The sequence below is a fragment of the Gossypium raimondii genome, chromosome 13 (genome assembly GCF_025698545.1).
Source record: "Gossypium raimondii isolate GPD5lz chromosome 13, ASM2569854v1, whole genome shotgun sequence".
Lineage (NCBI taxonomy): Eukaryota > Viridiplantae > Streptophyta > Magnoliopsida > Malvales > Malvaceae > Gossypium > Gossypium raimondii.
Genome location: NC_068577.1, coordinates 43,238,256 through 43,310,344, shown reverse-complemented (window position 1 = coordinate 43,310,344; position 72,089 = coordinate 43,238,256). Strand labels below are relative to the sequence as shown.

General features: G+C 32.9%; 6 protein-coding genes and 1 pseudogene across 6 annotated transcripts; 2 read left to right on the top strand and 5 right to left on the bottom strand.

The window, feature by feature from the left end:
- Window positions 1-2,874, top strand: part of LOC105781599 (DEK domain-containing chromatin-associated protein 1-like) — a 3,767-nt pseudogene extending 893 nt beyond the window's left edge.
- An 11,107-nt stretch (window positions 2,875-13,981) lies between these two features.
- On the top strand, window positions 13,982-17,109 carry LOC105783287 (uncharacterized). The gene is made up of 6 exons (XM_012608662.2): window positions 13,982-14,306; window positions 14,828-15,182; window positions 15,578-15,662; window positions 16,319-16,405; window positions 16,494-16,733; window positions 16,862-17,109. Exons 1-6 carry the CDS (start codon window positions 14,143-14,145, stop codon window positions 16,936-16,938), a joined length of 1,008 nt encoding a protein of 335 aa, XP_012464116.1. The 5' UTR covers window positions 13,982-14,142; the 3' UTR covers window positions 16,939-17,109.
- Window positions 17,110-18,002: 893 nt separating this feature from the next.
- Window positions 18,003-19,404, bottom strand: LOC105783289 (zinc transporter 11). The gene is made up of 2 exons (XM_012608664.2): window positions 18,825-19,404; window positions 18,003-18,754 (listed from the first exon to the last, which is right to left on the bottom strand). Exons 1-2 carry the CDS (start codon window positions 19,282-19,284, stop codon window positions 18,222-18,224), a joined length of 993 nt encoding a protein of 330 aa, XP_012464118.1. The 5' UTR covers window positions 19,285-19,404; the 3' UTR covers window positions 18,003-18,221.
- A 17,022-nt stretch (window positions 19,405-36,426) lies between these two features.
- On the bottom strand, window positions 36,427-37,339 carry LOC128036198 (uncharacterized). The gene is made up of 2 exons (XM_052627108.1): window positions 37,030-37,339; window positions 36,427-36,554 (listed from the first exon to the last, which is right to left on the bottom strand). Exons 1-2 carry the CDS (start codon window positions 37,337-37,339, stop codon window positions 36,427-36,429), a joined length of 438 nt encoding a protein of 145 aa, XP_052483068.1.
- Window positions 37,340-37,770: 431 nt separating this feature from the next.
- Window positions 37,771-38,511, bottom strand: LOC105781598 (uncharacterized). Its single transcript, XM_012606123.1, has one exon. The coding sequence runs from the start codon at window positions 38,509-38,511 to the stop codon at window positions 37,771-37,773; it is 741 nt and encodes a 246-aa protein (XP_012461577.1).
- Window positions 38,512-40,905: 2,394 nt separating this feature from the next.
- Window positions 40,906-42,816, bottom strand: LOC128036197 (uncharacterized). Its single transcript, XM_052627107.1, has 4 exons — window positions 42,749-42,816; window positions 42,275-42,406; window positions 41,189-42,143; window positions 40,906-41,100 (listed from the first exon to the last, which is right to left on the bottom strand). The coding sequence occupies exons 1-4, from the start codon at window positions 42,814-42,816 to the stop codon at window positions 40,906-40,908; spliced, it is 1,350 nt and encodes a 449-aa protein (XP_052483067.1).
- Window positions 42,817-44,121: 1,305 nt separating this feature from the next.
- On the bottom strand, window positions 44,122-44,763 carry LOC105781596 (uncharacterized). Its single transcript, XM_012606121.1, has one exon. The coding sequence runs from the start codon at window positions 44,761-44,763 to the stop codon at window positions 44,122-44,124; it is 642 nt and encodes a 213-aa protein (XP_012461575.1).
- Window positions 44,764-72,089: the final 27,326 nt, after the last annotated feature.

Genomic DNA, 72,089 nt, shown 5'->3' with positions numbered 1-72,089 from the left:
TGGCAATCGTTTTGGATTATAGAAGTACTGTAGAAGAAGCATTTCTTAATGTATTAGTTGATCCATCAACTAGGGAGATTAATGAAAATCGGGTAAAAAGGAAATTTCTCTACTTTTATTAGCTCTTTACCTTCAATTCATTTGCTATATGTGATTTGTCTTTTGTTTGAATTAATGTCCACTACCTTGAATTATGATTTTTTTTATTGCTTTAGCCTTTTATTGTTGGGAGGGTAGAAATGGTTTAACTTGTTGTTTAATGAAACCTTTGGAATTATGCTGGTTTTCTTTGTATAATATGTAATGATCTTTAGTGATTAATTAGATTTTTTAAAAGTAGATTTCGAAATTTCAGTATTAGTATGTTTATAAGTTTTTTGCAAGCATTCAAGATTGAAAAATGTCAGTGTATTGTTTGAATGCATCGAATTGAAAGATAGGTTGGAAATAGAGTTCTTTTTACTATCACAATAGCTAAAGTTTTGAAAAACTAAGAGGCATTACGTATTCTAGTTTTCGAGTACATGCAGCATATGCTGACATTAATGGTCTTTATAATAAGTAGTGTATTGTTGATCGATTTGGCATGTTTATGAGTTGGTTGGAAGTGGGGAAACGGAAAACTAACATTAGAGTGTAGTGTGTACTAATGCATTGATATATGTATGTTGGAAATGATGTTCTTTCATTAAGCCGAAAGCTAAAATTTTGAAAACCGAAAGAGGTATTTTGTATTCGAGGTGTACTCTTACTTGTCTTCAACCATTTTGTTTCATAATGTTTTTTAAAAAAATGTTACTGCATGGCTTGCACTATTTATTTTTGATGTTGTAACTCATTTCAGTGGCTTTCAAGTTGTCAAAGAGAAAAGCTGATAATAATCAATAAATGCTTCATATAATCCTCTTTGGAAAGAAAGAAAAGGTGATTGAGGGTTATATAGTCTTGTTGTTCCATGATGTGTTTTTTATGTACTTACTGTATTTTTCCATTTACAGCCTCACAGTTTGAAGAGAAACATTGGTCAATTTTCAGGCTATGTTTGGGTTGAGAATGAGGAATTTTCTTTGATTTTATTTATTCAATATATTTGGTTTGATTACAGATTTAAGTGATATTACCAATGAATATTTCTGGATTCAGAATAAATTATGTTTCACTTGCCTAGTAATGAATTATTTAACATAGATTGTTGCTTCTTTGTGTTTATGGTGGTACATGACATGCATTATCTTTGTTTTTGGTTATTATTAATTTCTCTGGATCTTTTTGTTTTCCTGAATCTTGTGATTTGTTCATTATCATCTTTTTCATGGTTCATGGCTTCATGGTGAGCTTTTCACTTTGATAAGGTTAGCTATGCTGATTGCACTTGCATGAGTTTTTGTGCTTGTATCTTTATTAGACAAGAATGTTTGTTTTTTTTCCGCTTCTATAAGGAGGGTTAAAACATTATATCTTTGTGACTATTTTCATAAGTTTTGATGCATCTAACATTGGTACGTTAGGAAATTTGATTATCATTATGATGACTTTCCTCTATCCTAGTTGCCTTCAATTTTTAATAAATTTGGTTTTAGTAATTTTAGTTTGCTAGATTCTCTCTGTTGGAGGAACCAAAATTTATACATGTTTTTGTTTAGGTAAAGCTGGGCTTGTAGATTCACATATTTTCTTTCTAAATCTCAAATAAGAATGAGCTACAGGAATCTAGCTAGGAATTGCTACTTTAGAATGATAACTTTTCTTTGATTTTATATTTTTTCTTCTCTCTGCCCTATTTTTAATCCCCAACATTTGTTGGTGGCTGAGAGTGCTTGATGCTTGTTATTTAATTTTCAATTTCTCTCTACAAAAGCGACGAAAAACACCCAAGGGGGAGACTTAAATCATCAGCAAAGATTTTTGCTAAATCACATGGTAGATTTCACTAGCTATATTATTTCTATTATGCTGGTGTCTAGAGTTTTTTTATGCGAGGGTATTCTTAAAAGAAAAAGGAATATTTGAAGTGGTTTTTGAGTTTATTAATTTTTTTGTTCAACATCCATTGTATTTATTTTGTGACTGGTAAAAGCAAAAGTGGCAAGAAACCTAAACCTGAGCCTAGTAGGGAAGAGATTCATAAAGTCGTTGTAGATATTCTAAAAAAAAGTAGACTTCAACACTATAAGTGTTATCTTTATCTATTTAATTCTTAGATGAAATGATTAAATTCACAATATTTGTGTTAAAGTTTTCTTTGTCTGATGCAGACAACATTATCTGATATCCTTCGGCAACTAGGTATGTTTTACCTTTAGTCATTAAAAGTATTTAAGTTACAATATTGATACTTAGACTCTTAACTAATTATAAGATTTTGATAATCTCAGGTACACATTTTGACCAGGATTTGATGCACAGAAAAGCCGAGGTGAAGGATATCATTACAAATGTGATAAATAACATGTCTGATGAGGATGAGGAAGGGGATGAAAGTGAGGAGAATGCTGATATAGGCGGTGGTGCTAATAAATATTGTGATGGAGATGATGATACGTAGTTCTCACTTGAGGAAATTATATGACTGGTAATTTATCTCTCCCTCTAGGGATTTGATTTGTAATTCTTAATAGAATTATAAAATTGTAGTCATTTTAGAGGTTCAATAGGTGGGATTGTAACATATGAGATAGTTACTTTTTTGTAGTAACTTATTGTAGTATGCTTGTAGTTGAAGTTTCTCATAGTGAACATCATGTTGTTTATTCGGCAGAAGTTTCAAAGATTTGAGTTTTATTAGAAAGTATGTACTGTAGTCATTAGATTGGGTTTTCAAAGATGATTATGTTAACATTTTGATCAAACATTATGAACAGTTCTCTTGTTAATGTTTTTGAACTCAAAAAATAATTTAAAATGTTTCTATTGTTAGGTCATTTAAATTTTGTATGATCATTTAAGGTAAGAATGTAAATGAGATGATTAAAAAAGAAGTTGAATTTGATATGGTCTTTAGCGACGCTTCTACTAAAAACGCCAAATAGAACATGATTTTTAGTGGCGTTTTTCGAGAAGCGCCGCTAAAGATCATGTTCTTTAGTGGCGTTTTTCCACATAAACGCCGCAAAATTTAGCGGCATTTTTTATAGCGCTTATTAAAATGCCGTAAATTGTTTTAGCGGCGCTTATAAGCACTGCTATAGGACCAAAAAAATGCTACTAAAAACTTGTTTTGCTGTAGTGAACACGTTCACAATCATATTCTAATCAAGCCAAAATAACATATTCACGTTTCATTAAGTCATAAAACTAACATATACTCCTACATGCAATTACACTCAACTCGCTTATATATAATTCATTTAGCAATAATTCATCAAGACTAAACAACGTATACATGCTTTTATAACCCACAAGTCTAGCTGATATATTCACATGCATTCACAAGTTAAATAGAAACGATCCAAACCACAATTACGTACGCAATTTACTATGAGAACATACTAACATTTTCATGAAACTTAAATCAACTCATGTAGCATATTATTCACATGTTTAGGCGTCCATCTCTCACCGTATTACCACAACAAATAAGATCACATTTAAACAATTATTTTCATAGCAACCACATACTCGTTTAGGCATACATCACTTTACACATATATACATTTTAAGATAATTTGGCACTTGAGGCTATGAAACATAAAAGTGAGCTCTATCACCACACATCAGATACACGGATCTCCAACACACCAAATGACTTATTGAGTCGAACATATCTCAAAAGTGAAGCATAAAGCTGACACCCTCCAACACACCAAATATGTCCCGTTGAATGGAGCTTAGCTCATATTCCCCTATCTCTCCAACATGTCCTAGGGCTTTAACGTCCAAATCATAAAACACATATAGGTAAGTACTCACAATCCTATGGCATGCCAACTATATCCAATGGTCTCATAAGGTCACAAGGCCAAAATATCCACAATTACAGAATTTTAATTATTGATTTAATGCACATCATCTCTGTTCATATTCATCAATTCACATCACAAACTTGTACACAATGTATGCTTATCGAGTTCACATTTAATTGCACTTAAAGTGCTACAATAACGCTCATTAAGTCATCACGTATCCAACCACATATGAGTGCATTAAAATCAGTTTATCACATACATAACATGTTACATTAGCATTACATTCCATAATTCAACACATACGTACTTACTGGTTTTTGCACATTTTCACTGCACATTTATATTGTTAACACAACATCATCACTATTTTTTGGCATGTTTAATATGCCCACAACACAATACAATTCATAATAGTCATCACACATGTCTCATTTCACAATATTACATCATAATAATCAATCCATAAATATTCTTATAATCACTTAATTTACCAAAAATAAAACAAGGGAAATAGAAAGCTTAGACTCGAAACTTAGGATAAGGGTTTAGGCTATTTCTAAGCTCCCAATTAACACTATAAATCGTGTCTACTAACAGCAATTCCAAACACTCACCGATTACACTTTTGCCGAAAAGCCGAAAACTTAAACTAGCTTTTTCTTGCCTTTCGCCTTGCTCGAAGAAGGTTCCAACTGTTTCGATGCTTCACACATAATAACCACACAATCAACATTTAGCCAAAGACTCACATCAAACAATCCAAAAGCACAAGCCTAAGTTAGGTTCTCTTTTGACCAAAATCATCGACATAAAAAACTTAAAATTTGAATATCTCGGTCTATACTTAACCTTTTCGCCTAAAACTAATTCAATTAATCTATTTAGTCACCTACGACTAATTCTCAACCTTTAAACTACACAAAACTACTCAATTCATGGTATCGACTTTTTCGACATGTTTTTGGCTATTTTTTGAAAATTCACTAAAACTCAAGAAATCTATATTGAAACTTCAAAACAAGTTTAGAAACCTCTTAATCATGTAAAAAAAATAATTGAAAAACACTTTGGAACCAAGTTTTCACTCAAAATCCCAGAATCCACCATTAACGACCAAATTTTCGGCTTTTATTTAAAACATGTGATTTAATAGTTGAAAACTTAGTTTTAAAGACTAAATAACATTTAAAACTATTTAGAAGTTGAATCGTTACCTTAGATAATGAAAAATTGAGCGTTTGATCGAAAACCTGAAAAATCTACAAGCTTGACAATTGAGGAATCTATGGTGTTTTTTTGAGTGTTTTTCTTGGATTTTAGGGAGGTTTAATGATTTGGAAAGTGATAGGAATCAAAAGAATTTAGGTTTGACAAAGAAAATTTTATGGGAGGAGTTGGGAGAGCATGGGACGACAAGAGCAAATAAAAGGGAGAAGTTAACGCGAAAATAAACTAGGTGGGGGAAGATATAGGGTGAATTTTAAATGTTGGTTAAATTGCATTATAAAAACCCAAAGTTTTGACTCTTTTACAAATCAATCCACTTTTTACAATTAAAGGTATTTAAAACTCATTTTCAGAAATTGATTTAATTTTCTAACAACCATATTAAAAAACATGATTGATCTACCATATCGCAAAATTTTAAACACTATTAAGACTAAAATTCCTAAAATACCATTAAAACTCTTAGGCCCAAATTTGGGGTGTTACAAGCATCTATATTATAAGAATTTTATGCCAATTTCAACATATTTTCTTTTTGGTCCCTAAACTCAAAACTGACAAAAATCACTTTATAAAATAGTCATATTTTCCATTAAAGCTTCAAACACAACCATTTAACATCCAAAACCTCAAAATTTAACAATGATAACTTTTCAAAACTTTGATAGTTTTACAATTTAGTACCCGAGCTAGCTAGATTGAGCTACAACGATCTCAAAAATCTAAAATTTACAAAAAAAAAAAAAAAACCCTAATATACATACCATGCAAAGCCGAATATCAAAAGAATTTCAAGCTTTCAATTCTTTGCTTCCATTGAGTTCGAACGGTGGGGAGGAAGATGAGAATGACATTTCTCTTTCCATCCATCTTTGTTTTATTAATAATTATGTTATTATTTTATTAATTTTAATCAAAATTCATACAAAAATAAAGCCATCATTCATGCATTAACCGTCCACTATGGTCTATTGTAGTCAATTTGCCTATTAAACCCTTGCACCATTAATAAATAAGTATTTTAGTTAGTAGAATTCAATAACTATTAACTTTTACGATTTAGGGTCTGTTTGATTGGCAGTAAAATGTTTTCCGTAAAATGATTTCTGGAAAATGTTTTACTTTTCTCAAAATGATTTACTGAAAAATATTTTTGGTGTTTGATTGAATCTGTAAAATATTTTCTCATTGTTGATGATTTCCGAAAATATTTTCCGGAAAAGTTGTTTTACATATATTAATATATATTAATAAATTTTTATATTTTAAATTGTTTTGACATATATTGCAATGATTTATTTATAATAATACTCAATTATTAAGCTACAATATTAATCGTTATAAATTGAAAAAATTAATATCAAATAAATTATTTGTAATTGTGTTAAAAAACAAGTATTAAATAATTATAAATTGCTTCAAATCACAATGAATGCTAGAAATAATATTATCCAAATACATAATTAGTAGTACACCACATAGTAACAACATTGTCCAAGTGCATAATATTACACCACATAAAAGTATCAATATCTTCAACCATGAGAAAATTTTTGAAGCCAAATTTTCTATGCTTCTTACTTTTAACTAAAAAGCTTTGGTTAATACAATACTTCAATAAATGATTTGGTTAATACAATACTTCAATATATTTGATAAGCATATCAAAATGAAAGCATGACAAATTAGTTTTCTTGTAGGAAATTGCAATTACTACAAGATTTTGTTATATATTATTAGGATTTCAATATCATGTATAATTAATTAATTAATCCTCATTATATATTTAATCAAGAATTTGAATGAAATTCATTTAAAATCAATATATTATTAGGTGTAATACATTAATATTTAACATATTATTTATAAAAAATATACATTAACAGTAAATATTATTTTTTGCAAAAACATTATTAAAATGGTGATGCCTCTTTTTAAAATATAAAAATTAAATTATAAATTGCTATCAAGTGTGTTTTCTTTTTTATTTGAAATTTTAAACAAAAAAATGGAACAATGTTATAATTTTTTTATTTCTATTTTTATAATTTTAAATTAAAATTGATTAATTTTTATAAAAATAAATAACGTTTAAGTGCATTGCTATAATTGCCATAATCTCAAATGTCCAACATAAGTTTGTTTGCTCTATTTTCAGCATGAAAAAAGCATTCAAATGTTTACAACAATATCAATAATAAGTTTGTTTGCTCTATTTGATGTATCATGCCAGAGCATATATATTCAAATTGTAACCAAACATTGGTAGTAGATATTTAAAACTGGCAATTTAAAACTAGAAATATTTGATGAATCATGCCAGGGCATATATGTTCAACTTCCTTGCAAATCTCTTATGCTAAATAAACTAATTAGTATGTCAATATATATCTGTTGAAATATAGATGGTAAGGGCGTAGTTTTAGATTAAATTGATGAAACCTTTTCGTTTTTACATGAAGTTGATGGAAATATGCAAAGAAATCTCAGTAAAACTCAAATTACAGCACCTCGCTCTTTAACAGAGAGCGTTCTATTATTCAGGCTATTAATTTCTACCCTCTAAGAACATTTTGAGGCTATTAATTTCTAGTCTCAAAAACCAATTCTTTAGTCAATTGAATATGGTTAGCATACGAGAAAATGAACGAACAAAATGGATCAATATCAGTGAAAACAAGTAACACATTTTCAAACAAATGAACAAACAAACGAATCAATATCAGTGAAAGCAAGTGGAACAAAAACATAATTCAACAAAGATCTTATCACTGTTTCGTTTTTCCTTACAATTTCAAGGATTTGAAGGATCATAATCTCGTATGATGAAACTCGATTTGAATGAATAAATGAATCGATCAACAGCTTATGTTTAGGAATTTTCAATTTCGAAGCAGTTTACTATGGATAAGAACAGAAGTCACATTGGACCAAAAGTAAAATCCTACGTTCGAAATTCAAAGTTCAAACCGTCAAACAAAGACTAGACCTAAATTAACAATTAGGCATCAAAGCAAAACTTCAAACGTTGAATTAAAGGTCACACAATACTGTAAAGGTAGGTGGTTGCTATGCTAAAATTCAAACCCAAACTCCAAATATTGTCGACTTTATAGTCAAATTACAAAGATAAAAGATGGGTTTCGTGCAAAATTAACCATGAAAATGGCTTGAAGCATTCATGAATCATGAGACCATTACCAGGAAGTAAAGCACCAAAATTAAGCATTCAGCAAAAGGCAGCTTACTATAAATGGCTAAAGCATCCGTTAAGAGACCACACTCTAAGTCTGAAAACCAACACAAAACAAGGGTTCTTTTACTTTTATTCATAAACTTCCTAGTTCACATACAGAGTTTGCTCCTAGGCCATTGCATCTCCACTCAATGTATTATTCCACTCACAAAGAAAAACCACAAAAACATTCTTCCCACAACCAACTGGGAAAATAAAAGTAAAATAGGTTCAATTATATATTCCCATTCAACAGGATACAACATATATACTCATTCTCTACACAGAACATTATGTATAAAGAGGGCAGAATATAAATCAACAACAAAGATGAAAACATTATATTTACAAAAGATTACTAGAGATAATACAACCATAAAGATCAATCCTTTTTCCAGAAAATATTATATCGAACATTATATCGAACACACAAACGGCCACAGAAATATTACTTTGATTACAAAGCCTATTAATCAAAGTTGAAAAAATTACAACATCAGGCTCAACACCTAACTTCAGCATTTTCCCCAAAACAGAAAACCCAAAATCAATTCGACCTAATTGACAAAAGCAATTAATCAAGATGCTCACAGAATAAACATCATGGGAAACACCTAATAATTCCATCTGGCTACACATAGAAACAACAATGGCATAATGTTTCATTCTAACAATGGCTGCAAATAATTTAGTGAATTCCACAATTGAAGGCTTTGGGTACTTTTCAATCATCTTATTGAACAAACTCAAAACATGATCAACATTATCGAAGCGGTGGTCTGTTTTTCCCTTTCCTCTAACATGCATGGACATGGGTTTCTTACTTAGGCAGTCGATGTGGGTAGCAATGGTGTTAGAAGAAGAAGAAAAAGAGTGGAAATTAGAAAGATGGCTTCCAGTATTAACAACCGAACGAAGAATAAAAGAAGAAGGAAGCTTACCCATCATTTGAAAGCAGAAATGGCGTGGCGATGAGCGACCAAAAAGAAATGAAAAATAAACGGAGCATAAAAGCCAAAAAGAAATGAAAAATAAACGAAGTAACCGTCGAAAAATAGAATTGCAACGTACCAGCAGCGGTTTCCAGTTCTGAACCAAAATGAAGCTTTCAAGAACGGAAATTTGAAGGAATGAAGGAATGAAGGAAGGGAGAAGAATGGATGAAGGGAGCTTACTGGATGAAGGGAGAAGAATGGATGAAAGGAGAAGAATGCCTGAGAGCTTTAGGAAAATGTCTTACGGAGATTGAATCGGTAAGACAATTTCCCAAAAATTGTAAGGCATTTTCCCGTGTTTTGGAGTTGATTTTCCAAAAGGAAAATATTTTCCTCCAATCAAACACTGGAAAATGGGGAAAACCAATTCCGGAAAATATTTTCCCCTATCAAACAGACCCTTAGTTTTTGTACCTTAATTAATCATTCAACCATTCAAAATTTCGGACTAAAATTAAAGACACCTATATAACAAATATTTACGGGCTCGATTTATGAAAACAAGATTCCGATACTTCATTTTTCAAAACCACTGAATTTAAGGTCTAACCACTTGTACCTTAACTAATTGTCCAAAATTCACTATAACACTGTATTTGACTAGTAAATATTAAATGATAATATTTACGAATTCATTCATTAAAATTATGATCTCAAAACCACTATTTCTGTCACCACTAAAAAACAGATTATTAAAAAAACTTTCACTGTGACCAAGGCCCCCACATAAAAAGCAAAAAAAGATATATAAAATAAGCATAAACATAAAGATCACCCTATAGTTGAATCTTTTTCTTTCATTTTAATGGCACACGAACATCCAAAGTAACTCTAAGTTACATAAAACTCTTAAATTCATGAGAAATAGGTTTCGACAAAATTGCCAAGAAAACTTACCAAATTGCTTTGCCATAGATTCATTAAAACCAGTTGGAAGGTCATGAACTTGGACCAAGAAATCAATCAAAAAAGAGGGACTTGAAGCAGATCTTCACCCTTTTCTAAACAATGGTACACTAACAAATGATTATTGAATGTCCATAGACCACCATCAATAACCTTTTATAAATTAACTTCATTGAAAAATCGAAAAAGGAACCTTTTTTCCCAGATTTGGAATCGCCATGCCACCATTTGGATGCCAAATATTAGCAAGAGTGTTCCGATAGCGTGAAACTGAATTACACTGGTAGTAAAAAAACTACCCACCAAACAAAGGTCAAAACTTGATTCAGACTCCTCGGTAATGGGGATTTCCAACACCACCTCCTCATCGTCATCGATGTTTAACCTAACCAAATTCTCTTCCATTATGTACAGAATCTAAGGAGAATCTCCACATATCCAAACAAAACAGTTAATGACAACAAAAAACTGGAAGGAAAATGTGCAAAGAGTAGACAACCGACTTGCAAAAGAGCAAACTTTATGACAATGTTAAACATGTTTAAGTTAAATTTAAAGTTTTTAAATATACTCATTTCGTATTAGACCTGTTCATAGGTCGGGCTACACGTCTAGGTTCGAAGGCTCGCCCGAAATTTGAGAGGATTTGGACAAAAAAATTAGGTCTCTTTAAAATATGGGCTGAGCTCGGGCTTGAACATTCAAGACTTGACCCGACCCGTTTTAAGTTTATAATAATTTATATTATGTTATTTTTATATATTATATAATTTAGAACACATTAAAAAAATAAACCTATACTAAATATATAATACTACTCTAATGTAAACATTAAAATAATGTTAAGATGACTCTATAAAAAAAATTTAATAAATAAAAAATGTATAAAATTATTAAATAATAAAACAAAATAAATATATTTTAAAAAAAATTAAAAATAATATAAGTGGGCCTAAAATGGGCATGGGTTAATTTTTTACAAATATGAGTGAATTTAGGTAAAATTTTAGGCCCAAATTTTAGCCCGGACCGGACTTAAGTAATAATAAAATATGTTAATATCATTCTTAGACTCGAGCGATGAGCACCTCTATTTTATATCAACTGTAAATGAATTTATTAAATTAATAAATAATAAAAGTTATTAATTAAAAATGTTTACTTGAATAGTAGTGCAAATAATTTATTAATTAATTTTGATATCTACGTTTGTTTTAAAATTTTAATCTTTTGATAATACATTTTTATAAAATCCGAAAACAATTATAAATTTTACATCGAATTTAACATAAACTTTTCTCAAATCCAACTTCCTTGATCATGCAAATGAATGTGAACCAAGTGATTTCACATATCCAATTTTAATTTCTTAATTATCAATAATTTTTACAAATTCGAATAATTATTTTATCTTTTAAATTAAATATATATATATATATTCTTGATTTTCTCAGTTAATAATAAAATATACTAACGATAATATATCTGTTTTATTATTTAAATCATTGTCACCCGTTTAAAGTAGTGTTCTAAAACTATTGATTTTTATAACATATATGAAATGTAAATTTCAATTAAAAAAAGATTGGATTTTATAATTTCATACATCTACCTTTATATCACTTTGGTGTTTTGAAGTTATAAAATCATCATTTATAAGCTAGTTTTAACAACAAAATACACCATTTTTGGGTCACCTTTTAAGAACATGACATCGAAATTTGGAAATGAAAAAAAAGGGATGCACCCCATCCTCACCAACTTCTTCCACTTTTTATATTTACCTTATTACTCCTTTTCATTTCACCATTTTCAACATTTTCGAATTTCTTCTCCATAATTATAATTATAGTCCCTAATACATTAGCAAATTTTTAAAAAGGTGTTTTTCTTCTTACAAATCAAACATTTGTGCAAATAATGCTTAAAGTTAGTTAAATTAATTATGAAATTTCCAAATTTTCTTATAATAAATGCATTTCTTACAAATTTAAAATAATGACATTGTACATATTCAATAATACCATTAAAAGAAAAACCCTACAATCTTTTTTTTTTCAAATAATTCTTTTGTTTTGCTTTTTTTTCTCTCTCTAAATTTTATTATAATCAATTGGCCGCAATTTTCTCCCTCACATCATCCATTTCTTTCTTTATTCTTCTCATTCACTCCACATGTCTTCTTTCTTTTCAGTTTGCAGATCTATTTTGTGAGTATCTTTGTTGTCTTCACAAGTTGTGATGGACAGATGATGGCACCTATCATTCTCTAAAGTGGGTGGCTCTTTGTCAGCTTCTTAATTTGCTTCTATTTTGAGAGTATTTCAGAATAATAAATATTCCACGAGTCGATTTGGACTCGTGTTGTCTTAAGTTTTATATGTTTCTTGTTTGTTTTTCCATTGTTTAATAAGTTATTAATTTTAAAAGTTTTTGTCTGCTCTTGTAGCACATTTTTTTAGTATTGCTCATGCATGTAACCTTAGTTTTACAAGTGATTTTAGGAATGTTTTTATTGTCATCCTCTTTAGTTTGATGAATGCTCGATTCTTTTGTCGATTTTTGCTCACCGCTTTGGACCATCTGGGGCTAATTTCCTTAACGTATTAAGTGCTTGCAATCACTACAGCTATGTCGTGCTTGAGTTGTGACAAAATCAATTGTCAATGTGTCATAATGTTCTATTGATGTTGAGCTAAAACCTTTGTTGTGTTGATGGAGCTTGTTCTTCACCATCTACAACGAGTGTTTGTTATTTTTTCCCTGAATTGTATGGTTCCATTCATTGAATGAATTAATGAATTTACCTTTTTTAAAAAATAATACTATTAAAAAAATAAAAAAAATATTTGGTAATATATTAAAAAATATTTAAATAGAAGAGATACGAGACAACTTTTTAGGACTATTTGTAGAACTTAAAATGGTTTTCACCTATTTTGCACTTACACATTAGTACAAAATTTAAATTTTATTTCTTAACCTATTAAATTAAATTATGTTAATTTTCCAAATAATTTATATCATCTATTTCAATATATAATGTATGACATCCTAAAACTTCAGCATTTAGAAAAAATGTTTTTATTTTAAAAAATCTTAATTACATTTTTAAAAATTCGCATATAAATTTAATAAATAGTGATAAATAATTATTGTAATGTAATCCATTAAAGTACAACCGTTTTATAAATAATAAAAATAATTGTTGTAATGTGATACATTTTAACTTACATAAAATCTAAAATTTCAATTAAGTACATGACGGTAAAAAAAATAGTGTTTTTTTCATATATTATGTAATTTATAACGCATAAAAAGTGAATCTATAATATTGTTATGATGTAAACATTAAAAATGGTAAGACGATTGATTAAGTTTGACGATTGATTAAGTTTTAGGTCGATTGACATGTGTATTATAGGTTTGAGTGCGTTAAAGCTTATTATCTTTTAATTTAAAATTACTAAATATTAAATTAAAAATAACATATTTATATTTTTAAAAATAATATGAGTAAATTTAAAATGATTTTAAAAAGAATTTCAAATCTAATCAATGATGCTTAGAAGGTATGCTCCCTCAATACCTCCAATTTTATGATTAAACACAAGCAAAACCCAACTAGCAAGGAAATTCTATAATTAAAAAAAGAAAAAGGGAAAAAGAAACTTAAAAGTTCCATTTCTCTTGCAAAACCCGGATCCTTTTAACACTAATAATTACTTTTTAATCAAAAGCTTAAAAATTCCTCAAAGCCTCGACCTTTCCCTAGAAAACCAAACGGTAGAAAACAACTAGAGCGGATCACTGCTATGGTTGTGATATAAACCAAAGCGGGTCTGTTTTGTTTTTTTTTTTTAGCTAAACAACAATGGCGGGGATAGCAATATTGCTAGATCTATACAGGAAAAACCCAAGCTTTTGCTCTCAACAAAGCTTCCACTCTTCTGGGTTCTTCTCTGCCTCAGCTGCCGCCGCATCAGCTGCCGCTACCGTCGTTGCTGGAACCCCTTTTGCCTCCAGGTTCCTTTTTGGGTATGTTCATATCCGTGTATTTTTGTGGTTCTTTTGTTATTTGCTTGGTTGACAGTGGTGATTAGCAGAACCATTTTGGCTGTTGATGGTATTTAGGCAAACGTATCAGTGGTCCTCTCATCGTCCGTATGTGTATGCACGAGTCATGACTGAATTTTATGCTCAGTGAACAGTGATAATTTGATTGGACTGGATAATGGTTGTTCATTGAATTTAGGCAATTGGGTTTTTTTTTTTCGGTTTCATATACATTTTTCATGTGTACATGTATGATGTATTTTCTGAAGGCTACATGCCTTCATCTGTGCGTGTAAGAATGCCTGTATTTGCTTTGTTTATTGGTAAATGGACAGCGCTGAGGATTGGGTTTATGTTAGAATAGTTCAATAGTTTCAAATTTTGGTTATTGTTACTGTACTAGGCAGCCCCTTTGGTTATAATTGCTTAGTAAATTATTGATGTAAATGTGTGACATGTTTGTGCATAAATTTGACACTGTTAGCCTAGTAATTGTACTGCAGTAATCCCAAGGTTTCTCATTGTGATGCTGCTGCGGCATTCCCTGAAGATTACATTTCAAATGTACAAAGATTATCTGAAGATATTGTTAAGAATGTTAAGAACTTAAAAAATGATGCTCTCAAATACGCTGTGAAGGAGTATAAGGTTGAATTGAAGCCTCTTTATTCAGCTTTTGAGTTGAGGCCATTTGCTATGACAACTTTGAGGTCATTTCTGACGTTCTATTTGCCTCTGTTGGAGCCTGCCACAAACGTAGAAGAGGATGATGAAGATTTCCTGCAGGACACTCCTAAAGAACTACATGTGGATTTGGTTGTTCCCTTTAAAAAGTCGGTGAAGCAAATAATCCGTGAGGTGAGTTGTTTTCTTTTGGTCTTTCCCTTGATATCCTGAAATCTGCAGATTGCTTGATACTGTTCATCTGCCTCTCTCTTTATTGTTCCTAGCTTACATGAAGTCTTCTTATGTTCTTTCAACAAGTGATAAGCAAAAAGCCAGATATTTGTATAATTCATCCAGTAAGCAATTAAAGTTAATAAACATATACGGAGTTAATATTTACACATGACAAATATGTTCGGTTCTTCTTTTAGTGGTGTTCATCAAATCTAAGCTCCAGACCAAAGTCTTTTTGTTGTAGATTGTTGGATCTCCATATTTGAACCTCATTGCACTCCAATTGAGGCAATCGTTTGCTGTTTTAACTTTTAAGGAATATCTGAACTTCATTATGTTTTATGACTACTCAGACCACTGTTGTAACGACAAGACGGGTTCTTGAAAGACTTGCTGTTATTTATGTTTCACAGCGCATGGCGTGGAAACTCCTTAAAGGTACTTTCTGTCTGTTATTCTGCAAAGTCATGCTAGTGGGTCAGTGGTTGTTCTTTATCTTGCCTGTGAATTAAAAGGGACAAGAAATGCTGTTACTCTTACTATTATAGTCTCAATATTCTTCAGTGTTGTTAAGGGCACAAGGCGCACTCTAAGCGCCAAAACCCTTATATTGCCTCAGGCACAAAGTGCAAAAATAGCTATAGCCTGAGTGAAGTAAAGCACAATATGTATATGTGTGAGGCTTTGTATGTATCCGTATCCAGATGCGTGTGTGTATTTGTAAAGCTTATGACATTTAATAAACTCTAAAGTGTGGTCTAGTGTATCTATAAAACATGGTAGTTTTTATTAGTCTATATGCATGATTTACTTATGGTCTATGTCTATAGTTGAATACTTAAATATTAAGAAGTTTAATACCATCTCTTTCTTACTAGTAAAAGTTCATCGTATGAAAAAAAGTGAAAAATAAAAGAAATTAAATGAGGCGTCCTTACAGAAAAAAACGCCTAGGTTAGAGGTGTGTGCTAAGGGTTTTAGGTGCTTTTGTTGTCTAGTGCTAAGGTGCAGGTGCCCCTAGGTGCACACCTTGACAACACTGATTCTTTCTGATTATAGCTATAAGCTGCTAATGAGTTTGGCAACATAAACAGATGTTCCGAAATCAGCTGTCCGGAAGTCCCAAAGGGGATTGCCTACAACAGTGTACTTCTTCAGAGTTAGCAGAACTACTTTCCGAGGTCAATACCATTATATGTCCTCCACTTTATTGTATGTAGTTTCTTTAGCTTTGTAACATCTTTCCTTTTCCCCCCAATATCTATTCAGGTCACCTGCTTGGAGTTGTGGCAGCGGCACTTGTTCAAACTGGTATTGAAATCTACCGATGCTTTTGTCGCAAAACAAACTCCGAAGAGAGTGATGAAGTCAACCTAACAGAGCAAACTAAACTTCTTGGAAAGAAGATTTCTGGTATTACCATCAGGTGTGGAGCATCGTTGATATTTGCTTCCATTGGAGCTGGGATTGGTGCTGTACTTTTCCGTCCTTCAGTTGGTCAATGGATCGGTAAGTAAGTCAGCCATACGGATTGGTAATAGACTAATAGTTGCCTGTTATTGCGACCCCAAATTTGTTTTCAAGTTTTAACATGTCTTACAACTGCATCATTTTGAAGTAGGCATTTATTTTTACAGGCTGTGCTGCCGGAGACTTGGCGGGGCCAATAATAGTATCAGTTTGCCTGGAGAAAGCTTTTCACGTGAACCTCTAGAGCACTTTCAAATTTCACATTTGTATTTTAGTACACCTTTTCAGAGAGTTCAATGAAATTTTACCAATAATAACACACTTCATTGTAGTTTTGATTTTTGGGGAGCAGAAGTGATTCTCAAAATGCTAATCCGAATTTCTTTTTCCCTTTTGTTGGGGGCAATTCTCTTTATCGGTTTTTTAACATTGAACTTTTGATAGCACTGTATCTGATAAGTTTTGATGTTTCATTTCTTAAAAATAAATCATGTTTTGAGAAGACAAGTGGCATTACAGCATCAGTTGAATCTGACGTTTTGTCCAAACCCATTTGACGTTATTGAGAGCAAGTGAACTGCATAATAAGCATTGAATCTTGTTTTGGCAGATTCCTCTACTTGTCCTTACTTAACAAAGTTCTGTTCGTCATTTTAAATTAGATTCCGGATCTATATCCATCATATACGTGTGATTAAAAGCCGCTTAACCATTTTCTATCTTCCCCTCCTGAAAAATTAGCTCTGTGAAAACCAATAAAATGCAAATGATGACAATCGACAATAACCCGACGGCAATCTAGGTTAGGAAAACCCATCTATACAGTTTGATTTTTTGTTCTCTCGTAATTAAATCGCACAAAGTTAGTCAAATTAACTCTACAGAGGTATTCTCCTTTTAAGGAGTTCCTTCTTCATCTCATTTTCTTTAGGAAGCTTTTTATTTCTTTGTAATAATACACTTTTACTGAAATAAGCAGCATAGAACATGTTGGAACACATGCTCCTTCAATCCTAGGCTTACCAGCGTCTTATAGTAATTAAAGAGCATTCGACCCCCCTTCATCCTATGAGGTTTATCTTCCAACTTAACTCACCCTTAAAAAATGTGTAAACACGCTCGCAAGCAATTTAAATTCAGCTTGAACGAAAATGCATCTGGATCATCATTGATAAGTTCGATACCTTAATGGTTGACCCCAGTAGTTGGCTTCTAAGCTAGACTATTAAGATACTGGTTTTTAACACAAGCTACTATAATTTTCTTTTTCAATACAATCAATTACATTAAAAAGGGAAGATAAAAAAGTAAAGCAAACACATGAGTCAAATCCTAAAATTTAGGCCAACATAACTTAAACCCCTCACGGGTTATCGCCGGACGCGAGCAACTATGACAGAGACTAGAGACAAACTCTTTGTATATAAAAAGGAGAAGACTAGAAACAAACTTAACTTGATCTACCTGGTTCAATTCTATACTAAAAAAAAAAAAACTGCTAATGTACCAAATTTGAAAATTATTAGTTCAATTGTCCCAAATCATTACCACAGCAATCACTCCAACACCTAACAAGACAGCCAAGAACTTGTAGTGAGGTTTGTCGACTGAAACTGTCTTATGGGGCGTATAACCTTTAGATAGCAAATGGTTTATGGATACATAGATGAACACTCCACAGGCTAACCCCATTGATATGGCAAATATCCAATCAGCCATAACACCCTCTGTTGTGGCATCGAGTATGATCCCGATGGCTACACCAGCCGGACTCGATATGGCGAATGCGAACGCGTAGGCTATGCATGACAAAAATGGACGGTCGGGGATCATTCGGAGCAGTGCTATTCCCATTGCAATGGCTGCAAATATCTTATGCAATGAGATTATCCATAAGGTTTTCCATGCATCGGCTTCGGTCTCCGCAACTCCGATGGCAATGCCTTCGAACACCGAATGGAAGCACAAGGCAACTATCAACAAAACACTATCCCCGAAAGAACTCACAGAAGAGAGCGATGAGGACCGTTCACAGGCAGCGTCTGTCCCGGTGCCTGTCCCTGCAATTTAGGCAAGAAGTGAGGTAAGAAGGTAGAATAATGAGTATATATATATAAACAACTTTCTTACCATGAAGCTCCAAATCATAAGTATTACATGATGAACCCTTTCCTTTGCCATACACATAAGAAACCACAGAATCAGCCACCATAGTGACTAAATATCCAACACAAGTCAACATAAAAGCAAAAGGGTATTGTTTAGTCGTCAAATCCTCGAACGTTTCATTAGCATCACTCAAGAAATGCATTATGGCAGTCCCCAAGAAAACCCCACCTGCAAACTGAGTTCCCAACACCAGAAAACCCTGGTTCCATTTAAGAAAATAGGGCGACACCCCACTAATGAAGGTCCCTACAAACACGAGAATCAAGCACCAGATCTTGACCAGAACCAGGGATTTAGAACGTAGGTTATGTCTCTTATTGCTTGCCGTATCATCATCATCATCACTGCCGCCATGGGAGGTGTCAGAGAGGAAAAGAGAAAGGTATAGGAAGAGGAAGAAGAGAAAACTCGACACTTTCATTTGAAACAAGTTGAAACTAAAATCTGGGTTTCCAGTTTATGGCATGTTAAACAGAATATATAGTAATGCTGCCAAAAATAAAAAGAGGTTATATATAGAAAGAGAGAATAGTCTGAAGTAGAAAAGAAAAGAGAAGCACCAACTGGGAGATTTAAGGAGTAATGGTATATTTTGATGATAGTAAAAATATAATTTTATAATTTTAGAGGGAATTTAAAATTTTATAAATTATAAATAAAAAAATTATTTTAAGGAGGGGCAGGGCATGCGCCAACCTTCCCGATGAAAGTTGGTAAATAAGGAGAAGACAAAGTTTTAGATTATTTTTCAAAAGATTGGTTGAATTATGTTTATTTTGGCATTTTCTTTTTCATTTCTGTTGGGACGCCACATAACGTGGCAACAAAATGCGATCGAAAAAAAATAAAAAAAAAATACAAGAGAACATCAAAATTAGGAGGTTGAATAAAACCCCTTTAAAATTTAAATTTGTATTTTTTCCTATTGCATCATTTGGATTATTAATTTATTTTTCTTCTTCTTGCAAATTGAGGATTAAAATTTAAACTCTAACATATCAACCTTAATTATTACTTTCTTACATGGTTCTCAACAACAAATATATTAATTTATACAAATGATTTCAACTCAACTTCAACTTTACTACACCAATACTTTATTCACAAATAATTAAGTTGTCATTAATCATATTTTTGAATTAGTCAAGTTGATAAGTCCTATTTATCATCCTATCTCAATTTGATTTTTTTTCAAATTGAAATCTTGTTTCAAGTTAAAGAACATAAATACTATTTGAACACTCTTTTAAAACAAAATAAGCGAAAAATAAAACAAGATAATTAGTATGATAAACTTAATTTGATAATTTATTTATTTGAGACATCAAATTAATCAATTTAGAAATTTTATAAAGATATATAATTTAGCATTTTATACGCTTTTAATATATATATATATATATTTATAAAATTTTGGAAAAATATTTTATAACTATTAGGGTACTTACACCAATTTAATATTTTGAGTTGTAAAATTCAATTTGACTCGAACTCAAGAATTGAATTACTTATTCGAGTAATTTCGAGAAAACCTACTAAATTCAAATTGAAAGTTGTAAATTTTTAATATGAAAATTTATTTTAATGATGTTGATGAATTTTTTCTTTCTTTCTTATATATGTCTATTGATGAAAAGAGATAGAGAAATGTAGATTAATATAATGATGGTGAAATATTTGTGGAAGAGTTGAGAGTTTTGAAGGTGATTCATTCGAATAACACCAACAAAATACAGACAATATATGATGTGAGGAGCAATAAATTAATCAATAATGCCAACCCAAAACTAAACTACACTTTATTTGTTAGACTCAAATATTAATCCGAAAAATAAAAGTTTGGCTTCGACATGCCTAAACTCACTCCATTTTTAATTTTATAATTTATATCACATCAAATTAATATTTTCAGCCATTATAAATGTATCATCTCTTTAATCATTTAACTCAAAATCAAAACACTTTGATGAATTTTTCCAGAAACAGCCACTTGAATATTAAGAAGTAGATAAGTAGAAAAGTAAAATTATACTTTATTCCTTTAAAATGATAAAATTTTGATTTAATCCTTTAAAAATAGTAAAAATTACAATTTAATTTCGACTCTCTAAAATTTTTTTCTAATTTCGCCGCTGGTTACAGCCATCCAATTCGAGTTGTTACTACTAAAAACGCATATTGTCTCCCTGTGTTGGCATATGTTAGGCCCAAATCTATTACATTGCCTTAAAAAATTCTCTAAATAAAACATTAAAATATATTAAGTTATTTCTATTTAAAATATTATAAAAGTACTAAAATTGAAAAATAACAACATCTTTTAGAATATACAAAATAAGTCTAAATGAATTTAAATTATTCATTTATAAATATGAGCAAATTTAGACAAAATTTGAAGTTTGTTGTTTATATTTCAAGTAAAATACAATTTAAGCAATATGTATGACATGCTGCTATTAATACCATACAAAAGGGTTTAAGAAATATTTATTGGTTAAATTATATCATAAGTCTATGTATTTTCACAAGTTGAGAATTTAGTCTTTATAAATTTATTTTAGGAATTTAATTTCTATTTTTAGATTTTAAAATTCAGATCTAATTGTTAAGACTGCTAAAATATTTTGTTAAATTCAGGTTTATTACAACATCATTTTTAGTTACATTGTTACCAAGTGAGTATTTTATTACTTCAATATGTCACACCAAAAATTTAATAAAAATTAATAGTGTAACAATTAGACTAGAATTTTGAAGGAATAAATTCCTAAAATAAAAATATAAAGACTAAATTTCAAATTTGTGAATAGTAAAGGACTTGTGGCATATTTTAACCTTATTTATATTGTCTTTCTAATTGAACGGTGAAATCTATTTATATTACTTAAAATTTTTTTATTGAATTTACCTTAAGAGTTAACCAGATACCAATTCAAATGAAAATAAAAAAATAAAAACTAATAATTTTAAAAACAACAATGTATAAAAATATTTATGTATTTTCAATAATTTTATTTAAATTAAACAACTTAAATTACAACCTTAAAAGAAATTTAAAATGGATGACTGATAAAGTAGTGAGATTTAAGAATTTTTTTACATGTATGATTCTTGTATATATATCTCTTTCACCTGCATAATATAATATTTATAATTTATATCATAAAAATTGACACGTTTATATAGCATTTTTACTTTTTATGTGTTAAATCTTGCATAATATTTAATTAATTTTTATGTTGGGTCTATTAAGGTTTAATTCTTTTTCTTAGTGTGGTGGAAAAATATTGTGAAAATTTATGGTTTGTTAATTTTAAGTGTTTGATATTGTTGTAAAAAAATATTGTGAAAAGTTAAAATAATTTTTTAGATATGATGTTGGAAAGTAAAAATCAATTAATTTAAATGATATTTAAATAATTTAATAGAACGATAAATGATATTTCAAGAGTTAAAATTTAATTACAAATTATTCAAGCCCTAACTATATATATATATATATATATATATATCCAATTGATACCTCCATTAGCTCAACATGACTGTTCAAGGGATTGCATTTAATTTAAACACTTGTAAGGAACAATAAACCATGAAGAAATGATTGACTGGATTTATTCAGTGGAGTAATAGGTGTTTTCTCAGTTTAATAGTTAGACTGATTTGGGGTTAATTTAGTCACTTTGGATATCTATTTAATTAGATTAAATGATGAAACTGAAGTGGAGAAAAATGAAGGTATCATCTTATCTAATTAATTAAAATGAATGAAATTAATTAAATAAAGTCACACATGCATTTTAATACGGTAAAGTCGTTATGATTTTAATAGAATTAAAGTAGGGCTTGTGTAAATTATGTAATTAGGTATAAATGCAAGCCTTATGATAACCCAACTAGAGTCAAAGTAAGGATACTGCATGTGGGGAATACCCTTGTTGCACAAGCAAGTATGGTGGGTGGCATAGGGAGTCCTTGTTGGACTCGATTTTTTGGTCATATGGTTGTTTTATCCCATGATGTAATAACTCAATTTTCAGTGGTGTCGAAAAATACGGTTTCGGAATCCCATTTCCATGAATCAGGTTTGTAAATATTAAAAAAATAAATATTTATATAGTTTTTATAACAGTATATTAGAATTTGGTACGATAATTTTGTTGAATTAATTGTTAATTTAGATATAGTGACTAAATTGTAAAAGTCTTATCGCTATAGGTTTTAATTGGTCAAAGACTTAGGGACTTAAATTGCAATTAGCCAAAGGTCTAAAATGACGATTAAACCATTTTGGAATATGTGTTAGTGGATGATATTGTTGGAATCCACTAAGGTTAATTAGGTTAGTTTAATGTTAATTAGAGCTCGATTTGTAACACCCCATTATTTGACCCGATCGCTGGGTCTGAGCAATGGGATGTCACATTCGTTGTCAGAGTAACTTTGTTTACATTTCATATTAAAGCATCTCATACAATGATAAACATAGACTTCAAATCTATTTAAACCGAGCATAGATGTACCTAAATTGGAAGTTTGAGCATGAAATAGGACTAAATTGTAAAATTTCAAATTTAAAGGTTTGGTATCGATACTTGATTGTTTGGTACCGATACCTTATTGAAATTATCGATGCCCATTTACGTATCGATATGGTTTTGGCATTTTGTTTGTTTTAGAAAACTATTTAAATGGTCAAGTATCAATACCTAATGCCATGATATCATTACTTTCTTGCAAAATGGTTAAAAACTTCCTTTAACATGCCCATTCCTTGCCCAAACCACATCTCTTCACATGGTACTCTTAGGTACCCATATAGACCTGTAAAACTAGACATTCATTCATACATCCAACACCAAGACCAATTCAATTACCATGCCTTAATTGGCACCAAAATACAACCTTCTGTCAAACATTACAAGCTTCTCAATCAACTATCATCCTTATAACAATGGATACCATTCTAGTCAATTTATGACCAATTCATTTCTAGCAAACTCAACTTTCATTCACAACATGACAACATACTAATTACCTTCCCAATTAAATTCTTCTACAGTATGCATCTCACCAACTTATCTAAATTTAAATCTTCCTACATTGTTCATAATTATACTAACAATCATTATCGACACATTCAATAAATTCTATTTATGTATATATATACACATACATAGATTAAAATCATATCAAAATTACATCACATATGCACAACTATACCAAAATACCAAGTCATTAATCATTTTAGTATTATCTAAGCATAATACTGCCTTAGGTACATGCCATTAAACTACAAGAAACATCACCACTTGTTGAGTCTGAGATTACTGCTGAATGCTGATATTGTTAGACATTCATGATCAAACTTAACCTGTGCATGGAAAACAAAATCATAAGTTGAGTACAACTCAACGATATTTCTATATTAAAAAATTAGAACATAATATTAATCATGTAATGCATGAACCAACAAACAAAAATTTAAATGCAAATTAATATGTCAATCTACAAGTCCTAATACATCACTTGATTATACAATTTATTTTGCTTATCTTAAATCAAGCTACCATAGTTGCAACATATATATTTTTCCATATGTTGATCAAATTGATTAAATCGTAATATCAAATTCACATTTCTAGACTTATAATCGATATCCACTATCCATCCTTATTTCAATTTCATTATAATCAATTTCTCAATTCCATATCATAATTTCATCAACCAATCATCAGTTCTCATATGTGACAGTGTATTTCATCATAAAATGATTCAATTGCACATTTATAATAATATACAATATTTTCAAAACTATTTAATTTAGTCCTTATCGTTAACAATCAATTCAAATCAATTCTATTAAGCTCATTTATCATTTTCAATTTACCTTACAATCTTACCATGCATCACAATTCATAAATGCAACAATTGAGAAGGTTCATATTATAAAAATATAAATTGTAAATTCTAAGCTATTCGTCGACAACTTTATCTCTTCCCTTCCTTTTCAAGGAATTCGAGTTGTCATTAGCAACAGATTAACATAAATATACAAAAACATCAATATACAGTCAATTCTACACTCAATTAAAAATTTACAAAAATTTTGCATTTTATTCAATTTAGTCCCTAAAATCGGGACTAACATAACTTTCAAATTAGAACTCCAAATTAAATTATAATTTCAATATAATCCATTAGGGATATCCTATTTTTCATTTTTACAGCCAATTTTAGAAATTATTTAGTTTGGTCCCTGTTAGGGATCGACCCGATTAAGCAACAAGTAACAAAAATAGCGGAATAAATTGAGAAATTGAACACACAAATTTAACGTGGAAAAACCGCTCCAAAGAGGATAAAAAACCACGGGTAAAGATAATTTTACTATAATGGCAAAAGAACGAAGAGTACAAAAGATGGAGATAAAACTAAACTCCAAACCCTGAAAACAAAGAACCCTCAAAACGTAAACACAAAATTCTCTAAATGTGTTATGAGTTCTAATCTCTAAATGGGGTGTTTTACTAAGGTTGTAAAAGAGCCTATTTATAAGTTAAATTCATATGTCAAATAATAATAAAATAATCTAAACTAATCAGTGTTTGACGGAAACAAATAAACAGAGTTTAACTAAAAGATTATTTCCCAAATTTGACTGAAAATATGAGTCATACTTAACAAATCTCCACCTTGACTCATATTTCCACAATGCCATCTTTGCCAAAGCCCGCCACGAGCCTATCTTGAACTATGTAGGGAATTAACTAAGTCGAATTTGTGCTTAGAAATTGGAAGACTTCTAGCCTTCGACTTGTACACTGCCAAATCAAAACTAACCCGGGTCTGATTTTCACGAACACAGTGCCCTAACTTTTCAAAACCTGCGTCCAAAAGAGAACCTCCAACGAAATGGTCATACATTTTTCCCTCCTATGACCAAGTTGCCTTCGCTCCAAACGAGTTGACTTCGACTCTGTAACGGACGAGGGACGTCCGATTTCACCGGTCATTGTAGAACCTTCCAGAATATAAAAACTGCCAGTTCTTTTACCTTTTAACAAAATGAGATCTCTACAAGATACTTTAATGCCGCTCGACTCAATGTTGATTCTACATCCTTTCAAGTTTAAAAAACTCAAGGAGATGAGATTTGTTCGTAAATCAGGAACATACCTGACATCTGAGAGTGTCCTAATCGTCCCATCGTGTGTCCTAATTTTAACAGTACCAATACCAATTACCTTACTAGATGAATCGTTTCCTATGCGCACAACTCCACCTTCAACCGAACTGTATGTAGAGAACCATTTTCTATTGGGACACATGTGGAAAGAACATCCTGAATCTAGGATCCACTTGGACGTGAGCTTGGAGTTATCGCTCGTTGACACTAACAAGAAATCATCACCGCTTTCATCTGCCAAATTAGCACTAGCTACATCTTCCTTGTTACTCTCAGCAGCTCTTTTATTTCACAGTTTATAACAATATGCTTTGACGTGACCTAACTTTTTACAATAGCGACACCTTTTGTCTCGTTTCTTTGATGCTACCAAAATGAAAGTTTGCCTATCTACCTTGCTATCCAAATGAAGCTCATTGTCGAGTTTGTCTCTACTCAACAAATGACCCTTTACATTTTCGAACGAGATTTTGTCTCTGCCATAAATCAGGGTCTTCCTAAAAGATAAGACTAGAATGGGATAAAAAGCACAATAATAACATAGCTTGATCTTCATCATCAATATGAACCTCAACGTTCTTTAAATCATTTAAAAGAGTAATGAATTGACTGATGTATCTCTAAGAAGCTCACCTTCGTTCATGCGAAACATAAATAGACGTTATTTCAACACTAAACGATTAGCCAGAGACTTAGTCGCATAAAGAGTTTCTAACCTTTTCCACAAGGCGGATGAGGTCTTCTCCATCAATACCTCCTATAATACCGTATTCGCGAGGCACAACTGGATTGTAGACAAGGCCTTTTCATCAAGCTCTTCCCATTCTATTTTATTTAGATTCTCAGGCTTTTTCCTGGTAACAACCTTTTTCAAACCGGATTGAACTAGAATTGCCATCATCCGAACTTGCCACATATTGAAATTTGTCTCACCATCGAACTTCTCAATTTCAAACCTTGTTGTTGCCATATCTGAATAGGCTGATCTATGAAAATTGAACTAGCTCTGATACTACTTGTTAAGGATCGACCCGATTAAGCAACAAGTAACAAAAATAGCAGAATAAATTGAGAAATTGAACACACAAATTTAACGTGAAAAAACCTCTCCAAAGAGGATAAAAAACCACGGGCAAAGTTAATTTTACTATAATGGCAAAAGAACGAAGAGTACAAAAGATGGAGATAAAACTAAACCCCAAACCTCGAAAACAAATAACCTTCAAAACGTAAACAAAAATTCTCTAAATGTGTTATGAGTTCTAATCTCTAAATGGGGTGTTTTACTAATATTGTAAAAGAGCCTATTTATAGGCTAAATTCATATGTCAAATAATAATAAAATAATTTAAACTAATCAGTGTTTGACTGAAACAAATAAATAGAGTTTAACTAAAAGATTATTTCTCAAATTTGACTGAAAATAGGAGTCATACTTAACAGTCCCTAATGTACAAAACTATTAATTAACTTCACAATTTAATCCTTTTTCACTTCTAAGCTTAAAATCTATCAATTTGGTACCTATAACTTCGAAAGTTCAACCATAGTATCTTTCTTTGGTACCTATAACTTCAAAAGTTCAACCATAGTATCTTTCTCAACCTTTAATAGCTTCAAAAAATAACATGCGGGTCAACTAGATTGAGCTCCTGTGATTTCAAAAATACAAAAATTACAAGAAATAAAATAAATTGCACTAACCAATTTGTTGCCAAACTACAAAACTTTAAGGCCGAAAGCTTCTTTCCTTTTTTCTTTTATGGTGAATTCAATGAATGGGGAAGCTGAAGAGAAAATGCTTTTCTCTTTCTTCCAACCAAGTTTTTATTACATGGTTTTATTTTATTTTTATTATAAATATTATAATTTAATTAAATTTTATAAGATAACCTTATAATCTATTAAGCCATCATCCACTAACATTCTTATAGTGGTAAAATTACAAAATTAAGCCCTTACTTTAAATTCTAATTAAATATTTTTAGCAATTGAAATTTTTCTACTTTTACAATTCAGTCATTATACTGAATAAATTCCTATTTTGATAAAAATGCTTATCCAAAATTCAATTTACTTCTAATATAGCACTATAAATGTTTAGTAAAAATATTTAAGATCTCGGTTTATGGAAACGGGTCCTAAAATTGAACTTCCAACACCATTGACTTTAGGGTCATTACATTTGTACCTTAATTAACTACTAATTAGGCAAAATTACTAGACCAAACTTTAATATATTTCTATATTAGCCTCGTAAATATTTATATTTAATATTTACAAACATGGTTGATGAAAATAGGGTTCTAAAATCACATTTTTTGACACCATTGAATTTCGGGTCGTTACATGATTAGTTTAATTAATTAAATTAATTAGTCCCTAGTTTACCTATATAAGCTAAAATAAGGTTAAAGAAAAATCATTTTTCATTCATCTTCTTCCTCTTACCGTATGTAAAAGAAAGAAAACCCTTTTGAAGCTTCAAACTTTTGGCTATCAATTGGTATGTTAAATTCAGTCATTTTCTTATAAAATCTTATGTTTTTATGGTCATAAGAGCCTGATTTAGCTAGCCCATGTACCAATTTTTAAAGTTGTTAAATTTTTTGAAGGTTTCCATTGTTGATTTCTTGAAGAAATTGGTGTTAAATTGATACATTTTAAGCTTAGATTATGAAAAAAAGACTAGACTATAAAGTTTAATGGTCAGTTTTGTACATAGGGACTAAAGTGAATAAAATGCAAAATTATTGTAAAATTATGGTATAAATAGATAGTAGAAGGTTCATAAGGGATGTAATTGGAATATGTTTTTAAATCAAAGCTCAAAATGGAAAGATATTGTTATTTCGATTTTAGGGACTAAATTTAGTAAAATGTAAAAATTTAGGGTATTCAAAAATGAAATTATGTAGGTTTATTCATGTTATGGCATAATATAAAAATGTTTGGTATTGATGAATTGTCTAAAATAATTGTTTAGATCAAGAATTGGATTAAACCAAGATAAACGAGAAAAAGCCAAAATTGTTGATTAGTTCTTGAGGATTTAACTTGTTGGAGTGTTTTGGCTAGGTAAGTTTATATGGAACTTACTACTTTATTTTATGCTATATTGAATTGTGTTTTTTTTCATTTATGTGTTTAAATTAAAGTGAATTTAGTGAAATTGACATATTGAGCTTAAAATGGATTGAATTGAAAATCATGAAAATATTAGCTATTATGAAAACGTAAGGAATACCAATATGGATGTTGAATGTTTAAAGGACTTGTAATGAAATACATAAACTGGTACAAGATTTGTTAATGATATATATACGACAATGATGCCCATGTGAACTTAATAAAAGATTAAGATACATATGGCATGCCATTAGGATTATACACATAATTGATGAGGGATTTACATGTTACGAGATCTAGCATTTGTGGAAGATTATTTGGTTATACGTATCGTTGGTTTAGCTCAGATGGATAACCTTGATATGATGTCAACTTGTGTGAGCAACCTTGATATATATCAGCTTGTGTGACCAAAATATTCCCGTGTATCCGAGTTCGTTTTACTATAATTCACTCAGGAAAAAATTTAATCTAATGGAATTAGAAACTTGAAATGATTTAGAAATGGATTGCATATGAATTTAATTTGAGATGTGTTATATGAAATCCTGCTTAATTTTCTTGATATGCAAATTGACTAACCTATTTGGTTGTATATGATGATATGTATTAGTTGCATTAATGTATGTCACGGGAAGCCATATTGAATGCCAATGTGATTAGTAATTTAACTTGTTGAACAAAATAAGGTAAGTAATGTAAATTTCATATGAACTTACTAAGCATTTTATATGCTTACCTAGTTATTTTCCCCTTTCCTTGTAGATTGTTACCTTGTGAAAGACGTCAAGCTGGATCATTTCAAAGCTCACACTATCCCTATTTGGGTAGCTAGTTCGTAATTTTGAGTCTAGGGTTGTGGCATGTATATAGGTGATATGGTGTATATCTTGGTATGTGAATGTATTTACTTGTGGAAAGTTCGTTTTAACCATTATTTATCATGTTGAAGTGGTGTTTTGGATTGCATATGGTATTGGACATATATGTACTCCTATGCTAAAGATGTGATTTTCTATAACTATATGAATAGTGTATGGAATGGTATGAAATGAGGTAGAAATGGTAGCTTGTTTGATTGGTGAATGAAATGGAAATGTACTTGAACGTAAGTAACTTAAAGTATGCTTGTGAAATGTAACTTAATTTTGAAAGTTGATAGTTATGCTTAATGTTTATATGTCATAAATACGTATATGTGCTTTTAAGTGCTTATAATGAAATTGAAATGGTATGTTTCAAGGTGGTTTGATAGAGGTAAAGTTTGGAAATTGCATGACTTGATTATTAGGTTGTAATGGTATTGAATTGTTTAGGTTTAAATGGGGTATAGGTAGTGATTGACTTGATAAGAACTTGAACATGGATGCTTGAACTGTTTGACATGTTTTGATTCAATTGAAATTGGTATTTTCTAAATATGTTGTTAGGTTTGGTTGGAAACTTTGAAATAGGTACTAAATGATTCATTTTTACAAAAAAAGTACTTATTCCGCTTAGCAACTTTCCTCGTCCCAATGTCGATAGACAGTATGTGAGTGGCCTGATGTCGTGACGTGAAAAACTATTTGGCGATGTTACAATATGGTCACGATGTTGACGCTGAACATTTAAAACTTTACAATTTGGTCTTATTTCGAGTTTAGGTGGACACAAAAGCTTTTGTAAGCTCGATTAAGACTCGAAATTAATTGTTTAACATGGTTTAACTGTGATTGACACTTATTGGCATGTATGAATGATTATTTATTGTGTATTTGACTATAGTTGCTTCGGCAACGAATATGACATCATGTATCTCGAGCCCGACGATCGGGTCGGGCAAGTAGTGTTAACTTTAGTGGTATCACAGCTACGGTTTTATCAATTTTAGGACTGAAACATAGCACGTGTTGAGTCTAGAAATACATGCCACAATAACCTATGATAGTGTGATATTTTCTAATACGAATTGACTCTATTTTTTGTTTAGATAAACTGTAATGCCTTTACCCTACCCAATCACCAAGTCCGGGTATAAAGTGTTACAATTGAACCGGTTTGGTTTGACACTTTCATCAGAAAATTCGCCAAAAGACCCTACTACTTTATTACAAATATTTCTTACAATTGAAATCTTAAGCCAAACATGACTTGACTACCCTAAAAATTTAAATCCTAAGAAAACTACTTAATAACAATATAACCAACTTCGAGGCGGAGCCTTTGAAGGTACCCTTTCCTATGTGCATGACACCTTACAGATGATCCTCGATCTAACACGGTCTGGTTTGGTCTCTCCTCAAGATCATTAATCACCCAACGATTCCTGCAAGCATAGGCCAAAATTTTACAAGTTCAATTGAACTTAGTGAGTTTCTATACTGCAATATTCAAGAATAAATCCCATATTGTAGGGCTAGTAATATGAAAAGAAATTAAACACAATTAACTCCCTGGTTGTTTAGGGACAATTTCTCTTAATCTAGATAGTGACCTCCGATTCATTTTTCATACTCGTCTTTTTACGGATAGATTGATAAGCGATTTTCCCTTTGGTCGATCCTACACCATCTGACTAGGTTAATTTACTTTTCCAATGTCTTGCAATGATTGCAAACTTTGTTTTTTCTTTTCCTACCTTCTCTTTTTCGCCATATGCTTATAGGGTGGTTCTCCTGAACCTCCATCTAAGGACCCCTTTTGTTACGCCTTCCTTGCCTTACCTTCCAAATCATCTAACTCTTGGTAGACTCTTTTTCTTACTGTAGTCCTAAAGGACTTGCTGACATCCCCTCAGTCGAGTTAACTAATAGAGACCCATGCCACTCTAGCGGACTGAATCTCATCTCACCCTACTCGGGTTGTAAATTTGTTTAGATTACTTCCCCGTAATCCACCTTATTTACTATACATTGCTTTTAAGATGTAACATGTCTGTTTGCAGCGAACCATTTTGGCCTATAGAATCCAGTGAACCATTCCTGAACAACCTTTTAGTTTTACGATTTCGTTTATGTGATGGTCCCTTACCAAACTAACTCTATGACGGTTGTCCCCGCAATAAGCTAGTTTATTGCCTACAGATCTTTTAAGAAACTGGTTTCTTCAATTGACTGAAGAGCAACAATCAATGTCAATTAGGCTATTTTTCCAGGCTGTTGACTGAGATAGTTGTGGTTGCAGAGGAAAGTTTCAAATTAGGATACATGTAAGAAATTTTCATAAAACTATAGTATTTGAGAAATCAAAGTAGTTTTAGGGCTTTGCTGCACAAATTCTTCCTACATATATGATTTTGATATGGTTGAAAAAAAAAGGGAATTGGGGGTTTGTGGAACTTGACTATGAGTTTTGTTGCTATTGCTAGGGTTGCTCTTCTGAATAATAAGGAGGACTTGGCCACATCTCCTACCCAACTCCTAACTTATCTTGTTTATGACCCTCTGATAATTGAGAATTTATTGGTTAAGCTTCAAATGGCAGTTTTGGAAGTCTTATCATTATTTGGGATTCTTTTGTGTTCTGTAAGGTTGAGCTCAACTTAGAAAGTATTTGATAAAATGCTTCATTGATGAAAACAAACATGCCTTTTGAATTCACTTTAGTTGTTTTCAATTTATGAATGTTAATATTCTAGCTTAATAATTGAGTACTATTATATATTTGTATTTATTTGTAAATAAATCATTGCAATTTATGCAAAAATAATGTAAAATATAAATTTAATAGATATAAAATAAACTGAATTAAATAATGAAAATTCAAGAAATTCTCAAATGTACATTTGTTTCATTTTAAAATAGCTTTTATGAAAAAAATTCATGAAATCTGTCAAATAACGGAAAATATTTTGCACAGATTCAAACACTAGAAAATATTAGCTTTTCCAAAAACGTAACTAATTTTCCAGAAATCATTTTCCGAAAACCATTTTATATGTAAACAAACGGACACTAAGTATCAAAACCTATATACCTATATACAAAAGGCCTAAAATTGAAAAGTGGCACTTTTTTTTATAAATAGTTAAATTTTAGTTTTTGTTCCTTAATTTAAATTTAAAATTTTAATATAATTTGATCTGTATAATTTTTAATAATGTTAATGTTTAGTTCAAATAGTTAATATCGTTAAGTTTTCAATTAAAACATTATGTAATTATGTATAATTTGAATACCTTAAGGGCACGTTTGGTTCGCTGTAATGGAATAGAGGTGTAATGGAATAGAGGCGTAATAGTAATCCAATTGTTTGGTTGAATGTAATGGAACCAATTGTTTGGTTGAATGTAATGGAATAGAGGCGGAATAGTATTTGTGGAAACCATTTTTTGAAAAACAAAAATTTGTTATCGAATTGAAAAAACAAAAATTGGAGTCGCCACCGATCCTTTGTTAAGGTGTGATCGGCTCACCTTTAAAACAATTTTGGTCTACGAATTATGAAAAAACAGGTTCAGGAGTCAGTTACGCATGAGGAAGGGTTAGCACCCTCGTGACGCCCAAAATCGGTACCGAATTTATTGTTTAATGTCTTGGTGTTGAAAAATTTGAAAAGATTTCAAAAGAAAAACTTTTTATCTCATGAATGAATTAAAATAATAATAATAACAATAATAATAATTAATAAAATAAAATAAATAATATAAAAGAAATAATAAAAAAAACAGATTAGTGACTAAATTGAAAACAAACGAAATTTCAAAACAAAATTTAAAAATAGAAAACACAAGAAGGGACCGAATTGAAATGCGCCCAACAGGAGGAGGATCAAAAGAGAAATTTACCCAAATCACCCAAAATGCTGTGCAACACTGTACTACAATAAAATAGATTTGATTTTTCATGGAAAAATTTGAAAACAAAAAAGAATGGTTTTGAAATGATGGGATAAAGTGGAAGGATTAAAAACGAAAATAACCCATCAATGCTTAAAAGTTAAAACCCATTTCAAACTCTAATTAAAACCCCATTTTCGTTTGCGGTAACAGCAGCCTCAAGAACTGCTCCACCTTCTCCTCTGTTTTTCAAGCCAAACTCCCCCCTTTCAACTTCGATTTAGACGAAGAGAAGCAAAAATGTCAACAGTGCGCCTCTTTTGGTAAGTATTTCTCCTCCTCCTTTTATTTTTTGTTTGGTGTGCAAAGGAAAAAAACAAGGAAATCAATGAGCAAGAAGAAAATAGACCCAGAAAATCACCTTCCAAATCCTTGCTTTTCTATTTTTTCCTTTATTTTCTTTAATTTCAATACAAAATTTTGCTAACCCCTATTACAGAAAACAATTGGCTTTTTATAGCCAAATATTTACAGCCAAAATAATAATTTTTTATAATTTTGCTATATTTCCCGTTATCTCTACTTTTTCGTGGCTCGTTGTAGGTACCACTGGCGAGAAGTCGTGCGTGACGTGCGCAAAGGCTGTCGAACGTGGGCGGTTACTGTGACGTGGTTGCTGCGAACTGCTTAGGGTAACTGCTGTTTGTTTTTTTGGTGTTGATGGCCACATTACAGTTGGGCTAGGGTTAGATTTGGGCTTGGGTAATGTCTTGGGCCTTGTTGGGCCAAATGTATTTAGTTTACTTGGGCTGTGAAAATAGTTTTGGGCCCCGGGCAACAATTGGGTATTACAGCTGCCCCTCTTTGCTTGTTATCATGTAATGGGAACATAGCAATGACTCTAAAAATGGCCAATTTTGTCCGGTCGTGTTGGGCCTTGGTGCTATTCTTCTTCAAGACGCCCCATTTCAACCTACTGCATCTTCGGAGGTATTGAGGCTTCGACCCACTCTACTTGTAACTTCTCAAAAGACAAAATTTGCTATCCTTAGTCTGCTCCACTACAACTTTAGGGAGATAAGACTTGTGGTTTTTTAATCCGCTCACTGCAACTTCAAAGAGATAGGATCTGATTTTAATCCGCTCCACTGCAACTTCAAGGAGATAGGATCATTTTCTTCAATTTGCTCCACTGCAACTTCAGGGAGATAAAACTTGTATCTTCGATCTACTTCGCCACCAGCACGGGGAGACAAGATCTGCTATCTTCGATTTACTTCACGCCAATACATGAAGACAAGATCTGCTATCTTTGATCTACTTCACGCCAATACATGAAGACAAGATCTGCTTTCTTCGATCTACTTCGCCACCAGTATGGAAAGACAAGATCTGCTGTCTTTGATCTACTTCACGCCAATACATGAAGAAAAGATCTGCTATCTTTGATCTACTTCGCCACCAGTATGGGAAGACAAGATCTGTTATCTTTGATCTACTTCACGCCAATACATGAAGACAAGATCTGCTATCTTTGATCTACTTCACGCCAATACATGAAGATAAGATCTGCTTTCTTCGATCTACTTCGCCACCAGTATGGGAAGACAAGATCTGCTATCTTTGATCTGTTCTCTAGAGAACATGACCTATATAATTCATTTTATGAACCTAATTATGCCTAGTGATTAGGATGTCATGATCAGAATGAATCAAACACTCCTAACTAGACATGTCTGAATGACATTCGAATGAATGCAGAATGTCATGAAAATGATATTTTAACGTTTGAGTTATTATTACTCTAAGTTTATTAAGGTTTCATCACTAATGTCCTATAGCACCTTTTGCTTGGCTGGCGTCTCCAAAGAAGCACTTGATCAGATTGCCCCCTACTGTAAACCTCCAAGTTTAATCCACTGGGACGCAAAATTTGTACCATCTTTCTCCCGTTGTAACCCACGAGAAAAAAAATATGGCCTTTTCTCAATCCTCTGCTATCACAATTCAAGGATACCGAATGTGACACTCTTTGGTCTCTTACACCATTCCCAGGGTGTCATACCAAATGCTCATGCACAAATAAAGAATTTTCCTCTCCAAGAACAACTTCTTCTTATCGCAAGGTGATCAAGCTTTGTCACCATTACTACATTTTGCCATTTTGTTCAGTCAGTATTTGATCGATAAAAACAAAAGGATAATCTTACTTTTAAAATTTTCCTTTTTAGACATTTCAACCCTTGAACTTGGTGTATTCTAAACAATAGCCCTGTTTCAGGTCCCTATATTGTTTAGAAATTTCCAGAGTAATATGCAAAATTTCCTTTGTAAAAGTATTATTAATCCTTTAGTCGTTGCTTCAATGAAAAATACTTGAACAAGACTATCAAAATGGACAGGATGAAATTTATTGAGAATAAAATACAAAATGAATTATAAAGAATAATAAGAATAAAAGAGAAAATGAATTGGCAACACGAATCTTAAAAGTATTCCAAGATATAATTATTGAGAAGACTAGGTGCCCCAAATATCGCAGTTTGAATTTCTCTGCGCAAACTTTTCGAAGACCACTCTGAATTCGACCTGTGCTTAGAAGATCCACAGTACTCTGTCGATGCCCCAAGATGTTGCGTCCCCTTTCTCACCGATTCAATCATTACAAAATCACTGGATGCCCCACTTGATCAACATTTGAGCCGCCCTTTTTTGGGTTTTCAACTCAAATCCCCTTTGGTCTCAAGGCGCCCTTTTGCGGGTTTTCACCTTGGCCACTCATTTTATTCCTCTTTATTATTATTATTATTATTATTATTATTATTATTATTATTAAGAAAAATATTTCTTAACTGAATCTGAGTTTACAGGGTTTGGTAAGTCTTTGCCATCCATCTCACTCAAAATCAAAGCTCCCCCCGAAAAGGCTTTCTTTACAACATATGGACCCTCCCAATTTGGCATCCATTTTCCTCTAAAATATTTTTGTATGGGAAGGATCTTTTTCAACACTAGCTCCCCCTCATGAAATTCTCTAGGACGAACTTTTTTGTTGTAGGCTCGCATCATTCGCCTTTGATACATCTGACCGCGCTGAATAGCCTTTAGCCTTTTCCCTTCTATTAAGTTCAACTGATCGTAACAAGACTGAGCCCATTCTGCCTCATCCAATTTTAACTCAGCCAATACCCGAAGAGAAGGAATTTCCACCTCAATAGGTAAAACTGCTTCCATCCCATAAACCAGAGAGAAATGTGTCACCCCGGTCGAAGTTCTAACAGACATTCTATAAGCAAAGAGAGCAAATGGTAATTTCTCATGACAGTCTTTGTAAGTCTCGATCATCTTCCCCACAATTCTCTTGATATTCTTATTGGCTGCTTCTACGGCGCCATTCATCTTTGGGAGATATGGCGACGAGTTATGGTGTCTGATCTTGAATTGACTACAGACCTCCGCTATCGTGTTATTATTCAAATTCAGCGCATTATCAGATATGATCCTCTCGGGCATTCCATATCGACATATGATCTCCTTTTTCAAGAATCTGCTAACTGCTGACTTCGTGACATTTGCATATGAAGTAGCTTCCACCCATTTGGTAAATTAGTCAATAACCACAAAGATGAAGTAATGCCCATTAGAAGCCTTTGGCGATATTGGCCCAATGACATCCATATCCCACGTAGAGAAAGACCATGGAGAAGTCATAACATGAAGAGGTGAAGGAGGTGCATACAATTTATCACCATAAATTTGACATTTATGGCACTTCCTAGCATGGTTGATTCTCTTTCCATAGTAGACCAATAATACCCAAATCTCATGATCTACCTGGCCATCGTGAAACCATTTGCATGCGTTCCGCAAATACCCTCATGGACCTCATTTAGAATTTTTCTAGCTTCCACTGCATCCACACATCTTAGCAGTACCTGATCCTTCCCTTTTTTGTACATGACCTCTCCATCTAGAACATAGTCAATAGCTATTCTTCTCAATGCTCTCTTATCATTCTCCGTCGCCTGATCTGGATACTCACGATTTTTCACATATCGCAATATATTCAAATACCAGGGATGGTCATCTTTTCCCTCCTCCTTAACATTATAGCAATGAGCCGGGGTTTTAGAAATACTTATCTGAATAGGCTTCATGTCCTCTAACTTATTCACTCGGATCATAGAGGCTAGGGTGGCCAATGCATCAGCCATCTGATTCTCATCTCGTGGAAGGTAACAAAAAGTGATGTCATCAAACTCGTCCATCAATTTCAGAACCGTCTTTCGATAACTGATCAGTTTAGGGTCTCTTGTCTCCCATTCTCCTTTGAGTTGGTATATCACCAATGCAGAATCACCATACACTTTTAACACTTTGATCTTACGTTCGATGGCTGCACGAATGCCCATAATGTATGCTTCATATTCTGCCATATTGTTCGTACAATCAAAATCTAGTTTGCTTGCAATAGGATAGTGATCTCCACTTGGAGATACCAGGATTGCCCCAATTTCATTACCCACAGCATTTGAGGCTCCATCAAAATTTAGCTTCCACGCATGATCCATTTAGGGATTTTCTTCAGTAACTGTCACATACATCAAATCCTCATTTGGAAAATCAAAGTTTAAAGGCTCATAATCCTCCAAGGCTCTACTAGCTAAAAAGTCAGTTATTGCGCTCCCTTTTACGGCCTTTTGACTCACATACACTATATCGAATTCAGAAAGCAAGATCTGCCATCTAGCCATCCTCCCATTCAAAGTAGTCGACTCTATCATATACTTTAAGGGATCCAACTTTGAAATTAGCCATGTCGTATGATACAACATATTCTACCGTAATCTTCGAGTTATCCACACCAAAGCAACACAACTTCTCAATGAACGAGTACCTCACTTCACACTCAGTGAATTTCTTGCTAAGATAATATATTGCCCTTTCTTTTCTTCCTGTTTCATCATGTTGGCCTAACACGCACCCCATAGAATTGTCAAATACTGCTAAATACAGTATTAATGGCCTATCTGGGCTAGGTGGCAATAGCACTGGAGTGTTGGACAAGTACCACTTTATTTTGTCAAAAGCTTTCTGACATTCTTCATCCCACACACCCGAATTATGCTACTTCAGAATACAGAATATGGGATTACATTTCTAAGTTAGTTTTGAAATAAACCGAGCAATGTAATTCAATCTTCCCAGAAATCCTCGTACTTCTTTTTGAGTATGTGGTGGAGGTAAATCTTGTATTGCCCTGACTTAGTCTGGGTCAACCTCAATTCTTTTCCCGTAGACTATGAAGCCCAGCAACTTCCCTGATCTAGCTCCAAAAGTGCACTTCGTTGGATTAAGCTTGAACTGGAAATTCCTTAGTCTCAAAAATAACTGCCGCAGAACCTAAACATGCTCTTCTTCCGTTCTAGACTTTGCAATCATATCATCAACATAAACCTCAATCCCCTTGTGCATCATTTCATGAAACAAAGTTACCATGGCTCTTTGATAAGTTTCCCCCGTATTCTTTAACCCAAAGGGCATCACTTTATAACAGAACGTCCCCCACAAAGAAATAAATGTGGTCTTTCTCATATCTTCCGGATGCATCTTTATTTTATTGTACCCAGAAAAAGCATCCATGAAAGAAAATAATGAATAACCTGCCGTATTATCCACTAAAGTATCAATGTGAGGCAATGGAAAATTATCCTTTGGACTGGCTCTATTCAAATCCCTGTAATCCACACACATTCGCACTTTCCTATCTTTTTTAGGTACATAGACTACGTTGGCTACCCACTCTGAATATTTGACTTCTTGCAGGAACCCAACATCAAATTTTTTTTAACTTCTTCTTTTATTTTTAACACAATGTCAGACCTCATTCTCCTGAGCTTCTGTTGAACTAGCTTGCAATCTTCCCTTATAGGAAGACGGTGTACCACAATATCAGTGCTTAACCCGGGCATATCCTGATATGACCATGCAAAGACATATTTGAATTCACGGAGTAATTCGATGAGGTTTCGCCTTGTCTTGGCAGTAACATTAGTTCCGATCTTTACCTCCTTTCCTTCCTCTAGGCTCACAATCTCCAATGATTCTTTATGAGGCAAGATTTGCTTATCCTCCTGTTCTACCATTCTCAATAAATCTGGAGATACATCATAGTCTACGTCATCTTCAAAATCATGTGATCCCTCTAAACACACGTCTTGCTCAAAAGGGGATTCTAAGTCTGAAGCATCGTCATTCAAATCATTGATATCCGGGAAGCTATGGTAGGCGCCAAAGAATATACAAACAATGAATTTATGAACAAATATGATTATGAATGAAAAAATGAATGATGTGGAAAAAGAATAAAAGAATAATTATTCGAAAAAAAGAATGAAAAAGACTACTGGCTTTAATACGAAAAATGTATTTATTAGAATCATAACGTTTCACATGTACATATAAAGAAATTCCTAAAGTTAAAACAACAAGGATGTTCTGGACATTTACTCTGAAAGAGCTCTAAAAACTACAGGAATCTCTTCCACAGTCCAATTGTTTAGCTCACTTCCAGGTTCATAAGGGCGAATCTCTAACAGTGTCCCTCTCTCGAATGTGTCTAAGGCATTAATGTGGATATCTCCCAGCATTTCTTCAACACTTTTTACTTTAAGCATTCTTCGCTCAGGATGAATGAATCTCCCTGATACGAATGTCTTGGATATGTGAGGAAAAGCCATAGGTTCCCACTTAACCTCATTTCCATTCAGGCGTGACCTTCTTCTTTCCCGTCTTCTCTCCATTTCCTTTCTCTTTTGTTTTACATCTAGTTTATAACCTAGACCAAAACGATCATACTTTTCTTTCATTACTGGTACCCCAACTCCTCCTTGCAAATATCTTCCCAATACTTTTCCCGGAATAACTCCTCTTCCTACCACTAATTGAAGACCCATTCTTGTAGCCTAGAATATATTCGGCTCTGGAATTCTACTCTCCTCGGCATTAAATGTTGCATTCACAAACTCTAAGGTTCGGAAAGGGCATTCCACTACCTCCTCATCTGTTTCCATGTACGGTGCATTACTGGTTATTGACGCAATAATACCCTCCTCAGCATTTATGGTCACTAATCGTCCCTTTGTCACTAACTTCAACTTCTGATGCAATGATGACGGTACAGCCCCCCGCCGAATGTATTCAAGGTCTTCCCAACAAGCAATTATACGAAGGGTTGATATCCATTACAATGAAATCCACTTCATAAGTATTTGGGCCAGTCTGCAACGGTATCTCAATCCTCCCCAAAACCTTCCTTTCCGTTCTATCGAATGCCCTCACCACATTTTGACACGTTTTCATATGTGAGCTATCCACAGGTAGTCTATTGAGAGTAGATAAGGGCAGTACATTCAATGCAGATCCATTATCAATTAAAACTCCTGACACTATACTTCCTTTACACCGACCAGTAATGTGCAGAGCTTTAGTGGACCCTATACCTCTAGATGGTATTTCGTCATCGTTGAAGAAGATAAAATTATCAGCGCTTATATTGTTGACCAACCGATCCAATTGGTTGACAGAAATATCACTTGCCACGTATGCTTCATTTAAGGCCTTCATCAGCGCATGTCGATGCACCTCTGAACTCATGAGCAAGGCCAACACAGATATACGAGTTGGCTGTTTATGCAGCTGCTCTATCATGCTATACTCACTGTGCTTCAAAAATCTTAAGAATTCAATAGCTTCTTCCTCATTTATTAGCTCATTAATAAATGGCCTCTGTTCCTTTTGCTCCGCCGTAAGAACTTCTCCCTCCGCTGACTCTGCTTGGGCATTTATCCGACTGCGGTACATCTCATCATTTGCATAAGAACCTGTCTTTTGGTTTTCTTTTGGAACACTGACTAAAGCTTCCTTTCCTGAGACTGTTACATCGCACTCATAATTCCAGGGGACCTTCTTACTATCCTTGTATGAAAACTTTGTCGACTTCTGAATTACAATCTTCGGCATCACCTGTGCCCTAACCTCATTAACCCTAGAGTTTGATATGATGATCACAGGATGATTAACCATCGGAATCCTCGTCGCTAACTCTGACGCACATACACTTCCTTTTCCTTCCACCTCTTCAAAAAACTCTACTTCTCTATTATCCATCAAGCTCTGAACCAGAGCTCTAAATTCCTCACATCTCCAAATTTCATGTCCCACCTCATGATGGAACTCACAATAACTTTGGGTCTCGCCACCTCTTACTAAATTCGAGACGATTAACCCTCTTTCCACTATTTCTTTCCAAACCCTCTTCAAAGGGATTTTTACCTCAGCAATACTTTTTTGACTTTTCTCCCCATACTTTCACCCATCATGTTTACCCCAGCATCAGTATGATTGGGTAATGGATTTTTCGTGCCTGATGAATCATCTATCTTGACAACACCCATCTTAATGAACCTTTCAACAAGCTTTTTAAAAGAAGTACAATGTTCTATAGAATGCCGCGTAACTCCTGCATGGAAATTGCATTGTGCATTTGCGTCATACTACTTAGGGTACGGAGACTGTAACGGAGTCAAGTAAAACGGTGCAACAACGTGCGCATTGAATAAATTCTGATACAACTCTTTATATGACATAGGAATGGGTGTGAACTGAGGCCTTTCAGTACTTGGCCTCGCACCAGATTCCTGTTTTGATGAACCCTGTTCACTTGCCACTACTTTTCTAGGCTAATTCACCGTAATTGATTTACTGTATGTATTCACGTTGTTCACCTCATTTTTCTTTGAGGCCTACCTTCTGTTGTTCTCTCTAACATCAATCCTCCTGCTCCTTATAGCACTTTCAATCATCTCACCACTCATGACTATGTCAGAAAAGCTTTTCGTGGCACTTCCTAACATATGTGTAATGAATGGGGCTTTCAGCGTATTTATAAAGAGTATCGTCATTTCTCTTTCAAGGAGCGGTGGTTGGACCTGCATGCCACCTCCCTTCACCTCTGAGCATACTGTCTAAAACCTTCATTCAACTTTTTCTCCATGTTCTGCAAAGTAATCCTATCAGGAACCATTTCTGCCATATGACTGTACTGTTTCATAAAAGCCTGTGCCAAATCCCTCCAGGAACTAATCTTAGTACGGCTTAACTGATTATACCATTTAAATGCTGCTCCCATGAGGCTATCCTGAAAACAGTGTATCAACAATTGGTCATTATTAACATATCCGGTCATTCTTCTACAAAACATGGTGATATGGGCTTCTGGGCAACTGGTTCCATTATACTTCTCGAATTCCGGTATTTTAAACTTGTAAGGAAGCACCAAATCTGGTACCAAACTTAAATCCTTAGCATCAATCCCATGACATCTCTCAGTAGTTTCCAACACTTTGAATTTCTCTTCAATCCATTTCCATCTTTCCTCTAATTGCTTTGGTAATTCTTCTTTTGTTTTCTCTTTTTCAACAGCCTCCTCAAAATCAGGAACAACATGAGTGACAAGATTGTCCTCAGGGCTAGAGCCTGATCTGACTTGGTAATTCATCGATCGTGAAGCATAAGCCTAAAATTGCTGAGGCCTAATCGTAACAGAAGATTTGCACGGGTATACTTCGACTTGGGGCTACGCATGCGGAGGTGTAAAGCCTGGAGAATATAAGGGTTTGTCACCACCTTCCTCTTCGACATTAACCATAGGGCTCTTTCCTTTATCCTTTCCTTTCGTCAATAGTCAGGTTAACTGTGTCATCATGCTCCTTTGAGATTCTACCATTTTGTCCACCATCTTCTGTTGGATCTTCTCAAGCTGCTCTTGCATTTGCTGCTGAAGTTGATCCTGCATTTCTTTCTGGAATTGCTCGAGCTTTTCCAACCTTTGGTCCATACTTTTTGTTTTTGCTCGTGTACCGTAGCGGTGTTGGGTTGACCGACTAGTTTCCAGGTTAACTGAATGATGATTTTGATTAATCAGAACCTTTTAACAATTTTTAATGCATATGATGTGATGCCTGAAAATGAATGCAAAAAATGAGTCAATTTTGAGTTCAATTACTTTTAGAAAACTTTATTAGAAAACAAATCTTTTTACATAGAATGAACTACAAATAAGGTTTTGCCCTAATACTCAAGACTTTAATGCTTTTAAGTAATGAGGCCAACTCTCGTCCTCAATCTGACTCCAATTCATACTTCACGCTTAACACATCGGCCTGTACTACTAAAGCTTGTAGGTGATCTGCTACCTCTCGAATCCGAACCACAGCTTCTCTCATAACATGATCCCTGTCTCTTACTTGATTTTGGAAATAATGAAGTTGCTCAACCTGACGACCCTCCTTTGCCTCTAGATGCTCAATCCGAACCTCACAACTTCGCAATGCTACTTCTAACCCCTCTATTTTACCCTTTGTTTCTTCAATCTTGTTTAAACTTGCCTTTAGCTCTACTACAGAATTTCGACTTCTATGCTGATGAAGAGACCCTTCTAACTCAACCACCCTGTCCTTCAACTTACTTTTTTCCTTTTGGCCCTCTGATAAGCTCTTTTCTAATGCTTCATTTCGTGCTTGAACCTCTTGAAATTTTCTTTCCCACCGGTCTGACCTGTTTCTTTCTTCTCGAATTTCTTCACGCCACTGTTCTGAGGTTTTTCGAAGCCCGGCAGTTCTCATTGACAGATGTAACTTTTTGTAATCCGTCTTCAAGCTATCTAATTCCTCTTCAGCCTTATTCTTTCCCTTCCTTAGTTTATCAGCCTCGAGCTTCTGAACATCCACATCTAGTCTCAAATTCACTTTTTCTTCCTCCATTTGCTCTATTTTCTTCTCTAATTCTGCATTTCTTCTTTCAAAGTCCTGCTTTATGATTTCCAACTCAGAAGGGACGACTCGCAAATGCTTCTCCATCGACTGACTACTTTCTAAATTTGGCCCAGGAGTATTGTCATTAATCCTCCTAACCCACCATTCGTTATACTCTGGAGTTGTCATTGGGCCCACAGCTAATCTCTTCATTCGGTGAGTCTGATTCCATGAATTGGCCATCTCACGAGCCTTCTTTTTATAACCATCATCTTTATACGAGAATTCACACTCAGCCAGTCCCTGAATTGCAGGCACAAACTACCTTGACCTGTATTGCCTTAACACTAGCAATGGGGCATAACCAACAGCTCCCCAAATTTCGAGTAAAGGAACCCAGTCAAAATCCCCGCACCGATATAGGATCTCATCCGGAAGAAACCACGAAGCTCTCCACTTGATATCCTCCTCTTGCAAACTCTGAAAAATTATCATCCATTTCTCCTACGAATTTCTTTCCCACCGGTCTGACCTGTTTCTTTCTTCTCGAATTTCTTCACGCCACTGTTTTGAGGTTTTTCCAAGCCTGGCAGTTCTCATTGACAGACGTAACTTTTTGTAATCCGTCTTCAAGCTATCTAATTCCTCTTCGGCCTTATTCTTTCCCTTCCTTAGTTTATCAGCCTCGAGCTTCTGAACATCCACATCCAGTCTCAAATTCACTTTTTCTTCCTCTATTTGCTCTATTTTCTTCTCTAATTCTGCATTTCTTCTTTCAAAGTCCTGCTTTATGATTTCCAACTCAGAAGGGACGACTCGCAAATGCTCCTCCATCGACTGACTACTTTCTAAATTTGGCCTAGGAGTATTGTCATTAATCCTTCTAACCCACCATTCGTTATACTCGGGAGTTGTCATTGGGCCCACAGCTAATCTCTTCATTCGGTGAGTCTAATTCCATGAATTGGCTATCTCACGAGCCTTCTTTTTATAACCATCATCTTTATACGAGAATTCACACTCAGCCAGTCCCTGAGTTGCAGGCACAAACTACCTTGACCTGTATTGCCTTAACACTAGCAATGGGGCATAACCAACAGCTCCCCAAATTTTGAGTAAAGGAACCCAGTCAAAATCCCCGCACCGATATAGGATCTCATCTGGAAGCAACCACGAAGCTCTCCACTCGATATCCTCCTCTTGCAAACTCTGAAAAATTATCATCCATTTCTCCTACGAGATGTCATCCCTTCTTGGCGTAGCCACTATCTCTTTCAGTGGTGAATAACCTTCAGAGAAAACTCGATATGAAACTTTATCAACCTTCCAAAAGTGACCGTGGAACCATGCAAGTAGGAGCTGCACACATCCAATGAATCTACCCTCTCCCGCTCTCCGACATGCATTTAGTGACCTGAAGGTTTCTGCCAAGATTACCGGAACTGGTGTAACTCTCTTATCAAGCCGATCAAATAAGTCAGTGACCGCTTCGTCAACATTCCCCAAAGTCTTAGGGAACACAACCAAACCATATATACTTAAAGCAAAGATATCTACCTTCTTCCTCGCATCTGGGTATGCTAAAATGAGGTCCTTCAAATTTTTCCAAGGAATGCACCTACTATCTCCCTTTTGCTTGATCTGAGCTGTAACCTACTGGTCACTCATCCCTGTTATATTCATCAGCTTCCTTAAGAAAGTCGGTACATTTACCGCTTTCGAGTAGATTCTATCCACTTGAATTCTCGAACACCGAAGTAAGGCCATGTATTCTTCTATTGTAGGTACCAAATCGACCTTCCCGAACGTGAAGCAACTATAGGCCGGATTCTAAAATTGGGCAAGAGCTCGAAACAGACGCTTGTCTACCTTCATATCAAGCAAATAAGGTAAATTCCCATAATTTGAATAGAATAACTATCTAACCTCAACATTCCATTGATCCCAAATATCCTCCAACTCTTGCAAGTTGTTCTGGGCTACGCTGACACGGGTGAAGTCCCATTATTCTGATACATACCCCTCGGCTAAACTATCACTTTTTTCGCGTTGCGCCCTCTCAGCCCAAGTTCAGACAGCCGTATTGTCCTCCGCTCTATCAAGAAACCCATTTCCCATGATAAACTTTCTATCGAGCAACCGAACACGAACCAATGCCTTTATAATGATATGCAATGTAATGTCATGCAATCAAAGTAAAACACAAAAAATTAGTATCAATTAAATACAATACGACCAAGAAATAGTAAAAGCTCCTAATGAGGTGTCTACTAAGGTAGAGAGTAATTCTACCTAGGGTGGGTTCCTAAGGTTCACTATATGAGGTTTGGCTTTTAAAGCAACGGTACCCGAACCAGCAGATTCCTCGATCCTCACCAATTATAAGCTCATATAGACCGAGTTCAGTTTAAGGGAATAAATTTCCCTATGGCTGCACGGAGATGAAAATCTCACGAAGACATAGGTACGGATGTATCCCGAAAGCGGTCCACTACCCTGCACGGAGGTGAAAACCTCACGAAGAGCTAGCTTCTCGCTCCCACTTAAAGGGGTAAAAACCGACTTTATGAAATGCAAAATGCAGATAAGCTAACAGATTTGAGTTAACCAAACAAAACATATGACAATGAAAATCAATGAATGCAAAAGGGAAATCATGATTTAAAATAACTTTTCAATTTTCGATAAAAAGACAAAAATGATCAATTCATGGCTCGGCTCTCTAAGAGTCCCCAGTGGAGTCACCAAGCTATCGAAACCATTTTTTGAAAAACAAAAATTTGTTATCGATTTGAAAAAACAAAAATTGGAGTCGCCATCGATCCTTTGTTAAAGTGTGATCGGCTCACCTTTAAAACAATTTTGGTCTACGAATTATGAGAAAACAGGTTCGGGAGTCAGTTACGCATGAGGAAGGGTTAGCACCCTCGTGACGCCCAAAATTGGTACCGAATTGATTGTTTAATGTCTTGGTGTCGAAAAATTTGAAAAGATTTTAAAAGAAAAACTTTTTATCTCATGAATGAATTAAAATAATAAAACATTCCTATTTCAAAGAAATAAAACATCACACCCAGTAAGTTAGGGCACAATATTTTTAAATCTTCAAAATTAAGTTTGCTTTTGATTTTTAAACTCACATGGTTAAATCTAAGAATATTCGGTTATCTAAGTTGAATGAAGAAAATCGAAACCCAGTAAGTTAGGGCACGACTTCTAAAAATTCCAAATACCGAATATTACTTTTTGTTTTAAGAATTCTTATTTCGAGATAACAAAATGTCATGACTAGTAAGTTAGGACCCTACATTTTTGGATTCCCGAGAATAAGCTTTTATTTGAAATTTGTGTGAATTTATTACAAAATGAATACTTGGTTTTCTAAATTCATCGAAAAATAACCACGATCCAGTAAGTTAGGACACGATCTTTCTCAAGAATCATGAATACTAAATATTTTGAAAATTTATAAAATATGATGATTTTGGTACTTTAACTGAAACCAAGATGTTTTCTTTTTTAAAAAATGTTGATGCATAACATGAAACCATTACTTCAATTTAAATGATATATGTATATGTATTTACAAAATAAAATATGATATATAAGTGAATTTGAAAAATATGTGCATGCATATATTAAAACATGTATATAAAAGTTATAAAAATAAAATATAAAATATGTATAGGTATCTAAAATAAATAAATAAATAATATCAGTAAAATATATTAATAAATTATGAAAATATGTATATATATGTACATATAAGGAGGGAAAAAATGCGGAAAATATATATAAAATAATTTTGAATAGTGTGTGTATATATATGTATATTATAAAAATAAATATATATATATATTTGGATTATAAAATGTGAAAAACTATATAAATATTATAAAATATAAATATACGTACGTATATATGTGTATATAAAACTAAGAGGAATAAAATAATAATAAAATATATAAGATATGCATATGTATTAAAACCATTTTAAGTATGTACATATATATTATAAGATACATATGCGCGTACATACATGCATTGAAATAATAATAATAACAATAATAATAATTAATAAAATAAAATTAATAATATAAAAGAAATAAAAAAAAACAGATTAGCTACTAAATTGAAAACAAACGAAATTTCAAAACAAAATTTAAAAATAGAAAACACAAGAAGGGACCGAATTGAAATGCGCCCAACAGGAGGAGGATCAAAAGAGAAATTTACCCAAATCACCCAAAACGCTGCGCAACACTGGACTAAAATAAAACAGATTTGATTTTTCATGGAAAAATTTGAAAACAAAAAAGAATGGTTTTGAAATGATGGGATAAAGTGGAAGGATTAAAAACGAAAATAACCCATCAATGCTTAAAAGTTAAAACCCATTTCAAACTCTAATTAAAACCCTATTCTCGTTTGCGGTAACAGCAGCCTCAAGAACTGCTCCACCTTCTCCTCTGTTTTTCAAGCCAAACTCCCCCCTTTCAACTTCGATTTAGACGAAGAGAAGCAAAAATGTCAACAGTGCGCCTCTTTTGGTAATGATTTCTCCTCCTTTTATTTTTTGTTTGGTGTGCAAAGGAAAAAAAACAAAGAAATCAATGAGCAAGAAGAAAATAGACCCAGAAAATCACCTTCAAAATCCTTGCTTTTCTGTTTTTTCCTTTTTATTTTCTTTAAGTTCAATACAAAATTTTGCTAACCCCTATTACAGAAAACAATTGGCTTTTTATAGCCAAATATTTACAGCCAAAATAATAATTTTTTACAATTTTTGCTATATTTCCCGTTATATCTACTTGTTCGTGGCTCGTTGTAGGTACCACTGGCGAGAAGTCGTGCGTGACGCAAGCTTAAAGGTCGCCGAACGTGCGTGATTCTTGTGGCGTGGTTGTCTTATGAATCGCTTAGGATAACTTCTTTTTTTTGGTGTTGATGGCCACATTGCAGTTGGGCCAGGGTTAGATTTGGGCTTGGGTCAATGTCTTGGGCCCTTTTGGGCCAAATGTATTTAGTTTACTTGGGCTGTGAAAATAGTTTTGGGCCCCGTGCAACAATTGGGTATTACAACATTCTTGTGTTTGGTTGAATGGAATGATGTTGTAATAGCATAAGGAAAAAACTAAAATAACTAGAATACCCCTTAGCAGAATTTTTTTAGGTAGATGATTATTTTTATTGTTATTAAATTTTAATAAGATTATTAATATAAATAATAAATAATTTAATCATATTTTAACATAATTATTATTAAATATAATTTAATAAAAATATATAATTTGTAAAATTCTTAATATTAAATATTCTTATATGAATTAACTAAAATCATAATATATAATAATATAAAATATAATTTAAAATAATTATTATTAAATATAATTTAATAAAATTCTTAATAGTAAATATTCTTATATAAATTTACTAAAATCATAATATATAATACTATAAAATATAATTTAAAATAATAATTATTAAATATAATTTAATAAAATATATAATTTAATAAAATTCTTAATATAAAACTAGATAAAGCTAAGCTCAATGAGCAGCAAATCCTCTAAAGAGGAAATAAATGGTAGGATCCTAACTTACGAAAATTAGATTTCCAATTTTTGTAAGCCACTTCACCTGTTTGATATCATAGTAAATAATTTACCTTTTTTACACTACTTATAATCATAAGTTTGTATAAATTATTAACAATAAATAAACACCATAATTAACTTGAACCTTGTATTAACTTGATGGATAAAGTATTTATCACCTCAAATGTGATTTGGGTGACCTCAAATGTGATTTCGGTTCAAATTATACTCATAGTAAGCTCAAACTTTTATTAATGCCAATGCCAACACTACCACATTTGGGTTCAAATTATATTCATAGTAAGCTCAAACTTTTATTAATGCCAATGCCAACACTACCAAAACCTTTTGGACAATTATTTCGAAGATTTAAACCAACAAAAAGAAAATCAATAAGTAATAAAACCATAGAAAATAAAAGAAAAAAATTGCCTTTGAAGTACATTCAATTGAGCAATTGATTCATTTTGATATCTCCATGATTTCTTCATCTTTATTCATAATATCAAACATAGGCAAACACAATGATAACTGTAACCCCCTACCCCTACCAACATTTTATTGTAACTATAACTAACATAGGATAACTAGTTGGCCTCTTAAAACAGACAAAGACCAGACCCCAAACCAAACCAAACTGCTAAACAACAAAACAGACATCATTGAAAAGACCCCATCCCCAAATTGCATCATTTTCAATTCTTACAAAGGAGGAGCATAGAGCTGGAGAACCTTCTGCCAGGACGGTCTGCTGCTAATATCATCCCACCAAGCACTCACATGCTTCCTGCTGGTTCTCATGTATTCCTTTCCCATTTGACCCACCAAGTCTTGAGTAAATGGCGGTGACTCAGTCACAAAATGAAGAAATCACCACCAAGTACTTATTCTTTGACACCTCTCCTCATAAATATCCAAAACTTTTCCTAGCTTTTCCTCGCTTTCCTTGATCAAATTTTCATCAGGAGGGAACCCCATCTTGGAAGCAAACATTAGATGTAGGGTCAAGGCATAAATTGGTGGGTTGAAATTATGTGCCTCAACCTCTAGCCAATTTTCCACTTGACCCCTTTCCTCTCTGTCTTTCCCAAGAGATCAGGTCCCTTGTGATTTGTATTTTTACGCATAGTACCTTATGATTGCACGGGATTCTGCAAAAACCCAAATTGTAAAAATCATCATTTGGTGCTGTTTAATTATTATGAATATTAAAGTAAGAAAGATTTGTTTTTAAGAAAATGGTTTGGAATGTTATCTTTCTTTGCTAAAGAGTGAGCACTCACAAATTGAAAACTACAGAAACCATTTTCAAGAAAAATACAGAAACCATTTTCAATTGAAAAATTCAACAACAGATTTACATGCAATTGCAAAGCCATATAAAAGGAAATATGGAAATATATATTACCACTAAAGCCAGATTTACATCCGAGATTTTCATTTACAAACTAGATACAATTCAAACTAGTCCAATAGCTTTGTACATCAATTAAAGTTTCAGTTATAATTTCATTACAATGAAGAATAAGCAAGAACAATCAGGCATGGAGCTCGGCGCAGTCTGCACTCCAAAGAACTAGAACTGCCATATCAAAAAAAAAAAGACACTCAAAGGCGGTATCCTAAACCATAAATATAATATGCCATATGATTTAAATGTAAAAACAACCCAAGAGCATAAAATTTGCAAATTTTGTCACAAGATGCAAGGGACAGTGCACTAAGTTGTAATAACATCCAATAAGTATAATGGTAAGGGGAATAACCTAGAGCACAATATAAACAGATCACAATCTAAACTTCATGCTTTATGGACAATTTTCAAAGCTAACTTCAATACACGTAAATTTTCTTCTTTTTTTTTTAAATCCAGAGCACAATATAAACAGATCATTCAAGAAAAATACAAAAACCATTTTCAATTGAAAACTTCAACAACAGATTTACATGCTATTGCAAAGCCAGATAAAAGGAAATATGGAAATATATATTACCACTAAAGCCAGATTTACATGCAACAACACAAGGAACTCTCTACTTCGGCAAGATGGAGAAAGAAATTGCAAGACCATAGACATGCATAAACTGTCTCAACAAAGATCACATGCAAGAAAGGGTTTAAAACAAGAAGTAGAAGTAAAAGGGTACAAAGCATATTACCTCGATAATTTTTTCTTTTTAGAAACTAAAGAAACCTGCCAGAGAAAAAAGACCCTAGGCGGACAACCGCCTTTGCACCAAAAGTAAAAAGCTCTAGTCTAGATAATTAAACTCTTGGAGTCTTCCAGATCTCAGCCATAAAATTGAGAAATACTTGTCTAATTTCAAAGAAAAAAAATGCCAGCATTTTTTCCATTAAAATGTACATTGACTTGCCCTTTTATCATGTCAAGGTTCATCAACTGTGTAGAAACAAAGCAACAAATTCGAGCATGCAAACTGCCAACACTTCTTAATATCTCTCAAGAAACCATAGTTAAATTGCAACTCTTTTCCTATGCAACAGAGGAGTCGCCTGAATGTCATTCTAAAGCTGGAGAAGCTTTCTAGAGGTAGAAGAACCAATATATAACATTCATGGCTAATTAATATTAACCAGATGGCACCACATTCAATACCCAGATTGATATCATACTTGAGACTCACATAGCACACAACTCTGCATCCCCCCCCCCAAAAAAAAAGATGTAACCATATCCAGCACATATTTGGACATTGATATTAGGAATAGGATCCTCTAAATATATGAAAAATTTTCAAAACAACTGAGTATACCCATATCCGGCACTCACCACCTAATCCTAATCAACATAACATAGACCATAATACATGAAATTGTCACCTATCATCTTGGTTATGGTCAAACAATGGTGATTAATGCCTTCCAAGAATAAGAATGGTTACGGCTACAAAAGCCGAAACCAATATTCTTCAATTTTCATACAACAATAAAAATCTAACACAAAGAAGAAAACATTGAAATCAAAACCATAATATTCCCACAAAACTTTGAAATCAAAGCCACCCTGCAATTAAATAGAACTCCCCAATGGAATAAAGGACTCAGACCACAACCATAAATCAGAGGAAGCCGAAGACAATGTTGAAGCAAAGATTCATACCTGAAATCAGCCTCCGATGAAGCAGGGGTTACAAAAATCGCAACAAAGAAACGACAGAGAAATAAATCCACTGAAATATAAGAAAAGAAAAACATTGATCTAAAACCAAAATAGAAATGAAAAGGAAAAGACAGACAAAGAAAAAGTTCAAGATTCATACCTCAAAATCAGTCTCTAATGAAGCAGTGGATTACAAAAACCACAAAAAACAGATTCTAGCATGTGTGTGTTTTGGCCTTTGGTTACCTAAAGCTAAAAAAATGACAGAAAAAAATTCAAAAGAGACCGAGAGAGAGAATCGGTAAAGAAATGGGAGGAGATTTCGATTGAAGAGATATATTTGAGGATTTGTTATGAAAGCAGAAGAAATGAGGACAGAAATTAACTCTGCAGTACCTATGGAAGAAGAAGCAGAAATTGATGAGGGAAGAAAAAGGAAACGAAAATAAGAAATGGGTAAGGATTCCCTAATCGGCGCTGAATGGGGGGGATACCTATTACGGGACCTGGGTGTATTAGAGACGGAATTGATTCGGGACGTAATGACATTACGTCCAACCAAACACCCGTTTGGTTGTGGGCCCGCGGAATAGGGGGAATGCATTCCTATTCCCCCCAACCAAACATAATGTAAGAGTCTTAGAGACTAACATGTGGCTTCGCATGTTTTTTAGATTTGCCTTACTTTATATTTTTTGACATTATAAGACAATAGTCAAATTTTAATTTTGACCTCTAGACTACTGAGACTTGGAGATTTAATTTGTATGCTTTAATTTTGACAAAATTTGCTCCCTCCACTTTTTATAATCCATTAGTTAGTCTAAATAATTATTGTTTTATCATGACGAGTTTGAATGATTATTTTAAGAAAAAAGTCCTAATTAGTATTTTCAAGATTATTTTGATTGTTACATGATGTCAAGTGATTATTTTCTAAATTTCCAAATGTGAAATAAAAAATTAATAGAAAAATTTTAACAGTGATAACAATTGAATCTCAATTTTAAATTCAAAAATAAAAATTATATTCATAAAATAAAAATATAATTTAAAAATAAAAAATGAATGGAAAAGCAAACAATTAAAGGCCCTTTGCATGAAAAATAAAGCAAAGGAACGTGGCAGAAATTGTGAACATGTGAATTATAAATGATAAAAGTAACCCTTACAATTATTATTTTCTGCAACATTAATTATGAGAAAATAACATAATTTAATAGCTTATAACATTAACACCTATATCACGTGTACTTTATTGATTAAGGAACTTTATGGTTTTGGGAATAACTTTTAAGTAGGGTTTCAAGTTTAAAAATAACGAATGAAAGAGTTTATTTTTCATTTTATTTAATTTTAAATTTAGTTGAGATCTAAATATATAAAACCAAATTTATAATATGATTAATTTATGTTATGATTTCCAATAAATAAATAAAATAAGAAAGAAAAATTAGTTTTGTAAAGTTTATGAGGAAGGTAAAAACGGAGCATGTGATTAATAAATTATGTAACCTTAATTGTTAGTGTCTGAATACCCCATCTTACAACAAATCTTCACAAATAAATCTCAAATCATCACACCCATACACTTTTTATTATAATAGGCCAATTTAGCCCGGGCTTACAAAAAAATAATAAACCCAAAATAATAAAACAAAGTCCAAGTCCAGTCCAAAATTATATCATTTGGCCCAATCGAAATGACCCATTACTTGAAAAATGATATGCAATCTTAGATAAGATATGCAATCTTAGAAGATAAGATTTTGTAATCTTATAGATTTAATTTGTAGATACCCTTTAAATCTCAGCCGTTGATGTAATTGATCTATACCGTTGGATTTTGGGAGGCTCAACTATAAATAGAGGCCTCTCCCTTCATTGTAAAACACTGGAGTTTGGAGCAATAATAATTCTTAAGAGCATTCACTCAAATTTCTCCTTCTCTTGCGTTTTTTTTTGTGGCTTGTTCTTATTTTGTTTTTCGTTCATCTTCGTTTCTTTTTTAAGTTGCTTTCATTTGAGTTAGATTTTGGTGGAGGAATTTCGTTGAATCTTCATATTGTGGGAGTAAGGCTGACTTAAGCGTTTTTTTTAACATTTTTTATTTATCTATTTAATTGTTTAATCATTAATTATTCTTTTACTTTTATTTGTTTATTTATCCATCAATTTTCTTATTTACATATTGTTCATTCATTTAATCATTCTTATCATTCTTTTATTTTTTCCATTAATTATATACTTTATTTTTTTAATATTATGCCACACATGTTGTTTATTTCTTAAAACTCGTGTTATAAATCATCCATTTTAAATTGTTTGATTATTTGCTTTAAAATTTTTTTCATATATTATCAATTGCAATTTATTTTTTTACTATCTATTTTTTCTATATTTTGGCCCTCAGTTTGGTTTTATTCTCATTTTTTCCTTTTAATTACTTTTTAAATTCAATTTAATCCTCACTAGTTTGATTTAATTTGCTTGTGTTTTATTTATTTAAGTATTGATTATTATGTTTTTTAAAATTTTGAATCTGATATTATTTGAATGTTTATACTTATTATTATTAATTTAATCATTAATATTATCTAAGTGTATTGTATATTATTATTTTAGATTTATCATGTTTTACTATTTTTAATTTATCAATATTATTATTTTAAATTCATTGTTAACATTATTTTAAATTTATCATGTATATCTATTTCAAATTTATCATTAATATTTTTAAATTTATTATATACTAATATTTTGGATTTATCACGTATGATTATTCTAGAATTATCATCAAAATTTTTAAATTTTATATGTATTATTATTTCAAATTTATTATATATTATTTATTGTAAATTATCCAATTCATTTCAAATTGTAGATATTATTTGTATTAAATTGTACATTCATATATATTATTTGTTTTAACTCATATATATAGTTTATTTTAAAATTTTGAATGTATAATTTATTGATTATAATTTCTCCTTTTGCCATTGATTTCTTTAGTATATCTTTTAAAATTGATTATTAATTCATTTAATTTTAAAATATTGATATTGGTATTTATATAATGTATGATTGAAATTATTGTTGCCATGCATGTTTATTTTTGTTTATTAATTATTTGTTATTCATTAGTGTATGATTCATTTACAAATTATCCTTTTAAGTCAGTATGTTATCATTTAATCTCATTACATTTTATTCAAAAGTTTAGACTCGATATTTAAGATTTTCAAGAAGATTATGCCTTAACTTACTGGGCTTCAATTTTCTCGTTAAATTCAAAATAGCCAAGTATCCCTTTTTCAATAAAATCATACAAATTTCAAATAAAAGCTTATTCTCGAGAATTCAAAATGTTATATCCTAACTCACTGGATACGACGTTTTGTTATCTCAAGATGAGATTTTTAATAAAAATAACTTTGTGTGTTGTCATCGGAATTTCAAAGAATCGTACCCTAACTTACGGGGTTTCGATTTCTTCATTAAAGTAAGATGGCCAAATTTTATTTAGCTTTCAAAATAATAAATTTCAGTAAGGATTTTAAAAGGGGAATTGTTTTGATCTCTTCAAATTTTCAATATTTGACATTAAGACATTAATTAATCAACTAGGTACCAATTTTGGGAGTTACGAGGGTGCTAATCCTTCCTCGTACGTAACCGACTCCCGAACCCATTTTTCTGAATTTCGTGGACCAAAATCGTTATTTTTAATAAAATCAAATCGTTTATTAAAAACAACTACTTTTTCGTGTGACCCAATCACACCTCATAAAAATAGATTGGTGGAGACTCCATTTTCGTTTTTAAATAGAAGTCGACCCCGTTTAAATAAAAATGGTTTCGACATTTATAATTTCTTTTATATAATTAATATTCAACTCTTTATACTTATTATGCATGTAAATTTTTAATTTATTCGATATCTTTATCATATCGATCTAAAATATTGTCTATATGTATATAGGAAGAGATCCACTTACAGACAATCTTACACTCTTTCATATATTTTGTATGATTAATATTTTAATGATCTAACCGCTCTATTTTGTATTCCGTTCGTGTAGATTATTAATGTCAAATTTGATGTAAATTTTTAACTATTTGCTTTATGTAGTAAACATTCAACAACTCAATAAATATTAATATACACAATATTTTAGATTGATATGATAGAAATATCGAATAAATTTAAAATTTTACATATATAAAAATACAATTACATTACTAAATTTAACAATTGAATTGCTAAAATGTAAATGATAAAAAATATAAAAAATATAAAACTATTTTAATTTTATAGTAGTATAAGTGATGCTCCACACACACACACACATATATATATATATATATATATATAAGATTTTGTGTTTCAAGCTTGATGATGAAAACATTAAATTGGGTGTACATATTGGGAAGATTTAGGGCCTTTCCAATTTCAATTTTGACATAATTCCTCGACACCATCATAACTTTTTAAGCATAATAATTTTGGTTGATATTATTTTAAAAAACACGTTTATTTCGTATAACTTTAATTTAATTGTCCAGTCATAAAATTGATCAACTAATGAAAATATAATTAAAAGTCGAGAAAATAAAAGAGATTTTAAGTAGTCGTTTGTTACAGTAGTTCGAAAATAATCTTACTTTGCGAAGTTACGTTTAGTGAATAATTTTTTATTCCTCAATGGATTCAATCACCTATTGGTAAAAGTTCAATTTACCCTTAAACAATATGTAGTTGCAACCCCAATAGCTAGTCCTAACTAGTTACAACTACTCATCCAGACCTCACTTTCACAAGTTTAATTTACTCACAAATAATATCTATGTTGTAGTATATGTCGATAATGGCAGTAGAAATGATCGCAAAAGAATAATTAAAAAAACATGTAGATTTTGTGGAAAACCCTTATCGGGAAAAACCATGGGCAAAGGAGGAAAAAAATCTCTAATGTTGAAAAACAACAATACAAAAGGTTTGCGGGTATGCACGGTTTTTAAGGATTAAACAACTCGTCTAATGGAAGAAGTATAATTCTATATAGATTTAAGTTGTGCAGCAAGGTCCCACAAATCTCCAATTTTACCTATCTATTTTATTCTTTAACAAATGAACATACCAGATAAAACGAGATTCAGATCACACAGCTTTAACAACCTAAAATTGTGTGCGAAACCTAGAAACCAAATAAAGAGAATACTTAGATAAGAGCAATTCACAACTCCTTACCCAACAAAAAGTGAACCTTAGATCGTGCAATATATTGCCTATCTATAGGCCTCCTATGCAGCAGCGATAAGCACCAATGATTAAGATAAACTTGGCTTCTAATGCTTAACATGTTTAATTAATGAAGTTCCAAAATAATAAGAAGAGACCTCCTTAAAATAGCAAGAAAACACGTCTGTAATATTGAGAAAAATTATCACCATAAGTTAAATTCAATCTCTTCAACATACTCAAACTTTTGATAACTTTAATTTTAGCTTTGAGCATTGGAATGAGAATGTTTAAGGAACTCATTTGCTTATTAAAACAACATCCAATAAGACACGCATTTAAAAAGACTAACATATAAATATACCTAGACTATCTTGATCGATTAAATCTATAATTTATCGGGTCATTGGATAGACAACTTTAATTCTAGCAATTACCATGGTAGGTAATTATGACAAAATTTTATAAAAAATATGAAATTAAGATGATACAATATTTTCAAAAATAATTATATTTTATGTTATTAGAAATTGAATGTTAATTATTTAAATCCTTCCATGGTTTTCCTGCAGATATACTGAAAACAAATATATAAAAAACGCAACGTCATCAACAAGAGGAAGTTAACTTTTTAATTAAAATTTTAAACTTTAGTTTTATGAATAGAGAAAATAGTATTCGTTTTTGAAAATTTTAATCTAATTCAATTATGATTTTTAAAAGATTTCAACATAGGACAGCCAGAAAGTTCTGAACTATACAGCTAAATTGAAATATTTATGACCAATTTTATTTTTACATACAAAAACTTTGACATTAGAAAATCAAAATTTAAAAAGATAAATATTTTCTTTGACAGTAAAATAAATATTATCTTAAACCATGTTTTTAAACGTATTGAATGAGGGTTCAATCTATAGGAGATCAAAGATTTCAGTTTGATTGTTCAATCAATGAAGTGATTCCTTTTCCTTTCCCAATTTTTTATTTCAATTTTTATATATTTTTATATATTTTTAATGAGCCAATAAAAATTGGATAAGTAAAAGTATCATAAAGGCTTCGTATTAAGAGGCAATATACATTTTATCCCATTTACTTAAAAATAGATAAATTAATCTTTGTATATTTAAAAAAGTGTAAATTGACTCTTTTATTAAAAATTCTATCCATACGCTTTATTAAGTGATTATTTGGATTTTTAATTTTTTTTATATGAAAGTGATGTGGGATTAAAGGATGAGTAGGATTAGGTAGAAGTACCATGAAAACCTCTATATTAGGAGTTGAATTGCATTTTGTCTCTTCTACTAAAAAAATGAGCATATTGGTCCTTTTGTTAAAAATTCAATCTATTTCTATTTTTAAGTGACGACGTGATTGACCGAGCAACCGGATAACAATACGTGGTGTGTCGTATGTAACTCATGCAGATGTGATAAAAGATTAAAAAAATTAAAAAATATCAAAAATAAATAAAAGTTTTAATAATTATTTAAAAAATCACCCTCAATGTGGTTTTTTAAATAATTATAAAACATTATAGAAAATTATTTAAAACTATTAAAATTTATTAGAAATTATATTTTTAAAAATCATTTAAAAATTATAAAAAAATAACAATGTCAAAAGTGAACTTGGACGAATGATTGTTCGAGTTTAAATGAGCTCGAGCAACCATTTATCTAGGTTTATTTTAGAATTATTTTTAAAATAATCATACAAAATTATAGAAAATTATTTTAATTTATTGTGAATTATAAGAAAAAAAGAATCATCAACTTGATTAACTATAAGTATCAACTAAGAAGCTACATATGTTATGTTTGGATTCATTAAACATGCTAAATGTGGGTAGACTTGATAAGGCCCACCCGAAACGTGAAAGGGTTTGGACAAAAATATAGGCCTGAAAAATGGGCTTGAACAAAAAAAATAAGGCCCGTTTGATGAAATATTTAGACTGGTCATGTGTCTTTGTATTCTAGTTTATGTTGTCCTAAATATTTGCCCATTCATGTCTAATATTTTACATGGTTATTCTTATTTCAGTATCAAATCGTTATTACATGGATGATGTTTGATCGTTGTTTTCAGGGTTCAGCTCGAGTTGTTTATCTTAGAAGAAGTGATGCATTTGCTGATCTTAAGCGGTACAACAATGTATTGTTAGATGGAAAGCCCATGATAATTGAAATTGTTGGCGCCAATGTAGAAGTCCCTGTTTCAACTCGCATAAATGTAACTGGAACAAAGGGAAGGAAGAAGATGACTGTTGTTATGACATATGTGATTCTATATTAGTTCTTTTTATTTTCTAGTTATTGTCAAATTACAGTTTCCTAATAAGGAATCTTGAGTGTATCAGATAGGATTTTGTAAATATTTTATTAATTGCTATCCCTAACTTTAAGGCTGTTTTTAAGGGATAGCATCCTTAGAATTAGTATGTTTCCTAGCATAGAATTTCCTAAGTTAGGCTCACTATGTATATAAATATTAGTGTAATTCCTTGTGAGAAAATATAATAGAAAAAGCCTATTTCTAACATGGTATCAGATTAGCACAATTTTTGGGAATTTTTCCTTTTGTCTGGCATTTTTTTACTCCCGCTCAACCCTCAAGCCTTTATATTTTGTTCAAAAGAAATATGGCTGGAATTGTCCAAACTAATACCAATGGGGATATTTCAGAAGTCTCTATGAACAACTCTAACCCAACAAGTGAGTTGCAGAACATCCAAGTAGCCTCTGAGTTAAATGGGAAGAATTACAAAGTGGTCTCAATTTGGTTCGCACGTTCTTGAAGGGAAGAGGAAAGCTGAGTCACTTACTCGGAACGGGACCTAAAGAAGGAGATCTTAAGTTTGGTGCTTGGGATGAACAAGACTCTATGGTAATGTCTTGGTTATGGAATTCTATGATGCCAGAAATTAGTGATACATGCATGTTTCTTAACACCTCCAAAGATATATAGGAGGCTATGAAGCAAACTTATTCTAAAGTTTGAGATGCTGCTCAAATCTATGAAATCGAGATTAAGATTTCATCTACCAAGCAAGGAAGTCGGTCAATCACGGAGTATTTCAATCTGTTGCAAAGCTTATGGCAAGAGATGGATCATTACCAGTGCATTCAGATGAAGTGCAGTGCAGATGCAACACTCCTGAAAAGGTTCATTGAAAAGGATCGAATTTATGATTTTCTTGCCGGACTAAATGATGAGTTTGATGCAGTAAGAGTCCAAATACTTGGAAAAGAGAAGCTACCGTCACTAAATGAGACAATCGCGATTGTTCATGCTGAAGAAAGAAGAAGAGGAGTTATGATTGAGAATAGTCAAGTGGATAGTTCCGCCTTAGCTGCAAAAGCTGTACATGAGAGGAGATTTGGCCTGGAGCAGCCAACTAGCGAAGATAGTAGGCAGACAGAACTTACAAGGCCTATTAAAAGGGAGTCTGTATGGTGCACCTACTGTAAAAAATCCTGTCACACTAAAGATAAATGCTGGAAGCTCTGTAGGAAGCCACAGACAATTAAAAAAAATTCAAAAACCGGTGGACAACCAAAGGAACAAGGGCGAGAACATATAGCAAGACAGCTGGATGGAGAAAAGAATTCTCAAGAATCACCTGTTGCATTTAACAAAGACGAAATTGAGAAGTTGAAGAATTTGTCGGGATCATTGGAAAATTTTTCTTCAACAGGTACTTGTAGTTTGGCTTTTTTAGGTATATCCTCTTCTCAAGATTCTAAAGTCTCGGATCTGATCCTGTAATGTGTCTTGGGTCATTGACTCAGAAGCTACAGACCACATGACCCACTCCTCACAAAAAATTGTTTCATATACACCTTGTCCTAGTAATAAAAAGATAACAGTAGCCGATGGTTCTGTGATCACAGTGGTTGGTTAGGGTGATACTGTTATAAACAAGACTCTTACTCTTAAAAATGTCCTTCACGTTCCAAAACTGTTTACCAATCTTCTCTCCATCCAAAAAATTACCAAATACTCTAACTGTAGTATGGTTTTTTTATCCCAATCGATGTTTTTTTAGGAACAGAATACGAGGAGGATGATTGGACATGCTAAGGAAGTAAATGGCCTATACTATCTTGAGGAATCCAGTGGAGAAGTTAGTGCTCTGAATTCCTCACCATTATCTTTCATATCTAAATATGTTAAAACCAATAAAGACTAAATTTGGCTCCATCACCTCCACCTTGGTCATCCATCATTTAGAGTTCTTAAAATTATGTTTCCTTCATTATTCAAAGGGATAACTGTAATGCCTAAATTTTGCCCGGCCCTTAATAAATAAAAATAATAAGAGTCCAGCATTTTACAAGTCCAGAATAAAATGAGGTGGCCCAGAATACAAGGCCCAAATTAAAATAAAACAAAGGCCCAAATCCGGTGGCCCAAAATAGTGACAGAAACCCTAGGGTTTCTGGGGTGAACTTGCGCCGCAACCAGGATTTTCGCACGAGCCGCCTCCTCGAATCTTCATCTGCACAAAAAAAAGAAACAAACAATATATGGAAAGCAAAATCGAAGATTTGCAAATCAAATCAATACAAGCAGATTCGTTTCTTTATATATTTTGAGAATGGCTATAAAAAGCCATTAAACATATTGTAATAGGATTCGAAAAAGCAATAAAAACACGAGTATTTTCACAAACAACAGAATACCAAGAGTGCACAAAATCAATCAAGAGATTAAAACGTTGACATTTTTATCTAGAATTGTTGTTTTTATTTTTATTCTTTTAGATTTTGTTTTCTTTATTTTTTCTTGTGTACTATTAAAAAAGGCACATAAAAAAAGGAAAAGGGGTTGAAACAGACCTGATTTTGGATCGTGCGCCACAGTCGGAGGTTCTCCCCATTCGTCAAAGCCTCGAAAGCCCTTTAGGGTTTTCGCGCAGGCTTGCAACTGGAATCACAGAGGCCGAAAGGCCATTTCTTTTGTGTTTTATTTAAAAAAAAATACCCAAATTGGGTTTTATTATTTAAAAAAAAAGAAAATACCTGGAGACGCCTTTGATCTGCGTGGGAAGAGCCAATAAGCCCCTTTGGGATGCGACTCCGACCACCTTTCACAGTGGGACCACAGCAGAGGCGTGGCGGCGTAGAAGCTAGGGTCGAATCCCTAGCAGAGGAATAAAGTTTTTTTATTTATTTATTTTTTATTTTTCCTCTGCTGCAAATGAAATTTTCAGAAAATTTTAGTTTAAACAGGGGTACTAAACGGTACCATTTTGGAAGTGGTTCGAAATGATAAAAACGGCGTCGTTTAAACATGGACCGACCTGAAACCAACCCGACCTGGATGGGATCCGCGTGTTTTCGAGCGGAGGGGTAAATTGCGCTTTTAGCCCATCCGCCTTTTTAATATTTTACAATTAGGTTTTTATTTTATTTTTTAAATTTGCCCTTTAATTTATTTTCAATTTCAACCTGGTCCCTATGGAACGACGCCGTTTAGAGGAAAAGGAAAAATTGCCCTTCCAGTCCCTCCGTGATTATGCGCGTGTTCAATTTAGTTCTTGTACCTTCATTTATTTGCGGATTTGCCCTAGATTTTTCATATTCAGTTCAATTTAGTTTATATATATATATATATATATATATATTTAAATCAATTAATTTCCATAATGTAATTATTCTTTTTATTTTTATGTGCAATTATTTTTATCTATAAATATATATGTATATTTGTTGTTTTTATGTACATATTTATTTATTTATTGTTTTTAATGAATATTTTTTATATTCATATATATACGATATTTATTTTTATTTTTAATATTGCAATTATTATTTAATATTTTTTCTATATATATATTTTTATGTACATGTATATATTCTTTTTAAAACAAATATTCTTTATATCTATAAATACGTATGTATCTATTTTTATTTTATTTTTAAAAAAATGCCTAAATACCTATTTATATTTTTAATACATATTTTATATGTATGTTTTTTCATAAATACATTATATATTTTATATAAATTTTATAATCCAAAGTTTTACATGTAAATTCATATGTATGCCTCTTATTCTTCATAATTTCAATGTATATATTATATACCTTCTATTCTTTATTTATTTTGTTTGTTTTCTTCGTTCGCTATTTATTTATGTTTACATTCATATTTTTTATTTTTTTATTTTTCTCATTTATTTGATATTTTATATGTCATTAGTTATTTTAGTTTGTTTACTATTCATGTTATTACACCATTGTTGTATTTGTTATTGTGACATTTATACATGCATTCAACCTAATATTGCATCATCTTTTTACTCGATTTTAAAAATAGCAAATTTTCAGAATAAAGATAATACTCGTATTTAGGATGTTCAAGAAAGTTGAGCCCTAACGTATTGGGTTCTGATTTTCTTCGTAAAATCTAACAATCGTGGATTGCTTTTTTTATCAAGCAAAATAAAACTTGTCATCGAGAATTCAATATGTTGTGTCCTAACGCATTGGATGTGACACGTTGATTTCTCGAGACAAAGATTTTTTTTAAAATAAAGGAAATATTGAATGTTTGGAATTTTAAGAAATCATGCCCTAACGTATTGGGCTGTGATTTCTTCATAAATTTTAAACAATTAAATATTTTCTTAAATTTTATCACACGAGTTTTTTTGGATAAACTCATTTTGAAGAAATAAAATATCGTGCCCTAACGTATTGGGTGTGATGTTTTCTGTTTCAAAATGAGGGCGTCTTAATAAATAATTTAATTAAGGATCGTATTTTTCAATTCTCGACATTAAGACATTTATTAATCAACTTGATACAAATTTTTGGGCGTACGGGGGTGCTAATTCTTCCTCGTACGTAACTGACTCACGAACCTGTTTTTCTAAAATTCGTAGACCAAAGTCATTTTTAGGTGGTCCAATCACACCTTAAAAAAAGATTGGTGGCGACTCCCAATTTTTGTTTTTTTAAAGTCGACAACTAATTTTTGTTTTTTCAAAATAGAAATGGTTTCGACAGCTTGGCGACTCCACTGGGGACTTTTTTGAAAAAAAATAAGAGAGTCGAGCCACAAAGTTGATTAATTTTTGTCTTATGGTCGAGAAAATATTTTGAAAAAAAATCATGGGATCCTTTTGCATTCATTATTTTCTTGCTTAATTGATCTTTGCATTATATATTACATGAGTTGAATGATTTTACCCTTTTAAGTGGGAGTGAGAAACTATTCCATCGTGAGGTTTTCACCTCCGATAGGATAATGGATTGCTTTCGGAATACATCGGTACCTATGCCTTCGTGAGATTATCATCTCTGTATAGTCATAGGGAAAATGTGTTCCCCTGAACCGAACTTGATCTATATGAGCCTATAATGGGTGAAGATCGAGGAATATGCTGGTTTGGGTACCTTTGCCCTAGAAGCCGAACCTCATATAGTGAACCTAGGTGTGGGTACCTTTGCCCTAGAAGCCGAACCTCATATAGTGAACCTTAGGAATCCACCCTAGGTAAAGCTACACTAAACCCTAGTAGATACCTGAATAGGTGTTTTCACTATTTCTTGATTATATTCTATGTTTATATGATACTGACTTTTCGTGGTTTATTTTGATTGCATGTCATGGCATTTCACTTCATTATAAAGGCGTCGGTTCAGATTCAGTTGCTAGATAGAAAGCTTATCATGGAAAAAGGGTTTCTTGATAAAGTGGAAGGTAATGCGGCTGCCCGAACTTGGTCTGAAACAACACAGCAAGAAAAAGGTGATAGTTTGGCTAACAGATATGTATCAGAATTGTGGGACTTTGCTCGCATCAGTGTAACTCAAAATAGTTTGCAAGAGTTGAAGGAAATCTGGGATCAGTGGAATGACGAGGTTAGACAGCTATTTTATGATAATTATGGGATTTGCCTTATTTGCTTGACGTGAAGGTAGACAAGCATTTATTCCAAGCCCTCGCCCAGTTTTGGAATCCTGCTTACAGTTGCTTCACATTTGGGAAGGTCGATTTGGTGGCTACGATAGAAGAATATGTGGCTTTACTCTGATGTTCAAAGTTTTAAGTGGACAGGGTTTACTTGAGAGCGATAAATGTACCAACCTTTTCGAAGAAGTTGATGAGTATAAGAGGGATGAGTGAGTAGTGAGTTGCTGCACGGATTAAGCAAAAGGGGGATAGTAAGTGCGTTCCTTGGAGGAGTTTGAAAGATGCAATTTTAATGCACCCAGACGTGAGGAGGAGGTTAGATGTCTTTGCGCTAAGTATATATGGCTTGGTTGTTTTTTCCAAAGCCTTGGGGCATGTTGATGAAGCAGTCATCGACTTATTCGACCAGCTTGATAAGAGGGTTACACCAATTTCGGCAATTTTGGCAGAAACTTTCAGGTCATTGGGTGCATGCCGAGAAACGGGAGAGGGAAGATTCATTGGGTGTGCACAACTTCTACTCGCATGGTTTCACATTCACTTTTGGAAGGTGGATAAGGTTTTGTATCGGGTTTTCTCTGAAAATTATTCACCACTAAAGGAGATAGTAGCTATGCCGAGAAGAGACGACATTTCAGAGGAGAAGTAGATGGCAATTCTTCAAAATCTTCAGGAGGAGGACGTTGAGTGGAGAGCTCCTTGGTTGCTTCCAGATGAGATCCTGTATAGGTGTGGTAATTTCGATTAGGTTCCACTACTTGAAATTTGGGGAGCTGTTGGATATTCCCTATTATTAGTACTAAGGCAGTATAAGTCAAGGCAATTCATACCTGCGACCCAAGGAATAACTGATTGTGAATTTTCATACAGGGATGATGGTTATAGAAAGAAGATTCAAGAGATGTCTAGTGCATGGAAACAGACTCGCCGAATGAAAAGGTTAGCGGTGGGTCCGATGACAACTCCTGAGTATAATGAATGGTGGGTTAGGAGGATCAACGACAATATACCCAAGATAAGTCAGGAATGTAGCCAATCAATAAAGGAATATTTGCGAGTTATCTCTTCTGAGTTGGAAATCATAAGACAAGATTTTGAGAGAAGAAATGCTGATTTAGAAAAGAACATAGAATAAATGGAGGAAGAGAAGATGAACTTAAGATTAGACATAGATGTTCAGAAGCTCGAAAATGAGAACTTAGGGAAAAAAAAACAAGGCTGAGGAGGAGTTGAATAGTCTGAAGACGGATTATAAAAAGTTGTGTCTGTCAATAAGAACTGCCGGGTTGGGAAAAACTTCAGAACAGTGGCGTAAAGAAATTCGAGAAGAAAATGACAAAGCTGATAGATGGGAACGAAAGTTCCAAGAGATGCAGATGCGAAACGAGGCCTTAGAAAAGAGTTTGTCAGATAGCCAAAGAGAAAAAGGTAAAATAAAGGATAGGGTGATCGAGTTGGAAAGATCTCTTCATCAGTATCGAAATCGAAATTCTGCAATAGAGTTGAAAGCAAGCTTGAGCAAGATTGAGGAAATGAATAAAAGAATCAAAGAGCTAGAAACGACGCTGTAAAATTGTGAGATCCAAATCAAGTACTTGAAAGCAAATGAGAGTCGTAATAATGAATAGCTCCATTACTTTCAGAGTCAAGTTAGGAGCAGAGATCATCTTATGGAGGAAGCTGTGGTCCAGATTCGAGAAGTAGCTGATCACATACAGACTTTAGCAGTACAGGCTGACATGCTGAGTGTGAAGTATGAATTAGAATCGGATCGGGGGCAAGAATTAGTTTTGTTACTTAGAAAGATTAGAGTTCTGGGTTCTAGGTCAAAGTCTTATTTGTAATTCACTTTATGTAAAGAAATTTAATTTCTTGTAAAGTTTTCTTAAATGGAATTGAATCAAAATTGACACCTTTTTTGCATTCATTTCATGCATTGCATTACTTCATATGCATTAAAAAAAATATATATAATGACTCTAATTAATTTAAATCACTCCTCAGTTAATCTGGAAACCAACCAACCTACCAAACACCGCTACGGTACTCGATCGAAAACTAAAGACATGGACCAAAGGCTAGAACAGTTCCAAAAGAAAATGCAAGATTAGCTTCAACAACAAATGAATGAGCAGCTGGAGAAGATTCAACAAAAAATGATGGATAAAATAATGGAATCTCAGGGGAATATGATGGCTAAGTTGACTCAGTTGTTGACTGGAGGAGTTGATAAAGGGAAAAGCTCTGTGCTTAATGTTGAAGAAAGAGACAGTGAGGGACCTGTCTATCCTCCAGGTTTTACCCCTCAGCAAGTTGAGGTATATCCGCACAAACCCTCTGTCACCATTAAGCTTCAGCAATTTCAGGCCAGCACTGCAACGCTAATGAATTTTTAGGCTGGATCAGGCTCTAACCCTAGAGACAACCTTGTTAATCCTGTTATTCTTGATTTCGATGAAACAGCAGAAAAGGAGAAAATGAATGATGAATTGCAAAATAGCTAGAGGAAAAGTACAAGTGGCTGGAAGAGAAATTTTGAGCGATGGAATGTGCCGAGAGCTACTATGGGATGGATGCTAAAGAATTAAGCTTGGTTCCAGATTTAATACTCCCTTACAAGTTCAAAATGCCAGAGTTTGAGAAGTACAACGGAACTAGTTGCCCCGAAGCTCATATTACCATGTTTTGTAGGCAAATGACTGGGCATGTTAATAACGACCCATTGTTGATACATTGCTTCCAAGATAGCCTCATAGGGGCAGCATCCAAGTGGTACAATCAATTGAGCCGTACCAAGATTAATTCGTGGAGAGATTTAGCACAGGCATTTATAAAACAATACAGTCATGTGACTGATATGGTACCTGATAGAATCACTCTACAAAATATGGAGAAGAAACCCGGTGAGAGTTTTAGGCAATATGCATAGAGATGGAGGGAGGTTGCTGTCTAAGTTCAGCCGTCTCTTTTAGAAAGGGAGATGACAATGCTTTTTGTTAACACATTAAAGACCCCATTTATTACTCACATGTTGGGAAGTGCTACTAAAAGCTTTTCTGACATAATTATGAATGGTGAAATGATAGAAAATGCTATCAAAAGCGGGAAGATAGATACGGGAGAAAGTAGCAGAAGGTTAGCCTCGAAGAAAAAGGAAAATGAGGTCAATAATGCCAGTTATTCAAAGATGATTACGGTAAATCAACCGAGAAAGGTGGCTGTTGACAAACAAGGAGCCGACACAAGGCAAAATAAGGAAAAACCCCAATTTACACCCATTCCAATATCGTATAAGAAGTTGTATCAAAACTTATTCAATGCACACGTAGTTTCTCCTTTTTTATTTAGAACCTCTACAGCCTCCGTACCCCAAGTGGTACGATGCAAACGCACAATGCGATTAGCATGCGGGAATCGTGGGGCATTCCATAGAACATTGTACGACATTCAAAAAGCTGGTTGAAAGACTCATAAGTCTGGGCGTTGTTAAATTGGATGATTCGCCTAAGACAGAGAATTCGTTACCTGATCATAATGGAGTAAACATGATAGGTGGGAGCATGGGTAGAAAAATCAAGAAAGATATTACAAAAGTGAAAATTCCTTTGAGATGGGTCTAGAGGAAGATGGTAGAAAGGGGATTATTTGTTTCAGATAGAAGCTTTGAAGGGGTGGAAAGCTACTGTGAGTTCCATCATGAGGAGGGACATGGGATTCAAAAATATACAGAATTTAGAGCCTTGGTTCAAGGCATGATGGATAACAAAGAAATGGAGTTTTATGAAGAAGTTAAGGAGGAAGGGAGTATCTGCACATCCGAATCCACGAAGGTTACAAGAGTAGCGCAGCCGGTGGTCATCATTTCGCGACCAAAGAATAATGAAGTGAGAATGCCAGTAACACCAAGGATCATAATAAAGAAACCTGCAACCTTTTCTTACCAAGATAGTGGGAGGGTTCCGTGGAACTATGAGTGTAATACAACTGTCCCTGGAAAGGAGATTGTAAAGGACTAGAGTGTGAGTGCCGATCCAGAACCTGTGAAAGGAAGGACTATAACAGTGGAACAAAAAATAGCTGAGCCTGTGTTATCCATCAATAAGCCGGTGAAAGAGGAAGAAGCTGTGGAATTCCTCAAATTTTTGAAGCATAGTAAGTATAATGTCGTCGAACAGTTACATAAGCAACCGACTCGCATATCTGTACTAGCCTTACTCTTGAATTCAGAAGCGCACCGATGTGCGTTGATGAAGGTGCTGAACGAGACTTATGTGGCCAACGATATTTCTGTCGACAAATTAGACCGGTTGGTCAATAATATCAATACTGATAATTTCATATTCTTCAATGATGATGAAATACCACCTCGGGGTATGGGGTCTACCAAGGCTTTGCATATCACTACACGATGCAAGGGGTATACTTTGCCAGGAGTGTTGATTGACAATGGATCAGCGTTGAATGTGTTGCCATTATCCACATTTAATAGGCTTTCCATAGATAGCTCGCACATGAAAACATGCCAAAATATAGTGAGGGCGTTTGATGGTACAGAAAGAAAAGTCATGGGAAGAATTGAGATACCTTTATTGATTGGCCCAATGGTTTATGAGGTGGATTTTCTTGTGATGGACATTAAACCCTCCTACAATTGCTTATTAGGGAGACCATGGATACATTCGGCGGGGGCCGTACCGTCATCATTACATCAGAAATTGAAGCTAGTGTCAGAAGGTCAGCTAGTGATAATAAATGCCGAAGAGGATATTATAGCGGCTGTATCCAATGAGATGCCGTATGTTGAAACCAATGACGAGTCGGTGGAATGCTCTTTTTGATCTCTGGAGTTTGTAAATGCAACATTTATTCCTGAAGGGAGTAAAATTTTGGTGCCTAAAATGTCCAAAACTACAGGATGGGTTTGCGACTATTGGTAGGAAAGGAAGCTTTACCCAGAAGAGGGTTAGGGAGGTATCTTCAAGGAAGAATTGAGATTCTAGTGCTAAAAGAAAAACAAGACAACTTTGGTTTAGGGTACAAGTTAGATAGAAAGGAGAGGAGGAAGGAGCTGGAAACAAGGCAAGAAAGAAGAAGGGCGCGTTTAAATATGGAGGAAATCAAATGGGAGCCAATGATAATTCCCTACATATCTAAAACCTTTGTGTTTGGTGGTATTATTTACTTTAAGAGAAGGATATCAACTGAGGAAAGCATCGAGGAAACACTGGAAAATGTGCACAGCAATGCCATTTGTGAGGGTACAAAGAAAGAATGAAGTTTGTCAGACATTTGTCCTTATGAGCCTGGGAGTGTTCTAGATAATTGGACTGTGGAAGAAATACCTGAAGTCTTTAGAACTGTCTCAGAGTAATATTCATAACAAACTTGTTGTTTTAGCCTAGAAATAATAAGAACTCTTTTGTGAAAAGGCTTGCGTTCA

Coding starts and splice junctions, on each gene's coding strand:
- LOC105783287 (XM_012608662.2), top strand. CDS start 14,143: ATGGCGGGGATAGCAATATTGCTAGATCTATACAGGAAAAACCCAAGC. Junction 14,307..14,827: donor GCCTCCAGGTTCCTTTTTGG/GTATGTTCATAT, acceptor ATTGTACTGCAG/TAATCCCAAGGTTTCTCATT. Junction 16,406..16,493: donor TAGCAGAACTACTTTCCGAG/GTCAATACCATT, acceptor ATATCTATTCAG/GTCACCTGCTTGGAGTTGTG.
- LOC105783289 (XM_012608664.2), bottom strand. CDS start 19,284: ATGAAAGTGTCGAGTTTTCTCTTCTTCCTCTTCCTATACCTTTCTCTT. Junction 18,755..18,824: donor TTATGATTTGGAGCTTCATG/GTAAGAAAGTTG, acceptor CCTAAATTGCAG/GGACAGGCACCGGGACAGAC.
- LOC128036198 (XM_052627108.1), bottom strand. CDS start 37,339: ATGAATGGCGCCGTAGAAGCAGCCAATAAGAATATCAAGAGAATTGTG. Junction 36,555..37,029: donor GCTAAAGGCTATTCAGCGCG/GTCAGATGTATC, acceptor GGGCATCGACAG/AGTACTGTGGATCTTCTAAG.
- LOC105781598 (XM_012606123.1), bottom strand. CDS start 38,511: ATGGATCATGCGTGGAAGCTAAATTTTGATGGAGCCTCAAATGCTGTG.
- LOC128036197 (XM_052627107.1), bottom strand. CDS start 42,816: ATGAGTGGTGAGATGATTGAAAGTGCTATAAGGAGCAGGAGGATTGAT. Junction 42,407..42,748: donor GTTAGAGAGAACAACAGAAG/GTAGGCCTCAAA, acceptor GCTTGTTGAAAG/GTTCATTAAGATGGGTGTTG. Junction 42,144..42,274: donor GTCAAAAAAGTATTGCTGAG/GTAAAAATCCCT, acceptor TGAAATTTGGAG/ATGTGAGGAATTTAGAGCTC.
- LOC105781596 (XM_012606121.1), bottom strand. CDS start 44,763: ATGGAGGAAGAAAAAGTGAATTTGAGACTAGATGTGGATGTTCAGAAG.